Consider the following 72,089-nt stretch of genomic DNA (forward strand, 5'->3'; position numbering starts at 1 on the left):
TATTTCTGAAAATGAACGCATGCAGAAAAAAACCGCATGCGTTTGAAAACGCGACCAAACGCGTACAAAAAAACCGCATGCGTTTTCAATGTTAAATATAGGGAAAAAACGCATGCGTTTTTTTGTGCAAAAAACGCTGCAGACAAAAACGGAAGTGTGAAACCAGCGACGCTTTTTATAGCAAAAAAGTTTTTGCGTCTCCACATTTTGAGACCTATAATTTTTCCACATTTGCTCCACAGAGTCATGTGAGGTCTTGTTTTTTGCGGGACGAGTTGACGTTTTTATTGGTAACATTTTCGGACACGTGACCGTTTTTGATCGCTTTTTATTCCGATTTTTGTGAGGCAGAATGACCAAAAACCTGCTATTCATGAATTTCTTTTGGGAGAGGCGTTTATACCGTTCCGGGTTTGGTAAAATTGATAAAGCAGTTTTATTCGTCGGGTCAGTATGATTACAGCGATATCTCATTTATATCATTTTTTTTATGTTTTGGCGCTTTTATACGATAAAAACTATTTTATAGAAAAAATAATTATTTTGGTATCGCTTTATTCTCAGGACTATAACTTTTTTATTTTTTTGCTGATGATGCTTTATGGCGGCTCGTTTTTTGCGGGACAAGATGACGTTTTCAGCGGTACCATGGATATTTATATCAGTCTTTTTGATCGCGTGTTATTCCACTTTTTGTTCGGCGGTATGATAATAAAGCGTTGTTTTTTGCCTCGTTTTTTTTTTTTTTTTCTTACGGTGTTTACTGAAGGGGTTAACTAGTGTGGCAGTTTTATAGGTTGGGTCGTTACGGACGTGGCGATACTAAATATGTGTACTTTTATTGTTTTTTTTTTATTATTTAGATAAAGAAATGTATTTATGGGAATAATATTTTTTTTTTTTTTTCATTATTTTGGAATATTTTTTTTTATTTTTTTTTACACATTTGGAAATTTTTTTTTTTACTTTTTTACTTTGCCCCAGGGGGGGACATCACAGATCGGTGATCTGTCAGTTTGCATAGCACTCTGACAGATCACCGATCTGCGAGAGGTGCAGGCTGCTTCACAGTGCCTGCTCTGAGCAGGCGTCTGTGAAGCCACCTCCCTCCCTGCAGGACCCGGATCCGCGGCCATCTTGGATCCGGGTCTGGAGCAGGCAGGGAGGGAGGTAAGACCCTCGCAGCAACGCGATCACATCGCGTTGCTGCGGGGGGCTCAGGGAAGCCCGCAGGGAGCCCCCTCCCTGCGCGATGCTTCCCTGCACCGCCGGCACATCGCGATCATGTTTGATCGCGGTGTGCCGGGGGTTAATGTGCCGGGGGCGGTCCGTGACCGCTCCTGGCACATAGTGCCGGATGTCAGCTGCGATATGCAGCCGACACCCGGCCGCGATCGGCCGCGCTCCCCCCGTGAGCGCGGCCGATCGGCTATGACGTACTATCCCGTCGGCGGTCATACGGGCCCACCCCACCTCGACGGGATAGTACGTCAAATGTCAGGAAGGGGTTAAATAAACGACCCTTAGGGAACTTACTGCCAGGAATCAATTCTATAGCACAGTCACACTCTCTATGGGGAGGGAGTGAATTGAGCTTAGGCTCCTCAAAAACATCCCTATAATCCGACAAAAATGCAGGGATCTCCGAAGGAGTAGATGAAGCGATAGAAATCGGAGGTGCATCATCATGAACCCCCTGACATCCCCAGCTTAGCACAGACATTGTTTTCCAGTCCAGGACAGGATTATGAGTTTGTAACCATGGCAGACCAAGCACTAGTACATCATGTAAATTATACAGTACAAGGAAGCGAATCACCTCCTGATGAACGGGAGTCATGCGCATGGTCACTTGTGTCCAATACTGCGGTTTATTCATAGCCAATGGTGTAGAATCAATTCCTTTCAGAGGAATAGGAACTTCCAGAGGCTCTAGACTAAAACCGCAGCGTTTAGCAAATGACCAATCCATAAGACTCAGGGCAGCGCCTGAATCCACATAGGCATCGACGGAAATGGAAGACAGTGAAAAAATCAGAGTCACAGACAAAATGAACTTAGACTGCAGAGTATCAATGGCAAAAGATTTATCAACCCTTTTTGTGCGTTTAGAGCATGCTGATATAACATGAGCTGAATCACCACAATAAAAACACAAACCATTTTTCCGCCTATAATTTTGCCGTTCACTTCTGGACTGAATTCTATCACATTGCATAGTCTCAGGTGCCTGTTCAGAAGACACCGCCAACTGGTGCACGGGTTTGCGCTCTCGTAAACGCCGATCAATCTGAATGGCCATAGCCATAGACTCATTCAGACCTGTAGGCGCAGGGAACCCCACCATAATATCCTTAATGGCCTCAGAAAGACCATTTCTGAAGTTTGCAGCCAGGGCGCACTCATTCCACTGAGTAAGCACCGACCATTTCCGAAATTTCTGACAATATATTTCCGCTTCATCATGCCCCTGAGAGAGGGCTAATAAAGCCTTTTCAGCCTGAATCTCTAGGTTAGGTTCCTCATAGAGCAATCCCAATGCCAGAAAAAACGCATCCACACTGAGCAATGCAGGATCCCCTGGTGCCAATGCAAATGCCCAATTCTGAGGGTCGCCCCGTAGGAACGATATAACAATCTTGACCTGTTGAGCAGGGTCTCCAGAGGAGCGAGATTTCAAAGAGAGAAACAATTTACAATTGTTCCTGAAATTCAGGAAGGTAGATCTATCTCCAGAAAAACACTCTGGAATAGGAATTCTAGGTTCAGACATGGGAGTGTGAACAACGAAATCCTGTATGTTTTGAACCTTTGCCGCGAGATTACTCAGGCTGGAAGCCAAACTCTGGACATCCATGATAAACAGCTAAGATCAGAGCCATTCAAGGGTTAAGAGGAGGTAAGAAGCAGCTAGACAGCAATTAAGGGCTAGGCAGCAAAACTCTGAAGGAAAAAAAAAAAAATTTCCCTAGAACACTTCTATTTCTCCTGCTTCAGCCCAAACAATTAACACTTTGTGGGCCGGCTATACTGTCATGAATCCCCAATGGCTAGGGATAGCACAGGATTAGCAAAGTATAATAAAATATCGGACGAGCTCTAGGGTGATGGAACCTGGGCTGACCGCTGCCCTACGCCTGACAAATGCAACTAGAGATACCCAGGGAGCGTGCCTACGTTGGTTCTAGACGCCACGCACCAGCCTAAGAGCTAACTAGTACTGCAGAGGAAACAAAGACCTCACTTGCCTCCAGAGGAATTAACCCCAAAGATATAGTTGCCCCCCACATGTATTGACGGTGAAATGAGAGGAAGGCACACACATAGAGATGATGTATATAGCTTTAGCAAATAGAGGCCCGCTGAAAACTAGAAAGCAGAATGACACAAAAGGGGACTGAGCGGTCAGCAAAAAACCCTAATCAAAAAAACCATCCTGAGATTACAAGAACCCATGTGCCAACTCATGGCACATGGGGAGAACCTCAGTCCACTAGAGCAACCAGCTAACAAAGAGACATTCTAAGCAAGCTGGACAAAAAACCAAACAACTGAAAATCAGCACTTAGCTTATCCTGAAAGATCTGGGAGCAGGTAGGCAGGAACCAAACAGAGCACATCTGAACACATTGATAGCCGGCAAGGGAAATGACAGAAAGGCCAGGTAAAATAGGAAACACCCAGCCTCTGATGGACAGATGGAAACCAAAGGCCGCAACCCACCAAAGTCACCCAGTACCAGCAGTAACCACCAGAGGGAGCCCGCAAACAGAATCCACAACAGTCCAGGCTGCGTCGGAGAGGTGAGTATAGCAATATTTTTTATTTTAATTCTTTCTTTTACACATTAATATGGATCCCAGGGCCTGAAGGAGAGTTTCCTCTCCTTCAGACCCTGGGAACCATCAGGGATACCGTCCGATACTTGAGTCCCATTGACTTGTATTGGTATCGGGTATCGGTATCGGATTGGATCCGATACTTTGCCGGTATCGGCCGATACTTTCCGATACCGATACTTTCAAGTATCGGACGGTATCGCTCAACATTATTTGTAAGCCAAAACCAGGAGTGGAACAATTAGAGGAAAATTATAACAGAAACATATGCACCACTTCTGCATTTATCACCCGCTCCTGGTTTTGGCTTACAAATACTGATGTAAAATACTGACCAAATACTGATAGTGTGACGGCAGCCTTAGGCTATGTGCACACATTGTGGATTTTGATGCGTTTCCGCAATGTTTTTGGACGCACAAAATTGCACCAAATCCGCAGTGTAGTGCACAAGCAATGTTAGTCAATGGGACATTGACAATTGGTGTGCACATGCTGCGGAAAAAACACGCGGATTTGCAGAGTTTTATTTTCCGCAGCATGTCAATTCTTTTTGCGGATCTGCAGCATTTCTGCACCCATTGACTTCCACTGATTCATTCAAATCCGCAGCTAAACCGCAGATTTAAAAAGATCTGTGGTTTTGCTGTGGAGTTGGGTGCGAGAAACGCTGCAGATCAGGAGGATGAAGAGTGTGTGTGCGGAAAAGATGTGCGAGTGTATTTGTGTGTGTGTGGGTCTGTATGTAGGCAGGCATCGTCCAATGGGACTACTAGTCCCACTCGGCTATGCCTGCTACAGTGACAGCTAGCCGATGATGGGACAGCAGTAGTCCCATTATTGGCTACTGTGTTCAAGTGTAAAAAATAAAAACACATACAAACACATAGAGTACATACACATACATACAGTACATACATATCCCCGACGCCCTCAATCACCTGTAGAAAAAAAAAAAATCAACTGTATACTCCCTGTTCCGATGTAATCCATTTAATAACGAGTGTCCCATGACGATCTCCTGTGTAGAGCCATCACATCAGCAGATGTGACCGCTCTCCAGGGGCTCCAGTGATACAATGACGGCGGGTATCCTGCCACACTGTATCACTCCGCCGTCAGAGGTCGCTGTCACTTGCGGCACCACTGCGTGGGAAAATTCTCATGCAGCATTGTCATAAAGTGAGAGCCTGAACTCAGGTAACCTCTTCAGTGATGCACTGCAGGAGCCATTACCTCCTGTCAGTGCATCTCGGGAGGCCTATAGAGCACTCACATCTCTAGATGGATAGATATATAGATAAAAATACAGAAAAATTGGAGGCAGCACAACGTTTGTAGTGAAAAGGAGCTACCGTATTTTCCGGCGTATAAGACGACTGGGCGTATAAGACGACCCCCCAACTTTACCAGTTAAAATATAAAATCTTCTTAAAAGTCGGGGGTCTTCTTATACACCCTATGTCGTCTTATAGGGCCGGTGAATATGTGCCTTTTGGGGGGGGGGGGGGGGAGTGATCCTGATGACGAGGGGGCGTCTCACAGGAAAGTGAGTATCCCCCATTACCTTATCGTAGCGGTGCAGCGTGGGGGTCTCAGTGCTGGGAGTGGCGGCGGCGGCTGCTGTGCTCTGGTGCGGCGGCTGCTGTGCTCTGGTGCGGCGGCTCCTCTTCTGTGCGGGGCCTCTGTGCTGTGCGGTGGCGGTGGCGGTGGCGGCGGCATATCTTTATCCAGTTGGGGCTCCTCCGGCATCTCCTTAGCCCTGGAGGCCCCGCCGCAACTCCACGAGTGCAATGCAGCGGCCATTTTCCCGGAGGCAGCTCAATAGGTGCGATGCGGTGGCCTCCGGGAAAATGGCCGCTGCTCAGATTCAGATCTCGTCCCGAAATCTCGGGACACGAGATCTGAATCTGAGCAGCGGCCATTTTCCCGGAGGCCACCACATTGCACCGATGGAGTTGCGGCGGGGCCTCCAGGGCTAAGGAGATGCCGGAGGAGCCCCAACTGGATAAAGATACGCCGCCGCCACCGCCACCGCCACCTCACAGCACAGAGGCCCCACACAGAAGAGGAGCCGCCGCACCAGAACACAGCAGCCGCCGCCGCTCCCAGCACTGACACCCCCACGCTGCACCGCTAGGATAAGGTAATGGGGATTACTCACTTTCCTGTGAGACGCCCCCTCGTCATCAGGATCACTCCCCCTCCCCACCCACCATATACACCGGCGTACAAGTCGATTCCCGGCGTATAAGACGACCCCCGACTTTTAAGAAGATTTTCGGGGGTTAAAAAGTCGTCTTATACGCCGGAAAATACGGTATTTAATCAGCCCAGAAAGCTTTTTTTTTGTGTGGATTTTTATAATTGAGGTTTGGTATTTGCCTGGGGGGGCTCTGCACCCGGACTCTTTCTTTGTGCTGCTCTAATTTTCTTTCTGATAGATAGATAGATAGATAGATAGATAGATAGATAGATAGATAGATAGATAATCGATAAATAGATATGTGATAGATAGATATGTGATAGATAATAGATGATAGATATATATATGAGATATAGACGGTGTATTATCATGCATGAAAATGATCTTGCTGCGGAAAGCACGGTTCTTCCTCTTGAACCATGGCAGGAAGTGTTGTTTTAGAAACTCCACATAGATTATGGAGTTCATCTTTACCCCTTCAGGGATCATAAAGGGGCTGACAATCTCTCTCCCCATGATTCCAGCCCAAAACATTACTCCACCTCCTCCTTGTTGGCGCCTTAGCCATGTTTTCATGGGGTGTCCATCAACCAGCCATCCTCCACTCCATCCATCTGGACCATCGAGCGTTGCACGGCACTCATCGGTGAACAAAACAGTTTGGAAGTCAGTCTTCATGTATCGTTTGGCCTACTGTTTGTGTGCAGTGGATAGAGGTGGTCCACAGGATGGCTTACGCACAACTGCAAACCTCTGAAGGACCCTGCATCTTGTTGTTCTGGGGACGTTGGAGGCACCAGCAGCTTCAAAAACTTGTCTGCTGCTATGACAAGGCATTTTTGCAGCTGCTCTTTTAACCTTACGCAATTGCCTGTTGGAAAGAGTCCTCAATTTTTCCTTATCAGCACGCACACGTGTGTGCTGGGAATCAGCTACATACTTCTTGATTGTGCGATGATCACGATGAAGTGTCTTGGCAATGTTGATTGTAGTCATGCCTTGACCTAAATACTCCACAATTTGTTGCTTCTCAGCAGCCGACGCATCCTTTTTATTTCCCATTTTGGCAAAAAATGTAGGCTGCTTAATAATGTGGAACAGCCTTCTTAAGTAGTCTTGCCTTTATTTGGACACCCCTGCCAAACTAATTTGCACAGGTATCTGCAATTGCTTTCAGTGATATAAAGAGCCCTGACATACATCACCATCAATGAGTTTAAATGACAAACAAAAAAATTCTAACCTCATCACTCCTAAACTCTTTGTGCATAATAATTTGAAACACCTTGTAGATAGATATGGGATAGATAGATAAATACCAAGGCTGATGTTTAGTAATGAGCCTAATAAAATGTTACATAAATAGTTAAATAGACACACACAAAATCTGCACCCAATATCTCTAATTTAAAAAAAGGGGGAAAAATGGTGTGGCCTTCTGCGCAATTTTCTGCGCCAGAGAGGGAAAGCCAACGGCTGGGGGCCGATGTTTCTAGCTTGGGAAGGGGGTAATACCCATGGAGCTTCCCAGGCTATGAATATCATCCCGCAGCTGTATACTTAGCCTTGTATGTACTGTATGTCTATATGTGTATATGTGGACAGGTGAAATGGATGCACGGTGTAATGGAGGCAGGGTGTAATGGAGGCAGGGTGTAATGGAGGCACGGATGTAATGGAAGCACGGTGTAATGGAGGCACGGATGTAATGGAGGCATGGTGTAGTGGAGGCACAGATATAATGGAGGCACGGATGTAATGGAGGCACGGATGTTATGGAGGCACAGTGTAATGGAAGCACGGTATAATGGAGGCAGGGTGTAAGCCCTGATGTAATGGAGGCAGGGTGTAAGCCCCGATGAAATGGAGGCACGGATGTAATGGAGGCGGGGTGTAATGGAGGCACGGTCCAATGGAGGCACGGTGTAATGGAGCCACGGTGTAAGCCCCGATGTAATGGAGGCACCGTGTAATGGAGGCACGGTGTAAGCCCCGGTGTAATGGAGGCACGGTGTAATGGTGGCACGGTGTAAGCCCCAATGTAATAGAGGCACGATGTAATAGAGGCACGGTGTAAGCCCCGATGTAATGGAGGCACGGTGTAATGAAGGCAGGGTGTAAGCCCTGATGTAATGGAGGCACGGTGTAATAGAGGCAGAGTGTAAGCCCCGGTGTAATGGAGGCACGGTGTAATGGAGGCAGAGTGTAAGCCCCGATGTAATAGAGGTACGATGTAATAGAGGCACGGTGTAAGCCCCGATGTAATGGAGGCACCATGTAATGGAGGCACGGTGTAAGAACCGATGTAATGGAGGCACCGTGTAATGGAGGCAGACACCCTGCCTCCATTACACGGTGCCTCCATTACATCGGTAATAATAGAGGCAGGGTGTAAGCTGCGATGTAATGGAGGCACGGTGTAATGGAGGCAGAGTGTAAGCCCCGATGTAATGGAGGCACGGTGTAAGCCCCGATGTAATGGAGGCACGGTGTAATGGAGGCAGGGTGTAAGCCCCGATGTAATAGAGGCACGGTGTAATGGAGGCAGGGTGTAAGCCCCGATGTAATGGAGGCACGGTGTAATGGAGGCAGGGTGTAAGCCCCGATGTAATGGAGGCACCGTGTAATGGAGGGAGGGTGTAAGCCCCGATGTAATAGAGGCACAGTGTAATGGAGGCAGGGTGTAAGCCCCGATGTAATAGAGGCACGGTGTAATGGAGGCAGGGTGTAAGCCCCGATGTAATGGAGGCACGGTGTAATGGAGGCAGGGTGTAAGGCCGGCCTCACACTCAGCGTATGTAAATACGGTCCATTTTTTACGGCCGTAATACGCAGAAAAGTCCCCAAAATAGTGATCCGTATGTCATCCGTAGTCAGGGTGTGTCAGCGTATTTTGTGCATGGCATCCTTCCGTATGTAATCCGTATGGCATCCGTACTGCGAGATTTTCTCGCAGGCTTGCAAAACCGACATCTAATGGATTTATGTGCTCAAATGTTTGTTAAAACTTATATACAGTATATATATATATATATATATATTGTAAAGCTGTGGTAGCTTCGTACACAGTGAAGAAGCAGTGACCCACAAATTCGAACACAAAAGTCTCTTTTAATGTGTTTCTTCACAACATTAAAGTCCAGTTCACATAAATGCATATAACTTCAGTGATCTGTTTACACCATTTCAATGCAATACATTTCCCATGGCTTTAGATTTGCGGTCCCTAAACAGGCCAGACTTCCCTTGTCCAGTTTCCCTGGGCGACCGCACGCCATCTCAGACTCTATACGTCTCCATACACACAGCCTCATATGTTGCAGACACTACTCACGCCAGCCCTCCTCTGACTAGTTCCCGTGGGTGTCCTGCATTGCTGTATCACAGTCTCTGTACTCACTCAGCGCACTGCACTCTTTATCCTCTGGAGTGCAGCTGGGTACACATAAGACAAAGTCTCTTACAGACTCTTTACTCACACAGTCGTACACAGTTCAGGATATCCTCCGGATAGCAGCCGGGCACCATATCCACCTGTTTGCAATCGTTGCACATGCTAGTCCTCTTTCGGGCACAGGACTGTTGTGAATTTACCTTTTGGCTCCCTCTAGTGGCTACTAGTGTTTTTACTCTGGGTATGTCTATCATCCCTTGTATGCTCACCTGGGTCGTTAGGTCAGGGGTGTTGCTATATTAGCTCCCTGGACCTTCAGTTCAATGCCTGGCAACGTTGATATCAGAGCTAATCTGTAGTGCTCTTGTCTACTGATCCTGGTTCCTGCTTGATTAAGCTAAGTCTGCTTTCTTGCTTTTTGCTATTGTTTTTGTTTGCATTTTTGTCCAGCTTGTACATAATCTGTATCCTATCCTTGCTGGAAGCTCTAGGGAGGCTGGAGTTCTCCCCCCGGGCCGTTAGACGGTTCGGGGGTTCTTGAATCTCCAGTGTGGATTTTTGTTAGGGTTTTCGTTGACCATATAAGTTATCTTACTACATTCTGCTATTAGTGAGTGGGCCTCTCTTTGCTAAACCTAGTTCATCTCTGTGTTTGTCATTTCCTCTTACCTCACCGTTATTATTTGTGGGGGGCTTGTATCCAACTTTTGGGGTCTATTCTCTGGAGGCAAGAGAGGTCTTTGTTTTTCTCTTCTAGGGGTAGTTAGTCCTCCGGCTGGCGCGAGACATCTAGCGACCAACGTAGGCATGTTCCCCGGCTACTTCTAGTGTTGGCGTTAGGAGTAGATATATGGTCAACCCAGTTACCACTGCCCTATGAGCTGGATTTTTGTACTTCGCAGACTTGCTGATATCTCTGAGACCCTCGCCATTGGGGTCATAACAGTTTGCCAGGCCAGTATTAAATGTTAAATGCATTGCAGAAGCGGGATTATAAGAAAGAAAGTTCTGAGTTTTTTTTTTCTCTCTCTCATTTTTTTTTTCTTTTCCCCTTTACCTCTGAGTGGCTTGTGATTGCTGCAGACATGAATGTCCAGACCTTGATTACAAGTGTGGACCAGCTTGCTGCTCGTGTGCAGGGCATACAAGATTATGTTATCAGAAATCCTATGTCAGAACCTAAGATACCGATTCCTGAACTGTTTTCCGGAGACCGATTTAAGTTTAGAAATTTCAGGAATAATTGTAAATTGTTTTTGTCCCTGAGACCCTGTTCCTCTGGAGACTCCGCTCAGCAAGTGAAAATTGTTATTTCTTTTTTACGGGGCGACCCTCAGGATTGGGCTTTCTCGCTGGCACCAGGAGATCCGGCATTGGCTGATATTGATGCGTTTTTTCTGGCGCTCGGTTTGCTTTATGAGGAACCCAATCTTGAGATTCAGGCAGAAAAAGCCTTGCTGGCTATGTCTCAGGGCCAGGACGAGGCTGAAGTGTATTGCCAAAAATTTCGGAAATGGTCCGTGCTGACCCAGTGGAACGAGTGTGCATTGGCTGCAAATTTTAGAAATGGTCTTTCTGAAGCCATTAAGAATGTGATGGTGGGTTTTCCCATTCCCACAGGTCTGAATGATTCTATGGCCCTGGCTATTCAAATCGACCGGCGGTTGCGGGAGCACAAAACCGCAAATTCCCTCATGGTGTTGTCTGAACAGGCACCTGAATTAATGCAATGTGATAGAATCCTGACTAGAAATGAGCGGAAAATTCATAGACGCCAGAATGGCTTGTGTTACTACTGTGGTGATTCTACACATGTTATCTCAGCATGCTCTAAACGTCTTACTAAGGTTGTTAGTCCGGTCGTCATTGGTAATTTGCAACCTAAATTTATTCTATCTGTAACTTTGATTTGCTCACTGTCATCGTATCCTGTCATGGCGTTTGTGGACTCAGGTGCGGCCCTGAGCCTTATGGATCTGTCATTTGCCAAGCGCTGCGGATTTGTTCTTGAGCCATTGGAAAATCCTATCCCTCTTAGGGGTATTGATTCTACGCCATTGGCAAAAAATAAGCTGCAGTTTTGGACACAGGTTACCATGTGCATGACTCCCGAACATCGGGAGGTAATACGTTTTCTTGTTCTGCATAAAATGCATGATTTGGTTGTTTTGGGTTTGCCATGGTTACAGACCCATAATCCAGTCTTGGACTGGAAGGCTATGTCAGTGTCAAGTTGGGGCTGCCATGGAATTCATGGAGATTCCCTGCCCTTGTCTATTGCTTCTTCTACGCCTTCGGAAGTTCCGGCGTATTTGTCTGATTATCAGGATGTCTTCAGCGAGTCTAAGTCCAGTGCACTGCCTCCTCATAGGGAATGTGACTGTGCAATAGATTTGATCCCTGGCAGTAAGTTTCCTAAGGGGAGACTGTTTAATCTGTCGGTACCTGAACATACCGCGATGCGTTCATATATCAAGGAGTCTCTTGAGAAGGGGCATATCCGTCCTTCTTCTTCCCCTCTTGGTGCGGGATTTTTTTTTGTGGCCAAAAAGGACGGATCTTTGAGGCCTTGTATTGACTATCGGCTTTTAAATAAGATCACTGTCAAATTTCAGTATCCTTTGCCGTTGTTGTCAGATTTGTTTGCCCGGATTAAAGGTGCCAAGTGGTTCACCAAGATAGACCTTCTTGGTGCGTCCAACCTTGTGCGCATTAGGCAGGGCGATGAATGGAAAACCGCATTCAATACACCCGAAGGTCATTTTGAGTACTTGGTGATGCCATTTGGGCTCTCTAATGCACCTTCAGTTTTTCAGTCCTTCATGCATGACATTTTCCGGAAGTATCTGGATAAATTTTTGATTGTTTATCTGGATGATATTCTGGTTTTTTCTGATGATTGGGACTCGCATGTGGAGCAGGTCAGGATGGTTTTTGAGATTTTGCGTGAAAATTCTTTGTTTATAAAAGGCTCAAAGTGTCTCTTTGGTGTACAGAAGTGTTATGACCCCAATGGCGAGGGTCTCAGAGGAACGTGGAAGTCTGCAGAATACAAAAATCCAGCTCATAGGGCAGTGGTAACTGGGTTGACCATATATCTACTCCTAACGCCAACACTAGAAGTAGCCGGGGATCATTCCTACGTTGATTCTAGATGACACGCTCCAGCCGGAGAATCTAGCTACCCCTAGTAGAGGAAAACAAAAGACCTTTCTTGCCTCCAGAGAAGGGGACCCCAAAGCTGGATAGAAGCCCCCCACAAATAATAACGGTGAGGTAAGAGGAAATGACAAACACAGAAATGAACCAGGTTTAGCACAGAGAGGCCCGCTAACTGATAGCAGAATAAAGAAAGGTAACTTATATGGTCAACAAAAACCCTATCAAAATCCACACTGGAAATTCAAGAACCCCCGAACCGTCTAACGGTCCGGGGGGAGAACACCAGCCCCCTAGAGCTTCCAGCAAAGGTCAGGATATAGATATGGAACAAGCTGGACAAAAATACAAAACCAAAACAAATAGCAAAAAGCAAAAGGCAGACTTAGCTGATATAACTGGAACCAGGATCAGTAGACAAGAGCACAGCAGACTAGCTCTGATAACTACGATGCCAGGCATTGAACTGAAGGTCCAGGGAGCTTATATAGCAACACCCCTAACTAACGACCCAGGTGCGGATAAAAGGAATGACAGAAAAACCAGAGTCAAAAAACTAGTAACCACTAGAGGGAGCAAAAAGCAAATTCACAACAGTACCCCCCCCTTAGTGAGGGGTCACCGAACCCTCACCACGACCACCAGGGCGATCAGGATGAGCGGCATGAAAGGCACGAACTAAATCGGCCGCATGAACATCAGAGGCGACCACCCAGGAATTATCCTCCTGACCATAGCCCTTCCACTTGACCAGGTACTGAAGCCTCCGCCTGGAGAGGCGAGAATCCAAGATCTTCTCCACCACGTACTCCAACTCGCCCTCAACCAACACCGGAGCAGGAGGCTCAGCAGAAGGAACTACAGGCACAATGTACCGCCGCAACAAGGACCTATGAAATACATTGTGAATAGCAAACGACACAGGAAGATCCAGACGAAAAGATACAGGATTAAGGATTTCCAATATCTTGTAAGGCCCAATAAAACGAGGTTTAAATTTGGGAGAGGAGACCTTCATAGGAACAAAGCGGGAAGAAAGCCATACCAAATCCCCAACGCGTAGTCGGGGACCCACACCGCGGCGGCGGTTGGCAAAGCGCTGAGCCCTCTCCTGTGACAACTTCAAGTTGTCCACCACATGATCCCAGATCCGCTGCAACCTATCCACCACAGAATCCACCCCAGGACAGTCAGAAGACTCCACATGACCCGAAGAAAAGCGAGGATGGAAACCAGAGTTGCAGAAAAAAGGCGAAACCTAGGTGGCGGAACTAGCCCGATTATTAAGGGCAAACTCAGCCAACGGCAAGAATGTCACCCAATCGTCCTGATCAGCAGAGACAAAACACCTCAAATAAGCCTCCAAAGTCTGATTGGTTCGCTCCGTCTGTCCATTAGTCTGAGGATGGAAAGCAGACGAAAACGACAAATCAATGCCCATCCTACTACAAAAGGATCGCCAGAACCTGGAAACGAACTGGGATCCTCTGTCTGACACAATATTCTCAGGGATGCCGTGCAAACGAACCACGTTCTGGAAAAACACAGGAACCAGATCGGAAGAGGAAGGCAGCTTAGGCAAAGGAACCAAATGGACCATCTTTGAGAAGCGATCACATATCACCCAGATAACGGACATGCCCTGAGATAGCGGAAGATCAGAAATGAAATCCATGGAGATATGTGTCCAAGGTCTCTTCGGGACAGGCAAGGGCAAGAGCAAACCGCTGGCAAGAGAACAGCAAGGCTTAGCTCGAGCACAAGTCCCACAGGACTGCACAAATGACCGCACATCCCTTGACAAGGAAGGCCACCAAAAGGACCTGGCCACCAGATCTCTGGTGCCAAAAATTCCCGGGTGACCTGCCAACACCGAGGAATGAACCTCGGAAATGACTCTGCTGGTCCACTTATCCGGGACAAACAATCTGTCAGGTGGACAAGACTCAGGCCTATCAGCCTGAAATCTCTGCAACACACGTCGCAGATCCGGAGAAATAGCTGACAAGATAACTCCATCTTTAAGAATACCAACAGGATCAGCGACTCCAGGAGCATCAGGCACAAAGCTCCTAGAAAGAGCATCGGCCTTCACATTCTTTGAACCTGGTAAATACGAGACAACAAAATCAAAGCGGGAGAAAAACAATGACCAGCGGGCCTGTCTCGGATTAAGGCGTTTAGCAGACTCGAGATACATCAGATTTTTGTGATCAGTCAAGACCACCACACGATGCTTAGCACCCTCGAGCCAATGACGCCACTCCTCAAATGCCCATTTCATGGCCAACAACTCCCGATTGCCCACATCATAATTTCGCTCGGCAGGCGAAAACTTCCTAGAGAAAAAGGCACAAGGTTTCATAACCGAGCAACCAGGGCCTCTCTGCGACAACACGGCCCCTGCTCCAATCTCTGAAGCATCCACCTCAACCTGAAAGGGAAGTGAGACATCGGGCTGGCACAAAACAGGCGCCGAAGTAAACCGGCGTTTCAACTCCTGGAAAGCCTCCACGGCAGCAGGAGCCCAGTTAGCTACATCGGAGCCCTTCTTGGTCATATCCGTCAAAGGTTTCACAATGCTAGAAAAATTAGCGATAAAACGACGGTAGAAGTTAGCGAAACCCAAGAACTTCTGAAGACTCTTAACTGACGAGGGCTGAGTCCAATCAAGAATAGCTCGGACCTTGACTGGGTCCATCTCCACAGCAGAAGGGGAAAAAATGAACCCCAAAAAGGGAACCTTCTGTACACCAAAGAGACACTTTGAGCCCTTGACAAACAAAGAATTTTCACGCAAAATTTTAAAGACCAACCTGACCTGCTCCACATGCGAATCCCAATTATCAGAAAAAAACAAAATATCATCCAGATAAACAATCAAAAATTTATCCAGATACTTCCGGAAAATGTCATGCATAAAGGACTGAAAAACTGAAGGCGCATTGGAGAGCCCAAAAGGCATCACCAAGTACTCAAAATGACCTTCGGGCGTATTGAATGCGGTTTTCCATTCATCACCTTGCTTAATGCGCACAAGGTTGTACGCACCACGAAGGTCTATCTTGGTGAACCACTTGGCACCTTTAATCCGGGCAAACAAGTCAGACAACAGCGGTAAAGGATACTGAAATTTGACAGTGATCTTATTTAAAAGCCGATAATCAATACAAGGTCTCAAAGATCCGTCCTTTTTTGCCACAAAAAAGAATCCCGCACCAAGAGGGGAAGAAGACGGACGAATATGTCCTTTCTCCAGAGACTCCTTGATATATGAACGCATAGCGGTATGTTCAGGTACCGACAGATTAAACAGTCTTCCCTTAGGAAATTTACTGCCTGGGATCAAATCTATAGCACAGTCACAGTCCCTATGAGGAGGCAGTGCACTGGACTCAGACTCACTGAAGACATCCTGATAATCAGACAAATACTCCGGAACTTCCGAAGGCGTAGAAGAAGCAATAGACACAGGCAGGGAATCCCCATGAATACCCCGACAGCCCCAACTTGAGACTGACATAGCCTTCCAGTCCAGGACTGGATTATGGGTCTGTAACCATGGCAGCCCTAAAACAACCAAATCATGCATTTTATGTAAAACCAGGAAACGTATCACCTCGCGGTGTTCAGGAGTCATGCACATGGTAACCTGTGTCCAATACTGCGGTTTATTTGCTGCCAATGGCGTAGCATCAATACCCCTAAGAGGAATAGGATTTTCTAATGGTTCAAGAGTAAAACCACAGTGCTTAGCAAAAGACAGATCCATAAGACTCAGGGCAGCACCTGAATCTACAAACGCCATGACAGGATAAGATGACAGTGAGCAAATCAAAGTTACAGACAGAATAAATTTAGGTTGCAAATTACCAACGGTGACAGGACTAACAACCTTAGCTATACGTTTAGAGCATGCTGAGATAACATATGTAGAATCACCACAGTAGTAGCACAAGCCATTCCGGCGTCTATGAATTTTCCGCTCATTTCTAGTCAGGATTCTATCACATTGCATTAAATCAGGTGTCTGTTCAGACAACACCATGAGGGAATTTGCGGTTTTTCTACCACATTGCACCGAATCAGGTGTCTGTTCAGACAACACCATGAGGGAATTTGCGGTTTTGCGCTCCCGCAACCGCCGGTCAATTTGAATAGCCAGTGCCATAGTATCATTCAGACCTGTGGGAATGGGAAAACCCACCATAACATTCTTAATGGCTTCAGAAAGGCCATTTCTAAAGTTAGCGGCCAGTGCACACTCGTTCCAATGTGTCAGCACGGACCATTTCCGAAATTTTTGGCAATACACTTCAGCCTCGTCCTGCCCCTGAGACATAGCCAGCAAGGCCTTTTCTGCCTGAATCTCAAGATTGGGTTCCTCATAAAGTAAACCGAGCGCCAGAAAAAACGCATTAATATCAGCCAATGCCGGATCTCCTGGCGCCAGCGAAAAAGCCCAATCCTGAGGGTCGCCCCGTAAGAACGAAATAACAATTTTTACTTGCTGAGCAGAGTCTCCAGATGAACAGGGTCTCAGGGACAAAAACAACTTACAATTATTCATGAAATTCCTAAACTTAAACCTGTCTCCGGAAAACAGTTCAGGAATCGGTATTTTAGGTTCTGACCTAGGATTTCTGATAACATAGTCTTGTATGCCCTGCACACGAGTAGCCAGCTGGTCCACACTTGTAATCAAGGTCTGGACATTCATGTCTGCAGCAAGCATAGCCACTCTGAGGTAAAGGGGAAGAAGAAAAAAAAAAAAACTCAGAATCTTCTTTCTTATAATCCCTCTTCTGCAATGCATTAAACATTTAATACGGTCCTGGCAAACTGTTATGACCCCAATGGCGAGGGTCTCAGAGGAACGTGGAAGTCTGCAGAATACAAAAATCCAGCTCATAGGGCAGTGGTAACTGGGTTGACCATATATCTACTCCTAACGCCAACACTAGAAGTAGCCGGGGATCATTCCTACGTTGATTCTAGATGACACGCTCCAGCCGGAGAATCTAGCTACCCCTAGTAGAGGAAAACAAAAGACCTTTCTTGCCTCCAGAGAAGGGGACCCCAAAGCTGGATAGAAGCCCCCCACAAATAATAACGGTGAGGTAAGAGGAAATGACAAACACAGAAATGAACCAGGTTTAGCACAGAGAGGCCCGCTAACTGATAGCAGAATAAAGAAAGGTAACTTATATGGTCAACAAAAACCCTATCAAAATCCACACTGGAAATTCAAGAACCCCCGAACCGTCTAACGGTCCGGGGGGAGAACACCAGCCCCCTAGAGCTTCCAGCAAAGGTCAGGATATAGATATGGAACAAGCTGGACAAAAATACAAAACCAAAACAAATAGCAAAAAGCAAAAGGCAGACTTAGCTGATATAACTGGAACCAGGATCAGTAGACAAGAGCACAGCAGACTAGCTCTGATAACTACGATGCCAGGCATTGAACTGAAGGTCCAGGGAGCTTATATAGCAACACCCCTAACTAACGACCCAGGTGCGGATAAATGGAATGACAGAAAAACCAGAGTCAAAAAACTAGTAACCACTAGAGGGAGCAAAAAGCAAATTCACAACACAGAAGGTTCCCTTTTTGGGGTTCATTTTTTCCCCTTCTGCTGTGGAGATGGATCCAGTCAAGGTCCGAGCTATTCATGATTGGACTCAACCCTCGTCAGTTAAGAGTCTTCAGAAGTTCTTGGGTTTTGCTAACTTCTACCGTCGTTTTATCGCAAATTTCTCTAGCGTTGTTAAACCGCTGACGGATATGACCAAGAAAGGCTCTGATGTAGCTAACTGGGCTCCTGCTGCCGTGGAGGCTTTCCAGGAGTTGAAACGCCGGTTTACTTCGGCGCCTGTTTTGTGCCAGCCTGACGTCTCACTTCCCTTTCAGGTTGAGGTGGATGCTTCGGAGATTGGGGCAGGGGCCGTTTTGTCGCAGAGAGGCCCTGGTTGCTCTACTATGAGACCTTGTGCCTTTTTCTCTAGGAAGTTTTCGCCGGCAGAGCAAAATTATGATGTGGGCAATCGGGAGTTATTGGCCATGAAGTGGGCATTTGAGGAGTGGCGTCATTGGCTCGAGGGTGCTAAGCATCGGGTGGTGGTCTTGACTGATCACAAAAATTTGATGTATCTCGAGTCTGCTAAACGCCTGAATCCTAGACAGGCCCGCTGGTCATTGTTTTTCTCCCGTTTTGACTTTGTGGTCTCGTATTTACCAGGTTCTAAGAATGTGAAGGCCGATGCTCTGTCTAGGAGCTTTGTGCCTGATGCTCCTGGAGTCGCTGAACCTGAGGGTATTCTTAAGGAAGGAGTTATCTTGTCAGCGATTTCTCCAGATCTGCGACGTGTGTTGCAGAGATTTCAGGCTGGTAGGCCTGACTCTTGTCCACCTGACAGATTGTTTGTGCCTGCTAAATGGACCAGCAGAGTCATTTCCAAGGTTCATTCCTCAGTGTTGGCAGGGCACCCGGGAATTTTTGGCACCAGAGATCTGGTGGCCAGGTCCTTTTGGTGGCCTTCCTTGTCAAGGGATGTGCGGTCATTTGTGCAGTCCTGCGGTACTTGTGCTCGAGCTAAGCCTTGCTGTTCTCGTGCCAGCGGGTTGCTCTTGCCCTTGCCTGTCCCGAAGAGACCTTGGACACACATCTCTATGGATTTCATTTCGGATCTCCCGGTGTCTAAAGGCATGTCTGTCATCTGGGTGATATGTTACATAGTTACATAGTTATTAAGGTTGAAGGAAGACTGTAAGTCCATCTAGTTCAACCCATAGCCTAACCTAACATGCCCTAACATGTTGATCCAGGGGAAGGCAAAAAAACCCCATGTGATCGTTTCTCCAAGATGGTCCATCTGGTTCCTTTGCCTAAGCTGCCTTCCTCTGCTGATCTGGTTCCTGTGTTCTTCCAGAACGTGGTTCGTTTGCACGGCATTCCTGAGAATATTGTGTCGGACAGAGGATCCCAGTTTGTTTCCAGGTTCTGGCGATCCTTTTGTGGTAGGATGGGCATTGATTTGTCGTTTTCGTCCGCTTTTCATCCACAGACTAACGGACAAACGGAACGAACTAATCAGACTCTGGAGGCGTATTTGAGGTGTTTTGTCTCTTCTGATCAGGATGATTGGGTGACCTTCTTGCCGTTGGCTGAATTTGCCCTTAATAATCGGGCTAGTTCTGCCACCTTGGTTTCGCCATTTTTCTGCAACTCCGGTTTCCATCCTCATTTTTCCTCGGGACATGTGGAGCCTTCTGACTGTCCTGGAGTGGATTCTGTGGTGGATAGGTTGCAGCGGATCTGGAATCATGTGGTGGATAACTTGAAGTTGTCACAGGAGAAGGCTCAGCGTTTTGCCAATCGCCGCCGCGGTGTGGGTCCCCGACTTCGTGTTGGGGATTTGGTATGGCTGTCTTCTCGATTTGTTCCTATGAAGGTCTCCTCTCCCAAATTTAAGCCTCGATTCATTGGTCCTTACAAGATATTGGAGATCCTTAATCCTGTATCCTTTCGCCTGGATCTTCCGGTGTCGTTTGCCATTCACAACGTATTTCATAGGTCCTTGTTGCGGCGGTACGTTGTGCCTGTGGTTCCTTCTGCTGAGCCTCCTGCTCCGGTGTTGGTTGAGGGCGAGTTGGAGTACGTGGTGGAGAAGATCTTAGATTCTCGTCTCTCCAGGCGGAGGCTTCAGTACCTGGTCAAGTGGAAGGGCTATGGTCAGGAGGATAATTACTGGGTGGTCGCCTCTGATGTGCATGCGGCCGATTTAGTTCGCGCCTTTCACGCCGCTCATCCTGATCGCCCTGGTGGTCTTGGTGAGGGTTCGGTGACCCCTCACTAAGGGGGGGTACTGTTGTAAATTTACCTTTTGGCTCCCTCTAGTGGCTACTAGTGTTTTTACTCTGGGTATGTCTATCATCCCTTGTATGCTCACCTGGGTCGTTAGGTCAGGGGTGTTGCTATATTAGCTCCCTGGACCTTCAGTTCAATGCCTGGCAACGTTGATATCAGAGCTAATCTGTAGTGCTCTTGTCTACTGATCCTGGTTCCTGCTTGATTAAGCTAAGTCTGCTTTCTTGCTTTTTGCTATTGTTTTTGTTTGCATTTTTGTCCAGCTTGTACATAATCTGTATCCTATCCTTGCTGGAAGCTCTAGGGAGGCTGGAGTTCTCCCCCCGGGCCGTTAGACGGTTCGGGGGTTCTTGAATCTCCAGTGTGGATTTTTGTTAGGGTTTTCGTTGACCATATAAGTTATCTTACTACATTCTGCTATTAGTGAGTGGGCCTCTCTTTGCTAAACCTAGTTCATCTCTGTGTTTGTCATTTCCTCTTACCTCACCGTTATTATTTGTGGGGGGCTTGTATCCAACTTTTGGGGTCTATTCTCTGGAGGCAAGAGAGGTCTTTGTTTTTCTCTTCTAGGGGTAGTTAGTCCTCCGGCTGGCGCGAGACATCTAGCGACCAACGTAGGCATGTTCCCCGGCTACTTCTAGTGTTGGCGTTAGGAGTAGATATATGGTCAACCCAGTTACCACTGCCCTATGAGCTGGATTTTTGTACTTCGCAGACTTGCTGATATCTCTGAGACCCTCACCATTGGGGTCATAACACAGGACATCCACCTCCGGGCACAGAACATCCACCTCCGGGCACAGATCTGTCCACATCCGACTCCTACGGGCACAGGACAACCACCTCCGGGCACAGGACTGTCCACCTCCGGGCACAGGACTGTCCACCTCCGAGACTAGTACCATGGACGACTTGCATCTCTGTGTATGCTGCGAGTGCCAGGCTATTCAGCTGCCCTGGGTGCTGGCTCTGCTGGCCTCCATGCACTCTGCAGACCAGCACACACCAGACTGACAGTGACGTGCACCTCACACACCTGGCCTCACGTGGCCAGACGCCAGACACGGCCTGACACACCCATACCCCTTACTGCAGGGCTTTTAAACACACACAAACCTGTGGCCTTCAGCCACCTGGAAAACCCGGATCGGAAATCCATGACTCTCATGCACACCTATGGACTTCATCCGTCTGCATGCACATTCTGGGGAGAACAAACAGCGCCCCCTAGCTGTATCAGAGGCCACAGCCTCACAATATATATATATATATATATATATATATATATATGTCATTGAGACACATATACAGTATATATATATTCTGTATTTATATTTAATTCAGCGCGATATATGTGAAAAGCCGGTAATTCAATTGCCGGCTTTTCATTTCTCCTTCACAAACCCGACAGGATATGAGACATGGTTTACATACAGTAAACCATCTCATATCCCCTTTTTTTTTGCATATTCCACACTACTGTTAGTAGTGTGTATGTGCAAAATTTGGGCGCTGTAGCTGCTCAAATAAAGGGTTAAATGGCGGAAAAAATTGGCTTGGGCTCCCACGCAATTTTCTCCGCCAGAGTGGTAAAGCCAGTGACTGAGGGCAGATATTAATAGCCTAGAGAGGGTCCATGGTTATTGCCTGTTGTGAATTCCGTTCTCGAACTCCCTCCTGTGGTCATGAATGGTACTTTGGCGAGTTCTGTCCGTGGACTCCCTCTGGTGGCTGTGAGTGGAGCTGCTGGTTCTGAGATTCCTTCCCCAGCTGCCCTCGTTTAGGGCTAGGCTGGCTTCTCTATTTAACTCCACTCAGATCGTTACTTCATGCCAGCTGTCAATGTCTTAGTACTGGTTCAGATCTCTCCTGGATCTTTCTGATGACCTGTCTACTCCAGCAGAAGCTAAGTCCCTGCTAGTTATTTTGTTGTTCATTGTTTTCTTGTCCAGCTTGCTATCATGATATTGCCTTGCTAGCTGGAAGCTCTGGGATGCAGAGTGGCACCTCCGCACCGTGAGTCGGTGCGGGGGTCTTTTTGCACACTCTGCGTGGTATTTTGTAGTTTTCTGTGCTGACCGCAAAGATACCTTTTCTATCCTCTGTCTGTTTAGTAAGTCTAGCCTCCTTTGCTAAAACCTGTATCATTCCTGTGTTTGTGACTTCCATCTTAACTCACAGTCAATATTTGTGGGGGGCTGCCTTTTCCTTTGGGGAATTTCTCTGAGGCAAGGTAAGGCTTTATTTCCTATCTTTAGGGGTAGTTAGCTCTTAGGCTGTGAAGAGGCGTCTAGGCAGAGTTAGGTACGCTCCACGGCTATTTCTAGTGTGTGTGATAGGATTAGGGTTTGCGGTCAGCAGAGCTCCCACTTCCCAGAGCTTGTCCTGTTCTACAGTTTAACCATCAGGTCATTCCGGGTGCTCCTAACCACCAGGTCCATAACAATTGCCCCCCCCCCTGGCTAAAACATCTGCCCCCAGCCACCCCAGAAAAGGCACATCTGGAAGATGCGCCTATTCTGGCACTTGGCCACTCTCTTCCCACTCCCGTGTAGCGGTGGGATATGGGGTAATGAAGGGTTAATGTCACCTTGCTATTGTAAGGTGACATTAAGCCAGATTAATAATGGAAAGGCGTCAATTATGAAACCTATCCATTATTAATCCAATTGTATGAAAGGGTTAAAAACACACACATTATTAAAAAGTGTTTTAATGAAATAAACACACAGGTTGTTTTAATATTTTATTGCTCTCTCAATCCACCTGAAGACCCTCGCTCTGAAAAATAATAAACCAACAATATACATACCTTCAGATGATCTGTCACGTCCCACGAAGTAAATCCATCTGAAGGGGTTAAATTATTTTACAGCCAGGAGCTGTGCTAATGCACTCGCTCGTGCCTGTAAACCCCCGGGTACTGAAAGGAAAGCTGGGTGATCTGTACTTACCTTGAGTCGCGGTGATGTGCCATCTGCTGGATGTCCTCATATGAACTCGAGCGTGGGAACTTTTCCAAGGCTCCAGTTCATAAAAACATCCAGCAGAGGGCGTATCACCGCAACTCAAGGTAAGTACAGATCATCCTGCTTTCCTTTCAGTACCCGGGGGTTTACAGGTACGAGCGAGTGCATTAGCAGAGCTCCTGAAGTAAAATGATTTAACCCCTTCAGATGGATTTACTTCGTGGGGCGTGACAGATCATCTGAAGGTATGTATATTGTTGGTTTATTATTTTTCAGAGCGAGGGTCTTCAGGTGGATTGAGAGAGCAATAAAATATTAAAACAACCTGTGTGTTTATTTCATTAAAATACTTTTTAATAATATGTGTTTTTTTAACCCTTTCATACAATTGGATTAATAATGGATAGGTGTCATAATTGACGCCTCTCCATTATTAATCTGGCTTAATGTCACCTTACAATAGCAAGGTGACATTAACCCTTCATTACCCCATATCCCACTGCTACACAGGAGTGGGAAGAGAGTGGCCAAGTGCCAGAATAGGTGCATCTTCCAGATGTGCCTTTTCTGGGGTGGCTGGGGGCAGATGTTTGTAGCCAGGGGGGGCCAATAACCATGGTCCCTCTCCTGGCTATTAATATCTGCCCTCAGTCACTGGCTTTACCACTCTGGCGGAGAAAATTGCGCGGGAGCCCACGCCAATTTTTTCCGCCATTTAACCCTTTATTTTAGCAGCTACAGTGCCCACATTTTGCACATACACACTACTAACATTAGTAGTGTGGAATATGTAAAAAAAAAAAGGGATATGAGATGGTTTACTGTATGTAAACCATGTCTCATATCCTGTCGGGTTTGTGAAGGAGAAATGAAAAGCCGGCAATTGAATTACTGGCTTTTCACTAACACCGCTGCGTATTTCTCGCAAGTCACACTGCTAGTCCGTGTGGAATCCGTATTTTTCTCGCCCCCATAGACTTTCATTGGCGATTTTTTTGCGCAATACGGTGACAAACGCAGCATGCTGCGATTTTCTACGGCCGTACAAGACCGTATATTACGGATGCGTAATATACGGCAGATAGGAGCTGGGCCATAGAGAATCATTGGGCCGTGTGTAATGCGTATTTTACGGAGGTAGTTTATGCGCTCATACGTCCGTAAAACTCGCTAGTGTGAGGCCGGCCTAAGCCCAGATGTAATGGAGCCATGGGTGCAGTGTGCGCACAGCCATGGACAGAACTGACTGGCTGCAGGACTCCACGCCGCACTGAGGAGCTTCCTATGGTGCGGCCAGCAGGGGGCGATGTGACAGCCGTTTCTCTGTGGCGCCGGAGACCGCCTCTCCTCCACCTCTCACTGCTGATCACTTCCGCTCTCCAGTCTCTCGGAGTCGGCGCCATATTGTCTGGCAGTGGCAGGAGAGCTCGGCCGCCATAGACGGATCCGGTGCCGGTAAACACTCGCGCGGGGCCTTGTTAACCTCTGAGTTACCTAAGGAGTTTCGCGTAGTTTGCATGTAAGTGAATGGCGGGCAGGACGCGGCTATCAGCATTCTCGGCGGTGACGAGGCCTAGCACGCAGGCGCGGGAGGCTGGGCTGGTGCAGAGCATCTATGGCCGCCTGGGTGTTCCGCCAGCCGCTCCCCTGTGTGCACGGGGCGAGAGGAGAAATAATGGCCGCAGGCTGCTGTGGGTGATGGGGCCACATGGGCAGCGCTGCCCTGCCGGTGGGCTGCAGTAGGCATCTGCCCCTGGAGTGGGCTCACGGATGCCACGATCAGTATGTAGATCCCTGTGGGAATCTGCATGGGTGATGGATTGGGACTAGTTTCCCATTGTGGGCTATTGGCTGGCAATGGCCTGGATGTGTGAGTGGCTGGCTTCTGGGCATGAGTAAAGCACTACCTGAAAGGGACCCTGTCGCCAGGTCCTGTGCGCCCTTATATGCTGGATCTCAATCCACTCTGCAAGGCACAAAGAGACCTTTCATTATAGTCAGTGTGGTCCGATGGGCGTCTCTGGGCCTGAGCTGACGCCTCCTTTCTTACGATCGCTGTAGCGCTCATGCGCTTGCTTTACCTGTGGGTCATTGGCGCACTTTGGCCTTTTGTGGCACATGTGCACTACAGTGCGGAATGTGGGACACACTGTGGAGGATTTAGGGTATGTTTCCACGTGGCGTATTTGCTGTGGATTGGATGCCTCGTACAACTGCAGCGTCCAACCCGCATCGTTTATGAAATCCCATCTCCACTATGCATTCAATGGTGCAAGCGGCAGACCTGCGTAACCGTCTTTATAGACCGCAGCATGTATTTATCCTGCAGAGACGCTTAGTCTCCACAAGATAAATAACAGTCTGTGTATAGGATGCGGTGATTCCGCACGGTGCAGTGAACACTGGCGGAATCACCGCGCGTGCAAAAGCCGTTAGTGCTTTGGACTGGGCAGGTATCTACTGCGTCCATAGTGCTGCTAATCCGGACCGTGGAAACATAGCCTTAGGACGTGTCATCCACATAAAGCAGGGAAGGAGGACGGCAGTCAGGAGAGAGGGGGTGCTGTATATAGACCAGAGATGCCAATCAGACTGGCCAGTGTATACTGTGGGTATAATAAAATCTTTTTTTGTGTGTATCCTGCAGAACAGATTGGGGACATATATACAACATATTAGAATGTTGTAAAAGAGCGCTTAAAGATGCTGGCTGTACTCTATATGGGGAAAACCTGGTGACAGGATCCCTTTAAAGGGAACCTGTCACATGATTCATGCTCTCCAAATCATATCCGCATGAATCAGTCTGGTTGGACAAGTGCACCTAGGAATATTTTTCTTTAAGATTCCAGAGAGCACAGTTTTAGGAGCCGGCCTTGGACCACAGGGAACACCTGAGTAGTTCGGTGCGGCCCCCTGACCGTCTTCTTCCTGCAGCACTCCCATGTGATTGACAGGTCTGTCAACATCTGTCAGATAGCTGGAGCGAAGATAAGCCAACCGAAGTGTGTGTGTGTGGCACACCAAACTGGACACCTCCCTATAGTCCCCCGCTGGCTTTCTAACTGTTTTCTTGTCACACTGCTTAAGGCCTCTTTCACACTTCCGTCGCTGCGGGTGCGTCGCAATGCAGTGAATCGACGTATCGATGAATGTTGTGAAAGTAGCTGAAAACGTGTGCAATGGAACCAGTGTTATGACGGATGCGTCAAAGGAGTTCCTGCCTGGATTTTCAGGTATAAGATGAGAGACTTTTTCCCGGACTTGAAAATCTTTCCAGGCATGTTCAGAGTGGAAAAATGGGTTACGTCGCTGGATTCCTGTGTTTGACGGTCGGTGACGGATCCTGCGTCCATAGGCTTCCATTATAGCCGACAACGGGCAGCGCAGGACCCGTTGCTGAGCGATTTTTCCGATGTGCAGAAAAAAAACGTTCCTCTGAACGTTTTCGCCGCCCGACGAACCTCTATTTTCCGAAGGATCCGGTGCACGATGGATGAAACGCATGCAATCCGTCACTAAGGCTACTTTCACACTAGCGTCGTGCACTGCACGTCGCAATGCGTCGTTTTGTAGAAAAAAACGCATCCTGCAAAATTGCTTGCAGGATGCATTTTTTTCTCCATAGACTTGCATTAGCGACACATTGCGACGGAATGCCACACGTCGCAACCATCGTGCGGTGGTTGCGTCGTGTTGCGTCGGACCGTCGGCACAAAAAAAGTTACATGTAACTTTTTTTGTGCGTCGTGTCCGCCATTGCGGCCGGAACTCCGCCCCCACCTCCCCGGACATCACAATGGGGCAGCGGACGCTTTGTTAAACTGCATCCGCTGCCACCGTTGTGTTTTCTACTCAGTTTGCGTCGGTACGTCGCATTGCGACGTGCGTCATACGATGCTAGTGTGAAAGCCTAATACAAGTCTATTGGAAAAAACAGGATCCTAGAGAAAAATTTGCAGGATCCTGTTTTTTCAAAACTCGACGGGAGAGAAAAGACGGAAGTGTGGAAGAGGCCTAAGAGAAACGCTACCTGGCTCTAAATTCCAGCCAGGCTCTCATTCATGCTTATGGTTGAGCAGCATGAATTTTCTCACCGGGTCACTTTAAGATATTGATGACCTATCCTAAGGATATGTCCTCAATATTAAATCAGTACGGTGCAGCACCCCCACTGATAAGCCAATATCTGCTCTAACAGCTGACTAAACAGTGAGTGAAGCAGGAACTCCGCATCTCATTCACTTTATAGGTTACTTCACATTAGCTCCTATTCACTTCAATAGGAGCTAATTTCTAATATCTACAAACGCCACCTACATACAGAATGAAACTGGTGTGTTCATTTGAACCCAGCTGCCAACACATCATCTTTACATTAAAATCCCCTAGGAAAACTAGAAAATACAGAAAAAAAAAATTAACCCCTTTTAAAAATAAAGAAAATAAACATGTCCATAAATGTCCGATATTCCAAAATATAAAATGAATATGTATGGTATAAAACCATACATAAAAATCCAAACCGCAGAACTGCATTTTTATTCTATTGCCACAGAATAGGTAGTGATCAGAAGAACGTCATATGTACCCCAACATGGTACCAATAAGTCGGCTCGCCAGGCAAAGAACACACCCTCACATGGCACCAATGGAAACCTTACAGGTCTCAGAAAATGGAACACAAATCATTTCTTTTATTTGACAGATTTTTTTTTACAAGCACGTTTCAAGCTTGGCATCACGGTAATAGTACTGACCTGGAGAATCCTGTTTGCAGGTCACTTTTACTGCCCTACAAATGCTGTAAGAAAGAAAAGCCAGAAAACAATGTCAGAATTGCGTTTCATTACCCATTCGGCCGCACTTAATTTTTATTTTTTTTTTAATAATTTTCCACTCTGTTGTACATAACATGAATGTCATTCAAAACTACAGCTCGGCCCTCAAAAGCAAAACCTCATAAGGCTATGTAAAAGGAAAAATCAAAAAGGTATATGTCTTGGAACAGGGGAAGGATAAAAAAAAAATGAGGGGGAAGAGGTTAAAGAGAACCTGGCGTGTGAAATAGTGCTGTTAATCTGTAAGTAATAATGCTCTGAAGCCGTACAGTCGCCACACTGAAGGCTCAGCTGTCAGGAGAAAATTAACTTTATTCCTTCCGACAGCCTTGGTTTTCAGTCGTAGAGGCTCCGCTTCAGTCACTGCTCAGTGAGCGGCAGCTGACATCGTCCCTGCAGTGACTGACAGCCAGCTCAGCAGTGTATCAGTGCAAAGCCAGCTGTCAGTCAGTCAGTGCAGCACATGATCTTTGGGAGGCAGAATGAAAAAATCAACAGCAGGTGAAGAATTGGCTTTATTTATTTTTTATGCCGTTCCTCGTGCAGTATAAGGGTATGTGCTCACGTTGCGGATTTGACTGCAGATTTGCAGCGGATTGGCCGCTGCGGATTCACCGCAGTTTTCCATCCGGTTTACAGTACAATGTAAACCTATGGAAAACAAAATCCGCAGTGCACATGCTGCGGATAATTCTGCGCGGAAACGCTGTGGTTTATTTTCCGCAGCATGTCAATCCTTTGTGCGGATTCTGCAGCATTTTACACGTGCTCCTCAATAGGAATCTGCAGGTGTTAAAACAGATGAAATCCGCACAAAAACGCTGGAAATCCGCAGGTAATCTGCAGGTAAAACGCAGTGCATTTTACTTGCGGATTATTAAAAAACTGAGCGGAAAAATCTGCACAGAAATTCGCAACGTGGGCACATAGCCTTTTCCTCATAGTTTGTAATCTTGCGAGCAGGGCCCTCATTCCTACTGGTATCTGGTTTGAACTGTGATTTCTGTTATGCTGTAATGTCTATTGTCTGTACAAGTTCCCTCTATAAGTTGTAAAGCGCTGCGGAATATGTTGGCGCTATATAAATAAAAGTTATTATTATTTTTATATTATTTATGATTAGGCAACTTTATTCTTCGGGTCGGTACGATTACAGCGATAGCAGATTTATATCGGGTTTTTGATTGGCAGCTGTCACACACTAAAAGACACCTTTTATTGTGAAAACTAGTTTTTGCATCACAATATTTAGACAGGTATAATTTTTCTGTTTTGGCTCTTTTACACAATAGAAACTATTTTATAGAAAAAATAATTATTTTTTCATCTGTTTATTCTGAGAGCTATAACTTTTTCTATTTTTCTGCTGATGGAGCTGCATGGCGGTTGTTTTTTTGCGGGACAAGATGACATTTTCAGCGGTACCATTTTTATTTACATACGTCTTTTTGATCGCGTTTTATTGCACTTTTTGCTCAGTGGTAGGATAAATCTTTTTTTTTTTTTTTTTGCCCCGTCTATTTTTTATGGTGTTCACTAAAGGTTAACTAGTGGGACAGTTTTATGGAGAGGGTTGTTACGGACATGGCGATACCAAATATGTGTACTTTTATTGCTTTTTTTTTTTTATTTACATAATTTACAATTTGTCACACACAAATCCAGCCAACATGCTGCTATATTGACAGAAAAATAAAAAAAGTTCTGTCTCTTGGAAGAAGGGGAGGAATAAATGGTAAATAGCATGAAGGGGATACAGACTATTTGCAAATGTCCATAGTTGCTTCATTTTAGGACAACGAAAAGCATAGGTAAAGCTGTCCTTTAAGGCTAAGTGCACACGATGCAGAATTGCCGCGGTAATTTCCGCGGCAATTCTGCAACTCCTGCCGCGGGTATATCGCATGCGGAATTGGCATGCTTTTTCCCGCTTAACACTAGTGTTTTGCAAGCATAATTAGCTTGCAGAATGCTAGCGGTTTCCAAGCGATCTGTAGCATCGCTTGGAATACTGATTGACAGGTTGGTAACACTTGTCAAACATAGTGTTTGACAAGTGTGACCAACTTTTTACTATTGATCCTGCCTATGCAGCATCAATAGTAAAAGATAGAATGTTAAAAATAATAAAAAAAATAGTTATACTCACCTTCCGAAGGAAGCCAATCTCCTCATGGCCCCGGAGTCCTCATCAATCTCATGGCCCCGGAGTCTTCCCGCCTCTCAGCGGTGCACGCGCCCGCTTCCGTTCCCAGGGATGCTGTGAGCGAAGGACCTGCGATGACGACGTGCCCGTGAGGTCATCGCAGGTCCTGCACACAAAGCATCTATAGGAACGGAAGCCGGCGCGTGCACCGCTGAGAGGCGGGAAGACTCCGGGGCCATGAGAAGGTGAGTATATCACTATTTTTTTATTTAATTATTTTTTCTTTATCGCCTCTCATTGGGGGACGCAGGAACCATGGGTGTATGCTGCTGCCACTAGGAGGCTGACAATATGCAAATAAAAAAGTTAGCTCCTCTGCAGTGCACACCCCACCGACTGGTATTATACTCTTCAGTTTAGCTTAGTGTCAGTAGGAGGTGGACACGGGTCTTTCATTAGACCCTTATCTACCTTAATGTGCGTCGTTTCTTTTCAGGTTTTTCCGGAGGGATACCGGGTGAACAGTCACACCTGTAGTCCCATAATACGGACTATAAGTATGGCGTGTACTGCCACCCCGTATCCTCAGATCTCTCAGCAGGACCATGATCCTGGCACACAAGCGTGCTCAGAAGTCCAGTCCTGGCTCCGTCCCCCACCCACTTGCCCACCAGAGCCTGTCGGTTGGAGGAGACGAGGACGTCCATCACCAGCTCCCTGGATGTCTCATTCCCCTCAGGTTAGTAACGGCGTGTGATGTTTAGGTGAGTATTTCCCCTCCCATTCCCAGATCTTTCAATCGGGGGTCTTGCTAGTGGCTCACTGAATACCTGGTCGTCGCTTACACCAGTTTGCAGCAGCACGGCCATGATTGCTGTATTGCGCGGCGGCCTTTGCAGGCTGCCGCGTTTCTTCCTTCGACCGTCTCACCGCCATGCAGCAGCTGCCTTCTATTCCGGCGCGGGGCCTTCTACAGGCTACCGCGCCGCTTCCTTCCCCGGCGCCGTGTTTTTCTTCCAGTGAGACTGCCTGACAGGCTGTCATGCCGCTTCTTCCTGCGGCGCACTGCTCACGCCGCGGGTTTCACAGCGCGATTTTTAATGGGGCCGCACTCCCTTCCCCAGCGCGACAGCCCTAACAGGCCGCTGTGCCGCCTCTCCTTGCGGCGCACTGCGCTGGCGCCACGGGTTTTTCACAGCGGCCGCTCTATGCATCATCTCCGGCGTGACATCCTTGGCAGGCTGCCGCGCCGTCTCTTTTCTACCTGCAGCGCACTACTCCGCGGCCTCTAATTTAGGCCCCGGCTTCTGCAGGGGTCTACTTCTGGTACCGCGCTCCTCCACTTTCGCTTTCTTCGGGCGGGCTTTCTCCCGCCCGACAAGCTGTGCCCTGCACTCTCCGCCCACCGTCGCCATCTCAGCTGACTCCGCCCCTACCTTCACGCCGCGGCTTGACTCACAGGGCAGGAGATGCCACACGTGCCCTGCATTTTCGCCAAAGAGCCCCGCAGAGCGCTCTTTTCTGGGGGCACAGCACACCATCTGCGTGGATTGCAGCACCAGAAGCCGCAGGACAGGAGCTCCACTTTTTTCTCCGGAGATCCACCGCAAGCGGGACATCCAGGCCGGCAGCAACCTGGTATCCATTTTCTCGTCTGCCGTGAGTAGCTCTGCACTGCAGACTGACACCCCCCCTCTGCCCCACTGTCCCCTAACCCGCTGGCATTTTCTTCAGGGACCTCTTCAATATGTCTAACTCTAAAGGGTGCCGCTCTCGTCCTCCTACTTCTTCCTCTTCTACCTTAGTCAAGTACTTTGCATGTTCGTCCTGTAACAGCAAACTTCCCTCAGGTCAGTCCTCTCCACTCTGTCAGGCCTGCAGCAACCCGATTGTTCCCACCGCCCAGGATCCCCCGGCCGACCCGCCCGAAAGTGATACCCCCATCCAAGGCTGGGCTTCCTCTCTGTCACAATCGGTGGCCGACCTAACACGGGTGTCTCAAACCCTGGTGTCCTTGCGGGACCGATTACCTCTGCAGACCCCCGCAGTAGCCAGCGGGTCGCAGGAGCCTCCGCCTGAGCCTTCCTTGATTAGCCGCAAAAGATCCAGACAGGAACGTCGGTCTGAGTCCTCTTCTCGCTCCATCTCGCCACTCGGTCCTCCTCTGCGGTCGGCGTCCTCCCGATCCTCCTCTCCTGAGTCAGGCGAGGCGTTCTCTGATGCGCTTTCGGAGGATGTTTCGGAGCTGGATTCGAACCAAATCTCTACCATGAGGGATATGGTTCAGAATCTCATTGGAGCGATAAATCTAACCTGTGGCATCAAGGAGTCCTCTACGGAACCCGCAGATCAGGCGGTTTCGTTTGGACGGGCTAAACCACCTTTCAAGTTTTTCGCTTCTCACCCGGAATTCGAGGAGATTATGACCAGAGAAAGAGAGAACCCGACCAGACGCTTTCAGAGAGGAAAGCGACTTGGCGTTTTATATCCCTTTTCTCCGGAGCTCACCGCTAATTGGACTGCTTCTCCTTCGGTGGACCCTCCAGTTTCCAGACTGTCCACCAACACGGTCCTCCCACTGTCCGGCGGAGCATCTCTGAAGGATTCTAATGATAGTCATAGAATCTTTCGCGAAGTCAGCCTTTGAAGCGGCCTCAGCTAGTCTTTGCCCGGCCTTTGCTTCCACTTGGGTTTCAAAATCCATATCCAAATGGACCAAACAGCTACCTCAGGGCATTCTGGACGGGGTTCCATCCGGACAGCTGGCGGAACTTGCCAACCAGATTTCTCACGCGGGTGAATATCTGGTCTCCGCCTCCCTGGACGCCGCGTCTTGTGCGGCTCAGGCGTCGAGCAACGCGGTTGCCATCCGCCGGACCGTTTGGCTTAAGGCCTGGCAGGCGGATTTGTCTTCTAAAAGGTCCCTTACCAGCCTGCCTTTTCAGGGGTCTCGTCTCTTTGGTTCTAAGCTGGACCAAATCATTAAGGACGCTACAGGGGGCACAAGTTCCCTTCTTCCCCAGGCCAAGCCTCGTCGCCCTCCTCCTAGACGTCAATTTCGGCCTTTTCGTCGCTTCGCGGCATCAAATTCCTTTTCCCAGCAGCAACAGAGGCCACAGGCACGTCAAGAGAAGAAGACGGTATCCTTTAGGCCCACTCCTTCCTGGCATCCTCGCTACTCCCAGGGTAGATCCTCCAGGTCCAGCACTGGGAGAACCTCCTCGGCATGACTCGGCAAGAACCCAGCCCACCCCCAAGGCTGGGCGGCCGTCTCCTCTTCTTCAGGGATGTCTGGATCTCCTCAGTAGAGGACGCATGGGTCAGGGAAGTTGTATCCTCGGGATACAAGATAGAGTTTGTTTCACGGCCCCGGGATCGTTTTTTCGAATCCCGTCCTCCAAGAGAATCCCGCTCTAGTTCCGGGTTTTTTCGCAGCCATCACTTCTCTCCTCAAAGCCGGGGTAATTGTTCCCGTCCCAGAAAAAGAACGGTTCACAGGTTTCTATTCAAACCTTTTTGTGGTACCGAAAAAAGACGGCAGGGTGCGTCCCATTCTGGATCTCAAATTGCTGAACAAGAGAGTTCGTCTGAAGCACTTCAGGATGGAATCCCTTCGTTCAGTAATTGCTTCCATGGAGGCTCAGGAATTTCTGTGCTCCATAGATTTTCAGGATGCCTACCTCCATGTTCCGATATTCCCGGGACATCACCGATACCTGCACTTTGCAGTGCTTCAGGAACATTTTCAGTTCGTCGCCCTGCCGTTCGGTCTTGCAACCGCCCCAATAGTTTTCACGAAGATCATGGTAGTGCTGATGGCCATCTTGAGGGTCAGAGGCCTGGTTCTGTTTCCATACCTCGACGACATCCTCATCAAGGCTTCGTCCTTTTCTCAGGACCACGAAAGCCTGTCCATCGTTCTCGACACCCTAGCCCGTTTCGGGTGGCTGGTCAACCGGAAGAAGTCCTGCCTTATTCCTTCTCAGCGCATCATCTTTCTGGGCATCCTTTTCGACACTCGTCAGACCAAGGTCTTTCTTCCCGAAGACGAGATCCATTCTTCTTCGGGACATACGCGTGCTCCAGGGCCCTCGGTCTCCCTCCTTCCGATCGGCAATGAAGGTTTTGGGGAGGATGGTAGCAACATTGGAAGCGATTCCCTTCGCCCAATTTCACTCGCGACCTCTTCAGCAAGCCATCCTGTCTCAGTGGAACAGGTCTGTCTTCTCCCTGGACCGCCCAATCCGACTCTCTCCCCGGGTCAAACGGTCTCTCAACTGGTGGCTCAAGTCATCTCTCGTCTCCCAGGGCAAGTCCTTCCTTCCAGTTCACTGGCAAGTGGTGACGACGGATGCCAGCCTGCTCGGCTGGGGTGCGGTGTTTCGCCACCTGACTGTACAGGGCCGCTGGTCGGCGCAGGAGTCAACCTTGCCGATCAATGTCCTCGAGATCCCGGCCATTTTTCTGTCCCTTCGTCACTGGGAAGGGATTCTCAGGGGCCTTCCAATCCGCATCCAGACGGACAATGCCACGGCGGGGGCATATGTCAACCATCAAGGGGGGACTTGGAGCTCCTTGGCCTTGGCCGAGGTATCCAAGATCCTCCTCTGGGCAGAGGCAACGGTTCCGGTGATATCCGCGGTGCATATCCCCGGCGTGGACAATTGGGCCGCCGACTTCCTCAGCCGCGAGGGTCTCGCGGCAAGGGAATGGTCCTTGCATCCGGAGGTCTTCCATCAGATTTGTCTTCGTTGGGAGACTCCGGACGTGGTCCTCACGGCGTCTCGAATGAACAGGAAGGTTCCACAGTTCATCTACAGGTCTCGCGATCCTCTTGCAGTGGGCGTCGATGCTCTGGCCATTCCTTGGCCACAGTTCGTGCTGCCCTACCTGTTCCCACCCCTTCCATTACTTCCCAAACTGTTGAAAAAGATTAAAGCGGAAGGGGTGCCGGTCATTCTGATTGGCCCAGGAGAGCTTGGTTCGCGGAGCTCGTCAATCTTCTCGTGGACGCTCCCTGGCGACTTCCAGACAGGCCCGATCTGCTGTCTCAGGGTCCGATCTGCCACCCGATTTCTCGGTCGCTCAGTTTAACGGCGTGGCTGTTGAGACCGCAGTTCTAAGAGCGTCCGGCCTTTCGGACCGGGTGATTCACACCATGTTTCAGGCTCTACTATCGTACCTGGAAGGCTTACTTCCGTTGGTGCGAGTCCAACCGCGTTTCATCTATGTCCTTTTCCCTGCCTTCCATTTTGGCCTTCCTTCAGGCAGGACTAGATTCGGGCCTAGCTTTTAGTTCCCTGAAGGGCCAGGTCTCTGCACTTTCCATCCTTTTTCAGAAGACTTTGGCTTCCCGACCACAGGTTAAGACCTTCCTTCAAGGAGTAGCCCACGCTGTCCCTCCGTACAGGGCCCCTGTGGATTCATGGGATTTAAACCTGGTACTGGACGTTCTGAGGGTTTCCCCCTTTGAGCCTCTCAGGGAGGTCCCCTGTCAGTTCTATCTTGGAAGGTGGCCTTTCTTGTGGCCATCACTTCTATCCGCCGCGTTTCCGTGTTGGCGGCCCTGTCTTGCCGTCCTCCGTTCTTGATCATCCACCAGGACAAGGTGGTCCTCAGGCCTCCGCCTTCTTTTCTTCCTAAGGTGGTTTCCACCTCAACGAGGACATCGTTCTACCTTCCTTTTGTCCAGCTCCGACTCATCCTCTGGAGCGATTGTTGAACAAGCTGGACCTCGTCAGAGCAGTGAAGATCTACCTGGATAGAACGTCCACTTTCCGGAAGACGGATTCTCTTTTCGTCATTCCTGATGGTTCGCGCAGAGGCCAACTGGCTTCTAAGGCGACTATTGCTTGCTGGATCAGAACGGCTATTCTGGAGGCTTACCGGGTCAAGAACAGAGTGCCCCCTCCTGGGATCAAGGCTCACTCTACCCGGGCAGTCGGCGCCTCCTGGGCGGTGCACCACAGGGCTTCCGCCCTACAGCTTTGCAAAGCGGCAACCTGGTCTTCCATCCACACGTTCGCCAAATTTTACAAGGTCCATACCTACGCTTCGGCGGACGCCAGCCTAGGCAGAAGGATCTTGCAGGCGGCAGTGGTGAGTCCTCTGGCCTTATGGAAGTCTGTTTCTTCCTGCCCTTGGGACTTCTTTGGGACGTCCCATGGTTCCTGTGTCCCCCAATGAGAGGCGATAAAGAAAACAGGATTTTTGGTTGCTTACCGTAAAATCTGTTTCTTGGAGCCTCCATTGTGGGACACAGCACCCTCCCAATGTTTCTCATCTGTTGTCTTATGTTCTATGACTGTTCTCACGTTTACAGTTCTCAAGTTTGTGGTTATGGTTTTCAACCTTGTTATTTATCTCCTACTGCTGTCTCACTAACTGAAGAGAGTAATGCCAGTCGGTGGGGTGTACACTGCAGAGGAGGAGCTAAGTTTTTTATTTGCATAGTGTCAGCCTCCTAGTGGCAGCAGCATACACCCATGGTTCCAGTGTCCCCCAATGGAGGCTCCAAGAAACAGATTCTACGGTAAGTAACCAAAAATCCTGTTTTTTTACCAATTATATGGTGCCCAGTATGTGGAGGAGAGTCTCCTCTCCTCCACCCTGGGTACCAACCGCACATGATCTGCTTACTTCCCGCATGGTGGGGATAGCTCCATGCGGGAAGTAAGCAGATCAATGCATTCCTAGGTGTGCGGAATCCCCGCAATTCTGCAAATTAATGAACATGCTGCGTTTTTTTCTGGAATGCGATTCCACTCAGGAAAACAACGCAGCATGTGCACAAAAAATGCGGATTGCATTCTATTAAATAGGATGCTTAATATGAGCGTTTTTTTTCGCGGTTTTAAAGCGTTTTTATAGCAAAAAAACGCGAAAAATCTGCTGCGTGTGCACACAGCCTAAAACTTCCGTAATGATTGCAGTATATGTAGTTCGTATTAATAGCAATATGACTTTTTGTTTTCCTGCAGGCGGTGATTTGCGAACTACGTGGCAGGCATGTGGGATCAAGGCGGACAGCCTTGGCAACAATGGCCATTAAATCAGCAACAATGGATGGAATCCTTTCAGCACCAGCAAGACCCAAGTAAGATTTTGTCTGCTTTGTGTTAGTATGCTTACATCGTACAGTTTGTTTCTTTACCTTATTTAGACGAGTTATCCATTTTTTATTAAATCCATCATTTACCGCTATAACCTGATTTTTGGTAGTGGGTGTATTTGGCTTCTATATGTAAGTGGCTTCTCCCGAATCTCTCGCCTGTAGTTCAGTATCTGCAGGATTATACAGACCCTGATATCCTCTCTATATGTCCATCAGAAAGTCATGTTGACCTGCAGTCTTTTACTTTGATTTGCTTGCGTTTGGCTGTAGAAACTTCACCGTGCTGCTTGTGTGAATCTGGACGCATAATTATTAGTGAGTTTTGTTCTATCTACTAAACTGCACCCAAAAGTGTCAAAATGGGTTCAGTGGAAAATAAAGTACTTTCTGACTCTCCTTCAGCCAGGAGTTATAACAGGGATCTTGTGTTTCGATCTGTGACTTTATTTCCGTGGGGTCACAGCTTCCGTCTGTACACAAACCTTAGTCTATAGGGACTTACTTCATGTGACTTCAGAGGCCGGCCAGTGTCAAATATTGATACCTGTACAAACAAAATAGTATGGTAACTGTCCTACAGCGCGTTTAACACAACACTTTTTATTTCTTATAAACCTAAGGTCAGATTGATTGGGCAGCATTAGCCCAGGCATGGATTGCACAACGTGAGACACCAGGGCAAGGGGCGGCAGAGCAGCAGCCAGTGATGCCCAATGGACAAGATCTGCCCCCAGTTCCACAAATAGACCCTGCACCCAACAATCATAATTTTCAAGGTGATCCCAATTTTAATCAGATGTGGCAACCAGGTAAGTCATGTTGGTCTAACATTACTATTACCTTTCTACTTTATTCAATACGCTGTCTTTGAATTAAAGGGGTTGTCTGGTCCTCCTATATAATGTGTGCATCTAGGATGTAGATGTAGGATGTTCTGCAGACAGTTTGTAATATACTCCCTGTCAGCATTCTGCATGGTGTCCTAGGTATCACACCTAGTTATGTGAGGAGCTGCTCACTCACCAACCTGAGTGTTCCTGTCTTGCAGAGAGCGGTCATAGCCGTCCCCAGTCTGTGCCAGACTCTTCTGCTCCAGCCTCCCTGTGCAGCGTACAGTGCGAGGCAGCGGGGAGTGACTCAGCTGATCAGACTGATTTTCTGATGCTGGGGGGCGCTATACACTTATTTCTCAGGAATAAGGCTCCTTAACTGCCACCATTGAAAGGCATATTGGCACTCATTAAAGGGTTAAATCTGGTCGGGCAACCTCTTTAAAATGGCTCGTTTGGAAATATGAACACTAAGCTATTATATGCATTTTTGTAAATCAGGAAAGTAAGCTTCAGAGAGAAAAGCTTGTATTCCCCTAAAATGTTTTCAGTAACGAAATTGTTCCGTTTATAAGTAAGAACAATATGGATAGTAGAGGAAAGTCCTTCTCCATCTGACACCTGCTGTTCCCATGTGTCAGCTGTTATTTGGTGACAGCTCCTTGTAGTATTAACCCCTTTGTATTCTGTATTACACCACGTAGCTAGATATGAAAATGTTCCTGTTTTTTGCTTGTGTGTAGAATGGGGAGGCATGCACCACCAGCCACCACCTCACCACCCTCCCCCAGAGCAACCATGGATCCCTCCAGCCCCTGGACCAATGGATATTGTTCCACCATCTGAAGACAGTAACAGCCAGGATAGTGGAGATTTCACTAACGACAACAGGCACATGTTTAACCAAAACAATCATGGCTTCAGTGGGCCGCCTGAAAACTTTCCCATGGCGCCAGTCAATCAGTACGATTACCAGGTAAAGATATTTGTATTCTACTTCTGTTTTACTTTTTTCTTAATCCATTGGTCATATTACCTTTACGTTTAACTGTATTCTTCTGTGTTTTTTTTTTCTTTTAAAGCACGGTTCTGGAGGCTATGGTCCTCCTCAAGGCAACTTTCACCCTCCATATTGGCAGCCACCTGGACCTCCAGGACCACCTGAGCATTCTACTAATAAAAGAGAGAGGCCTCCTTTCAGGGAAAGGCAACGTTCACCTATACCAATTCCACCAAAACAAGAGCCTCTGCAGATAGGTATAAGTGATTGTTTTAGCCTTTCCTCCAGCAATCCACTGCTGATGCTCTGGCTTTCAGTCAACAGCTGCAATAGTCATTTTTCTTGGCATCAGAGCTCAGTGATGGCGCGTCTCCTCTGTACCCAGTGGTGAAATGCCGTGGTCACATGCTGGGACTGTTACAGGCTCAGGATCTAGTCTGTACGTAGGTGATTCTAAGGAATGATGTGTGGAAATCACAAACTTAACCTTTATGTGTAACTATCCCCCTGACCTATTCTTTAGATTTAGGTTGTTTGGAATCTCTAGGTTATGTGCCCACGTTGCGTTTTTTATTCGTTTCTGCTGCGTTATTTGCCGCAGCGGAAACTCTTAAAAACCGCATTGCCATGCAATCCTATGGGGTTCAGCAGTTGCTGTGCCCATGCTGCGGATTTTCCTGCTGCGGAATCGCATAGCGGTAAAATCCGCAGCATGTTTATTATTTCTGAGGAATTGCGGTGATTCCGACGCCATAGGATTGCATTGAAACGCTCACTTTACGCATGTGGCTATGCCAACCATGCGTAAAGTGAGCGCTTCATGTGCGGATGGTACCCGGGTCTGGAGGAGACTCCTCCAGGCCCTGGATACAATATTCCTGTAAAAAAAAAAAATCAAACTAAAAATTAGGGATGGCCGCCGGAGTCCTCCCGCCTCTCACCGGTGCACACGGCATCTTCTGTTCCCAGGGATGCATTGCGTGAATCACCTGAGATGTCGCGGTCACGTAACCATGACGTCACAAAGGTCCTTCGTGCAAAGCATCCCTGAGAACAGAACGTACCGGGAGCGCCGCTGAGAATAACCATTTTTTTATTATTTTTAACATTTTAACTTTTACTATTGATGCTGCATAGGCAGCATTAATAGTAAAAAGTTGGTCACACTTGTCAAGCACTATGCTTGACAAGTGTGACCAACCTGTCAATCACTTTACCGAGCGATGCTTCAATTCGCTTGGAAAAGTGCAAGCATTCTGCAAGCTAAAAACGCTTGTTTTTGGCAGGAAAATGCATGCGAATTCTGCATGCGTTTTACCTGCGACAGGGAGTTGCGGAAATGCTGTGGACATTTCTGCAACGTGTTCACATAGCCTTATAAGCATGAGGTGTGTGTAAAACTTGCATACTGTAGATATTTTCCTGTGCGTGAGTGTATCTCATTGGCTAATATACATAAACATATAGGGTAAAATGTTGCAGATTTAGTGACTGAAAAGGCCTTATCCTTCTAATTACAGCTCTCCAGTTATGTGGGATTTTCCTGATAAAGGGACTATCCCAGAATCGAATAACCTCTGTAATGTATCCCGTCCATGGCTTCAGATACACACTGTATAATTTCTTGTCTGGCTCCAGCTCCTCCAAAATTCAGTTTGTTTGCTCCGTGTGAAGTGGGCGGTCCTTCAGTACTGCCATGTGACCACTGCAAACTGCATATCCCACAACCACCTTCTTCTCCTGGCGCTCTGCGCCATGCACTGTAACATTAGCCACTGCTCTCCGCTAGTGGCCACAGGGCCAGAGCCGATAAGAGGAGACATGGTGCTGTATTAATAAATGTACTTCTTCTCTGTCCCTCCCACTCTGTGTGAAGGTTTCTAATCCTCCAATTCTATGTCTTTATTGCTCATAGCAACCAATCACAGTGCAGATTTCATTTCACTAGCGTTGTTTAAAAAATGAAAGCTGAGCTCTAATTGCTGTCAGCAAGAAGGATATCGGAATATCGCTGTCAGAAGGGGAGCTGTTCCTCCTTTGACAGTAGTGGGCTCACATTGCCTATGCCCACTTTTTGCAGTGAAGCTGTTTCCTGTGACAAAGCTGCACATGCAGCCATATGTGTGGGGCTTCCACACACCTTAATCCCTGGGCTGGCCGCTGGCCATGGCATCCTCTGCCGGTGATTTGCTTGTCATAACCCATGACTTCTACTCTGCCTCTGACCTGCCGCTGGATCTCTCCAGTCCTTTACAATTGGATACTACGTGCTTCTCTCCATCTGTGCCCTTGTCTGGTCTATTTGACACCACTGATACCTAATAAGGTGCCTCCTTATTATACCGACTCATACATGTGCACGTGCTGTAGGGCGTTTGCCTACTGGGTCCCTTTTTCTATTATGCTGGGTTGCTATACCCATCTTGGGGATGCCCAATTTTGGCTGTTATTTATACATTTGTGCCTCTAGCTTGTTTGTGATTATTTTGCCTAGACAGTGACCCATCAGCTCATTTAGTGGTGCACCCTTTTCTCCATATTTAGCAGGAAAAATAGCAGGTATCTACTGAGCATGTGTGACCCGTCATGAAAGCACTACAAGATGTAACCAGGTAGCAGGAACCTCCGACGTGAGGTTTTCAGTGGGCGATCGATGGAGCAATGAGCACTTTTGGATACTGCTTATGACAGCCTTATTTATTTTAGATTTCTAAGCCTCCGAGCTATGATATTGGGGGATTAACACTTCATTTTTTTCCTTGCAGACGCAGTTAAACGTAGGACTTTGCCTGCATGGATTCGTGAGGGTTTAGAGAAGATGGAAAGAGAAAAGCAGAAGAAGTTGGAACGTGAGAGAATGGAACAGCAGCGCTCACAAATGAAAAAGGAAATAAAGGAGCAAGAAACCGAGGAGGAGGGTGATGGTCCACGTTTGCCACAAAAAAGCAAGTTTGTACGTATGACCAATTGCTGACCACGCAAAATGCATCTGGTTAGGATTTTTACCGTACATGATTGACAAATCTGGTTGCACTTATTAAAGTTCTCCATTTACTCTATTATACAGAAATTGCTTATGTTTTTTTTTTTTTTTTAGGACAGCGATGAAGAGGAGGAAGATGATGATGATAGTGATGATAATGATGAGGAAAATGAAGAAGATGATGAACATGAAGAGGACAAAGTTAGTCCAAAACCCAGCCGCAGTCCTTCTCCACCGATGCAGGAAGAGCATAGCGAGCCAGAAATAACTGAAGAGGAGAGGGCATTTCAATTGGTACGTTTTCTTTTAGTTATGCAATAGCCACATAAGGAACAAATATATTTTGTTTTGGCTCTGATCTTGCGATTTAATAACACCGTCCCACCAAGGAGGGAATGGTAACCAGCCTCATGTTATCGAGAGATACTGTGACGGCTTTCAGTGCAGACTTCATGCAAGCTTCACATGTCTCTTCTCCCTGTCCTTAGGGAGCAGACTATTTTTAGTTTTTGCACTTTAGTTTTTCACTCTGCTCCCCCCCAAAAAAAAAAACTTTCACAGTTGTGTGAAAGCTTGTTTTTTTACAGAACGGTTTGTAGTTTTGAGTGACCCCATTCATTTTAACATTCAGACTAGTGGAAAATGGGGGGGAATTCCCAAGTGTGGTAAAATTGAGAAAAAAAAATAAAATTCCGCCATGGTTTTGTGTCTGCGGCTCATGTTCTGAGGTAAAAACGACTCTCAAATGTGATTTTTGGGGTCAGTATGATTGCGGTGATACCTAACTTGAATTTGTAAAACTCAGAAGTTTGTAAAAAAAAAAAAAAAAAAAGCCTTTTTCGAAGACCTGTAATGTTTTTATTTTTGTCATTTGTGCTGTGCAAAGTGTTGTTTTTGGGTGGCGAGTTGCCTGTTTTATTCATGCCAGTTTGGGTTACAGCTGACATTTTTGATTGCTCTTCCTTAACCCCTGACTGACCTTGGATGGAATATTACGTCCGAGATCAGTAACCCCGCTTTTAGATGGGCTTTGGCGGTGAGCCCACCTCAAAGCTGCGACATGTCAGCTGTCTTGAACAGCTGATGTGCCCACAAGAGCGCCGGGTGGAATCGCGATCCACCCACGCCTGTTAACTAGCGATAACAATGCTGTGATTCTGATACATAGGGGCGATCTGAGCATTGCTCCTATGTAGCAGAGCCGATCAGGCTGTGCCAGCCTCTAGCCTCCCTTTGGAGGCTATTGAAGCATGGCTAAAGTGGAAAAAAAAATGTTTTTAAAAATATGAAAAAAATAAAATATATAAAAGTTTAATCGCCACCTTTTACCCCATTCAAAATAAAACAATAAAAAAAATCAAACATACACATATTTGGTATCGCCGCTTTCAGAATTGCCCGATCTATCAATTAAAAAAAAAAAAAAAAAGGATTAACCTGATCGCTCAACAGTGTAGCGAGAAAAAAATTCAAAATGCCAGAATTAGGTTTTTTTATGTCGCCGCGACATTGCATTAAAAAGCAATAATGGGTTATCAAAAGATTTTATCTGCACCGAAATGGCATCATTAAAAACGTCAGTTCTGTATGCAAAAATAAGCCCTTACCCAACCCGAGATCACGAAAAATGGAGACGCTACTGGTATCGGAAAATTGTGCAATTTTTTTTTTTTTTAGCAAAGTTTTTTTTTTTTTTTTTTTCCACTTAGATGAAAAATAACCTAGGTATGTTTTGTGTCTATGAATTCGTAATAACCTGGAAGATCATAATGGCAGGTCAGTTTTAGCATTTATGGACCTAACAAAAAAGCCAAACAATAAACAAGTGTGGGATTGCACTGTTTTTGCGATTTCACCGCACTTGGAATTTTTTTCCCATTTTCTAGTACACGACATGGTAAAACCAATGATGATGTTCAAAAGTACAACTCGTTCCGCAAAAAATAAACCCTCACATGGCCATATTGACGGAAAAATATAAAAGTTATTGCTCGGAGAAGGAGGGGAACGAAAACACAAAAACGAAAAAAGCTCCGGGGGTTAAAGGGCCACTGTCACCCCCCCTCCAGCCGTTATAAACTAAAAGAGCCACCTTGTGCAGCAGTAATGCTGCAGTCTAACAAGGTGGCTCTTTTAGTTTTTGATTCAGTAATTCCCTCAATAAAGCGTTTTAAAATTTGTACAAAATAACCTGTCCTTAGACCTGGAGGCGGTCCGAAGCCTCCTCTGTGAATCTCCCAACGGCCGTCACTCTTCTCTTCTGGGGATGTGGTCACCGCCCCCTGAGCGCTGTTTCTTCTTAAATCCGGCGCCTGCGCTGTGCGTGCCTGCCTGGGGCAGGCGCAGTCTTCATTGTCCGTCATAGGTCAGATGCAGGGTGCCTGACTGCGCCTGTGCCGGCAGTGCGGCCACCCTGTTGCTGAATCCCCGCCCCGCACTGCGTTATTCATTATGCACAGTGCGGGGCTGGGGTTCCTGGGCATGCGCACTGCGCTGTTCAGATGCTCCCCCGGTCCCCCGCCTTCCAGCGTTGCCGTAATATACAGGTTTCCTTGCCAGCGTTTGGAATGAAGTAGCCGCAAATAACAACGCTGGAAGGCGGGGGAGCGTCTGAGCTGGGGGAGCGTCTGAACAGTGCAGTGCGCATGCCCAGGAACCCCAGCCCCGCACTGTGCATAATGAATAACACAGTGCGGGGCGGGGATTCAGCAACAGGGTGGCCGCACTGCCCGCACAGGCGCAGTCAGGCACCCTGCATCTGACCTATGACGGACAATGAAGACTGCGCCTGCCCCAGGCAGGCACGCACAGCGCAGGCGCCAGATTTAAGAAGAAATAGCGCTCAGGGGGCGGCGACCACATCCCCAGAAGAGAAGAGTGACGGCCGTTGGGAGATTCACCGAGGAAGCTTCGGACCGCCTCCAGGTCTAAGGACAGGTTATTTTGTACAAATTTTAAAACGCTTTATTGAGGGAATAACTGAATCAAAAACTAAAAGAGCCACCTTGTTAGACTGCAGCATTACTGCTGCACAAGGTGGCTCTTTTAGTTTATAACGGCTGGAGGGGGGTGACAGTGGCCCTTTAAGGGGATAAAGAAATGGAATGTCCAAAAAACTGAAATTCTGATGTTTTGATTTTTTTTTTCGTTATGGCTTTTAGTATTGATTAATTTGTTTTAATGACGCATACATCCGCAGTAAATTAGAGCGCACCAGCTCTGTCTTACCCAGGTGTATGTGATTTGTCCGAAGCCAGTGTTGATTGGTCTAACAATGTGACACGATCCCCGGGAGAGCCAGTGCCAACACCACTGGACGTGTGTAGGAGGCCACGGTCACACGCTCAGTTTTTGTTCAGTATTTTACCTCAGTATCTGAAGCCAAAACCAGGCGTCGGTGATAAATACAGAAGTGGTGACTTGTTTGTTATACTTTTCCTTTGACTGTTCCTCTCCTGGTTTTGGCTTACACATACTGAGGTAAAAAACTCACCAAATACTGAACATGTGAACGTGGCTGAAGTGGTGTTATTTTACAAAGGACAACCGCTTTTAATAGCTGTGTTCAGAGCATGGCTTCACTCACTGCTGTTAAAGGGAACCTGTCACATCCTTTTTGCTATTAAGCTGCCCCCAATGTCTTGTTGGTGATGCAAATTGCATCACTAATGTTTTTCTCAAGCAAAACGTCCCAGTATTTATAATGTCCATAGAAGAAAACTTTATTGGTACTCTTGGTTAAAACATGCCAGAATGAGATACATTCTGGACGACAGCCATTTCGCTCCTTTTGCGCTTCGACGGATCCCAGTATTTATAGCAAAAATCACTTTTTATACTTTGGTTGCCCCACATACCTCCTGTTTCAGTCGTAGTGGTTGGATCTCTAGCTTTCCAGTCAGTCAAATTCCTTTTTTAAATTCTCCATGCTCATCACATCATAATTCCTCCCCTTCACTGCTCTCTACATCACTACAGTCTCCCGGCAGGTCCTGCAATGACCCTCAGCTTTCCAGACATGCGCACTGTATCTGGGTGTATGTCCCAGCTTCATATCCTATGAGTGCCCACAGTCTCCCGGCAGGTCCTGCAATGTCCCTCAGCTTTCCAGACATACGCAGTGTATCTGGGTGTAAGTTCCAGCTTCATATCCTATGAGTGCCCACAGTCTCCCGGCAGGTCCTGCAATGTCCCTCAGCTTTCCAGACATGCGCACTGTATCTGGGTGTACGTTCCAGCTTCATATCCTCTGAGTGCCCACAGTCTCCCGGCAGGTCCTGCAATGACCCTCAGCTTTCCAGACATGCGCACTGTATCTGGGTGTAGGTCCTAGCTTCATATCCTATGAGTGCCCACAGTCTCCCGGCAGGTCCTGCAATGTCCCTCAGCTTTCCAGACATACGCAGTGTATCTGGGTGTAAGTTCCAGCTTCATATCCTATGAGTGCCCACAGTCTCCCGGCAGGTCCTGCAATGTCCCTCAGCTTTCCAGACATGCGCACTGTATCTGGGTGTACGTTCCAGCTTCATATCCTCTGAGTGCCCACAGTCTCCCGGCAGGTCCTGCAATGACCCTCAGCTTTCCAGACATGCGCACTGTATCTGGGTGTAGGTCCTAGCTTCATATCCTATGAGCGCCCACAGTCTCCCGGCAGGTCCTGCAATGTCCCTCAGCTTTCCAGACATACGCAGTGTATCTGGGTGTACGTTCCAGCTTCATATCCTATGAGTGCCCACAGTCTCCCGGCAGGTCCTGCAATGTCCCTCAGCTTTCCAGACATACGCAGTGTATCTGGGTGTACGTCCTAGCTTTATATCCTATGAGCGCCCACAGTCTCCCGGCAGGTCCTGCAATGACCCTCAGCTTTCCAGACATGCGCACTGTATCTGGGTGTATGTCCCAGCTTCATATCCTATGAGCGCCCACAGTCTCCCGGCAGGTCCTGCAATGTCCCTCAGCTTTCCAGACATACGCGTCTGGGTGTACGTTCCAGCTTCATATCCTATGAGTGCCCACAGTCTCCCGGCAGGTCCTGCAATGTCCCTCAGCTTTCCAGACATACGCGTCTGGGTGTACGTTCCAGCTTCATATCCTATGAGTGCCCACAGTCTCCCGGCAGGTCCTGCAATGACCCTCAGCTTTCCAGACATGCGCACTGTATCTGGGTGTATGTCCCAGCTTCATATCCTATGAGCGCCCACAGTCTCCCGGCAGGTCCTGCAATGTCCCTCAGCTTTCCAGACATACGCGTCTGGGTGTACGTTCCAGCTTCATATCCTATGAGTGCCCACAGTCTCCCGGCAGGTCCTGCAATGTCCCTCAGCTTTCCAGACATGCGCACTGTATCTGGGTGTACGTTCCAGCTTCATATCCTATGAGTGCCCACAGTATCCCGGCAGGTCCTGCAATGACCCTCAGCTTTCCAGACATGCGCACTGTATCTGGGTGTACGTCCTAGCTTCATATCCTATGAGTGCCCACAGTCTCCCGGCAGGTCCTGCAATGACCCTCAGCTTTCCAGACATGCGCACTGTATCTGGGTGTAGGTCCTAGCTTCATATCCTATGAGCGCCCACAGTCTCCCGGCAGGTCCTGCAATGTCCCTCAGCTTTCCAGACATGCGCACTGTATCTGGGTGGGTGTACGTCCTAGCTTCATATCCTATGAGTGCCCAAAGTCTCCCGGCAGGTCCTGCAATGACCCTCAGCTTTCCAGACATGCGCACTGTATCTGGGTGTATGTCCCAGCTTCATATCCTATGAGCGCCCACAGTCTCCCGGCAGGTCCTGCAATGTCCCTCAGCTTTCCAGACATACGCGTCTGGGTGTACGTTCCAGCTTCATATCCTATGAGTGCCCACAGTCTCCCGGCAGGTCCTGCAATGTCCCTCAGCTTTCCAGACATGCGCACTGTATCTGGGTGTACGTTCCAGCTTCATATCCTATGCGTGCCCACAGTCTCCCGGCAGGTCCTGCAATGACCCTCAGCTTTCCAGACATGCGCACTGTATCTGGGTGTATGCCCCAGCTTCATATCCTATGAGCGCATGCTCTGGGGCTGCTGAGTCAGTGTGCATCATTGTGACTCTCTGCGGCCTCGGAGCATGCACACTTTACCTCTCATTAGATCAGCAGTGGTCACTAAACAATTTACTACCTCCGTACATTGCTTACATCTGGGCCAGAACAGATATCGGCTGATCAGATTCCCTATACTGTATCTAGGTCATCAATATATTCATCCTGGACAGCCCCTTTGAAGGTATTTAGAGCTATAGGGGACCCAAGCTAATGATCGTGGGCTTGTAACCGCCTAAACCTTGTTTCTTTGCCATCTAGATGGTGATGACAAAAACGCTGCTAACGGAGATTCTATTAGATGTCACAAATGAAGAAATTTACAATGTGGCTAGAGAGACTCATCGTAAAGCAACTAAAGGTAGATGTTCCGGTTGTCTCCTGAATGCATGGCTGCTTATCTAGTGTGACGTGGATGAGTGAGGCTTTCGGTTACTTGTCCCTCTAAAGCAGAACTCATAAATGTAGCGAGCCCTAAGCCAGATATTTCTGTCTCCAACGTAAAAGTTTTGTGTAGTGAATTATAATTCAAAAGTGAGATCTAGAAGTGACTTGTTCCACTACACGAATATAAGTGAAAATTCAGAAGCGTTTTGCTATGTGAAATATACCCTTTCTGTATCTAAAGCCCCATATGTTTATATGTTAGATTTTATCCCCCTCCCCCATCTCCCCATTCATTTGGCTGTTTTGCAAAGAAAGACTGCATGTTTTCTAATGGATTTTGTATTTTAACCTTTCTTCTCTCCCCCCCAAATAGCAGCACTAGTAATAAATTTTGCATAGAAGCTCATGACTTTGCAGTCGTGGCTATGTGTGTTAACATGTTGTTCCTGTTGTTGATGTGATACAAAGCTCCTGCAAGGCAGCTGGCACAGTCCAGTGCACTGGCTTCCCTTACTGGACTCGGTAAGTATGTTTCACTGCTCACAGAGGGGTTAGTTGGGGGTATCTAGTGTGCATGGTCCGAAATAAAACATGTCCAGTATATTCCGTGGCACAGAAGACTGCTACAATTCCATGCTTTTTCAGCAAGTCATTAAAACTATACAATGACAGATCTGGAAGATTGTGATTCCTTAATGAGTAGTTCCTCCTACATCAGTGTCACGTTGTATACAACATGCTGGATATGTTTTGTCGAATAAGAAAAAAAGTATTGTTGCAAATTAAATAAGTTTTGTCTCTCAAAGGCTAGATTCTGTTTAATATTTGTCAGTCAAAAGCATCACTTTTTTTTAAATGTTGGATATTGATTTAAAAAAAAAAAAAAGCAATAGTCATTTTACCGATCCCTCAGTGCTCAGGTCCTGATGCTGCCTGGTGCCCCACTGGTCTCTGCTTCGGCAGCAATGACCTCTCGTCACCGGGAATGTGACAATTGCAGACAGTTACTGCTTGTAGTGGATCAGTGAGGTGGCAGTAAATGGAGACCGGCAGAAGATCGGTGAGGTTAATATTGTTTTTTATAGCTCATTTCCAAAGCTTTGGTTAAGTTAGCTGTTCCTATAGACAGTGTATAAGAAATGGCTATTTATGTGTAATTGTTTAAGGCATTTACTCCACTTTACCTAGTTTCTAAAATCAAAGGTTTGATGAGTTTAGCTGGACATCACAATGTGTATTGGTTAATAAAGATTGCCCTTTAAATTCAGGAAATAAGTAGGTCCTAGGGTCAAAATAGTTTCATAAGAACTTACATGGTAAGCAAATTTAAAGGGGAAATCTTGGATCTTTTTTTTTTTAGTTGTCCATCAAATTATGGATGTAAATCTGTGCCCCTGAGGTTTCATTTCAGTCAATGATAGTTCTTGTTGTCTTCACGTGTATTGTAAATTGAAACCTAAATGTAGTGGATAAATTCCTATTGCTGCATGACGGATTGTGATTTATGTACGCAGGTGGACTGGGTGGTTATGGGTCAGCTGAAAGTGAAGAAGAGAGGAGCGACAGAGGCTCTGAATCTTCTGATACTGATGAAGAGGAACTCCGGCACAGGATACGACAAAAGATAGACGCATTTAAGCGGAAGGAAAGAGAGCAGCAGATACTTGAGAGACAACTCGAAGGTAGGGCCAGTGATATGGCTTCAAGTGTAGAGTTTTGTCATGGAGGCAATGGCACTCATGGTCTTGTATCCTGTAGGGAAATATAAAGAAGTTTTCCACTATTAGACAACCCCTGCATAACCTTAATAATTTCTGGGCCCTATAGAAAATAAAACAGTTTGTGCACTGCTCCTGCAATGGCGCCATTCCAGCGATGTTAGTGATGCTATTTCTGCTGGGTCACTTGTCTTCGGCAGCAGCAGTCACATGACCCAATAATCAGCTGCCACCGATGGGCTGCAGCTCATCAGTACTCAGTCAGTGCGGACATCCACTCTGATGAAATGGTAAAGACTGCAGCTGATGGGCGGCTGCTTATTGGTTGCAGTGATCATGGACAGCTAGGAATGGCACCACTCTGGGAGGTGAGTATCAGTTGTTTTATTTTCTATGGGTTATTTTAACTCTATTTAAATGTTATTAAAAAATACCACAAGACTAAATGTCTTTGTTCCAGGCAACAGTACGCCTACATCCACCATGTGAAGTTTTGGCTTTTATTGTCTGTCACCAAACAACTATTTTAAAAAACTTGACATGTTGGGTATCACCATAATCGAATTGATGAGTAGAATCGATATGCATGGTCATTTTTACCACAGAATATACACCATAAAAACAGCTACCAAAAAATGTCAAAATTTGCATTTTTTTTTTTACCCCATTTACAGTACACTATGTGGTAAAATGAATTGTGCCATTCAAAAATGCAAAAGCACAACTTGAAAAATAAGTGAAGTCTCTGGGAAGAAGGGGAGGAAAAAAGTGGAAGCGCAAAAACTGAAATCTGCCATAGCATTAAGGGGTTAAATGTGCCAGAATGCAGCTGATTGGTTGGTCATGTTACCTAAATATACCAATTTGTTCTTTGCTTTCAGAGGAAAAACTACAAAAGGAGGCGCGCAATAATGACGTAATTGAGCCTGTTACAGATGTTCCTAACAATTTGGAAGTACATGAAAAAAGAAAAATTGAGGGGGATTTAGAGATTGAGAAGAAAAAAGTGAATAGTGAGACATTACCTTTAATTGACATCGGTAAAGAGATTAAGGAAAGGCCAGCTGTTAGTAAGTCTAGGAGCTCAACTAGTAGCAGTAGTAGCAGCAGTAGCAGTAAAGATCACAGTAGTAGTAGCAGCAGCAGTAGTGTGTACAGCTCTAGCTCCTCTAGCAGTCCTAGTTCCTCTCCATCTTTACCTAAGAGGAAAAAGAGACGAAGTCATAGTGTGTCTCCATCGCGTAAAACCAGACGTAGCCGAAGTAAGAGTCCAACACGCAAGAGTCGGAGGGAAAGGAGCAAAAGCAGGGAGAAAGTTATTGAACGTAGAAGGTCCAGTAAGAATAGTATTGAGAGGGATTGGCGTAGAGATCGGAGTCTCAGCAGAGAGAAAAGGGCAATTCGCTCCAAGGACACACACGGCCGTAGCAGAAGCAGAGAACGGCGTAAAAGTGATGCTCATCATAGGAGCTCCAGCAGGAACAGACACAAGCATAGAGGAGGTAGCCGAGAAAGGGAGAAAGCGAGGAGCAGAAGTGTGGAAGTGGATAGGAAGCGAAGAGAGTCAGAAAAGGACAGGAAAAAAGAAAAGCAAAAGAAGGAAGAGAAGTTTAGGTATATAATTCAGGAAGAGGAGAAAATGAAGAGTAGGAGAGAAAGCGAGAGGACATTCTCCCGCAGTGAGTCTTCCTCCTCAAAGATGTCTCGGCAGGATTCTAGGCAAGATGGTAAAAAAGGCTCTACCAAGGAAAGTAAGAAACGAGCCTCCTCTAGTGGAAGAAGCAGCTCAGAATCTCCGGTTATTTACAAGGATAAAAAATCTAAGAAATTGAAACGCAGCCGCTCACGTTCTGTGGAGAAATCTCAAAGGTCTGGTAAGAAGGCAAGCCGCAAACACAAGTCTAAGACCCGATCAAGGTAGTACACTTTTTCAATCTATTGTGTAATATAATGAATGTAATTTTTTTGTGTTATGGGATTTTTTTCTCTTTACCAGAAGTTTCCAAAAAGCTTTATTGAATTGTACTTTATACTCATACTGTGCTCATTTTTGTTTTACAGATCGTCCACTCCTGTTCGTCGTAAGCGCTGATGGCTCTCGGACCATGACATTCATTTTTAAAAATTCCATGAGTTTTAAAGGCTTGTCTCATTCTAGAGGCACATTACGGCTACGTAGGTGTGAAAAAAATGAGTTCTTTCTTTCCTTTTCCATTTCCCTATTCTCTACTTTTTAAATATGTATATATATTTTCCATTTTCTTGCTCCTGGAAGTAAAAGAAATCCTAAAATTACTTTGTATGGTATATTTTCAACATATTAGGAATGAGTATTTTATTTTTAGTTGTAATGTTCTCAACACAGTAATCTGTCTTGTGATGTTAATAAAGCTTTGTGCTTATTTTTTCTTAAAGAAAAATTGCCATTACCATTTTGTAACTTTCACTCTGCTTATATTGAAATAGAAGAAGGTGACTACTCATCCCACAAATCTTTCCAGCAAAGACAGAATTAAACACAACCTATAGTATTTCTGATTATCAGCTGGTTGGAGGGTAATAGTAAAACTTAACTTTTATTCAATAGGTTATAATCTATAAAGTGCGAGGAAATAGTGCAAAAAAGTGCTTGTGCTTCAACCATAAGTGCAAATAAAAACCAAACAAGTAACAATTTCACATACCATGTATCTCGATTTCTTAGAGATAATGATTACGACTATTATGTATAATCATTTGTAGATTATATTTGTGGTAAAATTTCTGTTTTTACACTTGTGAAAATTAAAAAAAATGGTTCTGAAGTAAAATGTTTGCAAAAAAAAGTTAAATGTTCATTTTTTTCTTCCACATTGTTTCAGTTCCTGCATGAGGATCTGGAAAAGAGGGATCTTTGATCTGCAAGAGACAGATATATTAACCCCTTAGTGACAGCCAATTTGGTACTTAATGACAGAGCCAATTTTTACAATTCTGACCACTGTCACTTTATGAGGTTATAACTCTGGAACGCTTTATCGGATCCCGCTGATTCTGAGATTGTTTTGTCGTGACATATTGTACTTCAAGTTAGTGGTAACATTTCTTCGATATTACTTGCGATTATTTATGAAAAAAACGGAAATCTGGCAAAAAATTTTAAAATTTTGCAATTTTCAAACTTTGTATTTTTATGCCCTTAAATCAGAGAAGAGATATGTCACGAAAAATAGTTAATAAATAACATTTCCCACATGTCCACTTTACATCAGCACAATTTTGGAAACAAAATTTTTTTTTGTTAGGGAGTTATAAGGGTTAAAAGTTGACCATCAATTTCTCATTTTTACAACACCATGTTTTTTTTAGGGACCACATCACATTTGAAGTCATTTTGAGGGGTCTATATGATAGAAAATAACCAAGTGTGACACCATTCTAAAAACTGCACCCCTCAAGCTGCTCAAAACCACATTCAAGAAGTTTATTAACCCTTTACGTACTTCACAGGAACTGAAACAATGTGGAAGAAAAAAATGAACATTTAACTTTTTTTTGCAAACATTTTACTTCAGAACCATTTTTTTTAATTTTCACAAGTGTAAAAACAGAAATTTTACCACAAATTTTGTTGTGCAATTTCTCCTGAGTACGTCGATACCCCATATGTGGGGGTAAACCACTGTTTGGGTGCACCGCAGAGCTTGGAAGTGAAGGAGCGCCGTTTGACTGTTTCAATGCAGAATTGGCTGGAATTGAGATCGGACGCCATGTCGAGTTTGGAGAGCCCCTAATGTGCCTAAACAGTGGAAACCCCCCACAAGTGACACCATTTTGGAAACTAGACCCCTTAAGGAACTTATCTAGATGTGTGGTGAGCACTTTGAACCCCCAAGTGCTTCACAGAAGTTTATAACGTAGAGCCGTGAAAATAAAAAATCGCATTTGTTTTCACAAAAATGATTTTTTCGCCCACAAATTCTTATTTTCACAAGGGTAACAGGAGAAATTAGACCACAAAAGTTGTTGTGCAATTTATCCTGAGTACGTCGATACCCCATATGTGGGGGTAAACCACTGTTTGGGCGCACCGCAGAGCTTGGAAGTGAAGGAGCGCCATTTGACTTTTCAATACAAAATTGACTGGAATTGAGATCGGACGCCATGTCGCATTTGGAGAGCCCCTGATGTGCCTAAACAGTAGAAACCCCCCAAAAGTGACCCCATGGAACTTATCTAGATGTGTAGTGAGAACTTTGAATGCCCAAGTGCATCACAGAAGTTTATAATGCAGAGTCGTGAAAATAAAAAATATATTTTTTTTTTTAACAAAAAAGATTTTTTAGCCCCCAAGTTTTTATTTTCACAAGGGTAACAAGAGAAATTGGACACCAAAAGTTGTTGTCCAATTTGTCCTGAGTATGCTGGTACCCAATATGTGGGGGTAAACCACTGTTTGGGCGCATGGCTGAGCTCGGAAGGGAAGGAGCGCCGTTTTGGAATGCAGACTTTGATAGAATTGTCTGCTGGCGTTATGTTGCGTTTGCAGACCCCTAATGTACCTAAACAGTAGAAACCCCCAACAAGTGACCCCATTTTGGAAAATAGACCCCCCAAGGAACTTATCTAGATATGTGGTGAGAACTTTGAATGCGCAAGTGCTTCACAGAAGTTTATAATGCAGAGTAGTGAAAATAAAAAATATATTTTTTTCCCACAAAAAAGATTTTTTAGCCCCCAAATTTTTATTTTCACAAGGGTAACAAGAGAAATTGGACCCCAAAAGTTGTTGTCCAATTTGTCCTGAGTATGCTGGTACCCAATATGTGGGGGTAAACCACTGTTTGGGCGCACGGCAGAGCCCGGAAGGGAAGGAGCGCCATTTTGTAATGCAGGCTTTGATAGAATGGTCTGCGGGCGTTATGTTGCGTTTGCAGAGCCACTGATGTACCTAAACAGTAGAAACCCCCCACAAGTGACCCCATTTTGGAAACTAGACCCCCTAAGGAACTTATCTAGATATGTGGTGAGAACTTTGAATGCTCAAGTGCTTCACAGACGTTTATAATGCAGAGTAGTGAAAATAAAAAAATATTTTTTTTCCCACAAAAAAGATTTTTAGCCCCCAAGTTTTTATTTTCACAAGGGTAACAGGAGAAATTGGACCCCAAAAGTTGTTGTCCAATTTATCCCGAGTACGCTGATGCCCCATATGTGGGGGTAAACCACTGTTTGGGCGCACGGCAGAGCTCAGAAGGGAGGAAGCACCATTTGACTTTTTTAGCGCAAAATTGTCTGTCGTGTTTGGAGACCCCCTGATGTACCTAAACAGTGGAAACCCCCCAATTCTAACTCCAACCCTAACTCCAACACACCCCTAACCCTAATCTCAACCCGATCCATAATCCTAATCACAACCCTAACTATAATCACAACCCTAACCCCAAAACAGCCCTAATCTCAACTCTAACCATAACCCTAATCAAAACCCTAAATCCAACACACCCCTAACCCTAATCTCAACCCTAACCCTAATCCCAATACACCCCTAACCCCAACCTTAACCCTAATCCCAACCCTAACCCTAATCCCAACCCTAATCCCAAACGTAACCCTAATCCCAACCGTAACCCTAATCCAAACCCTAATCCCAACTCTATCCCTAACTTTAGCCCTAACCCTATCCCTAATTTTAGCCCCAACCCTAGCCCTAACCCTAACTGTAGCCCCAATCCTAACCCTAAATTTAACCCTAGCCCTAACTTTAGCCCCAACCCTAACCCTAAGGCTACTTTCACACTTGCGTCGTGTGGCATCCTTCACAATCCGTCGTTTTGGACAAAAAACGGATCCTGCAAATGTGCCCACAGGATGCCTTTTTTGCCCATAGACTTGTATTACCGACGGATGGCCACACGTCGCGTCCATCGTGCACTGGATCCGTTGTGTTTTGGCGGACCGTCGTCACAAAAAAAGTTCAATGTAACCTTTTTTTTGTACTTCGCGTCCGCCATTTCCGCGCATGCGTGGCCGTAACTCTGCCCCCTCCTCCCCAAGACATAGACTGGACAGCGGATGCGTTGAAAAACTGCATCCACTGCCCACGTGCACAATTTTCACAACGTGCGTTGGTACGTCGGGCTGACGCATTGCGACCGCCCCGTACCGACGCAAGTGTGAAAGAAGCCTAAGGCTACTTTCACACTAGCGTCGTACTCGGCCCATCGCAGTGTGTCGGGCCGACGTACCGACGCTAGCGTTGTAAGCGCCGCACAACGGGTGCAGAGGATGCTGTTTTTTCAACGCATCCGCTGCCCCATTGTGAGGTGCGGGGAGGCGGGGGCGGAGTTCCGGCCGCGCATGCGCGGTCGGAAATGGCGGACACGTCGCACAAAAAAAGTTACATGTAGCGTTTTTTTGTGCCGACGGTCCGCCAAAGCACGACGCATCTGTCGCACGACGGATGCGACGTGTGGCAATCCGTCGCAATGTGTCGCTAATGCAAGTCAATGGAGAAAAAAACGCATCCTGCAAGCACTTGATGCGTTTTTTCTCCAACGACGCATTGCGACGGAAGCCAAAAAACGCTAGTGTGAAAGTAGCCTAACCCTAAATTTAGCCCTAACCCTAATTTTAGCCCCAACTCGTCTCTCCTGCCGGCCGGCAGATGGCGGGCGCACTGCGCCTGCCCTTTTCTTTGCAGAGGAAGAAGCCGGCCGGCAAGAGGAGACGCAGGAGGACCCGGGGACACCGGGTGAGTATGATAGGGTCCCCGAATCCCCCTATTTCTCTGTCCTCTGATGTGCGATCACATCAGAGGACAGAGAATTACAGATCGCTTTTTTTTTTTTGTCTTTTGCGGTCGCCGGTAAACAGTTAATTACCAGCGATCGCAAAACAGGGGTTGGTAAAAACCGACCCCGATCATGTTCTTTGGGGTCTCGGTTCCCCCCGGCAGCCGAGACCCCAAAGATCTTCCGGGCGGCGGGCGCACTGCGCATGCGCCCGCCATTTTTTCCCGGAAAAAAGATGGCGGCGCCCATCGGGAGCCACGAGGAGCACCGGGGGAGATAGGTGAGTATTGGGGGGCTATTGGGGGCCATCGGGGACACTATTTATCTGTCCTCCGATGTGCGATCACATCGGAGGACAGAGAAATTAAATGGCAAATCGCGTTTTTTTTTTTTTTTTTTTGTTGCGACCGCCGGTAAACGGTTAATTACCGGCGATCGCAACTCGGGGGTCGGTAAAAAAAACCCCGAATCATGTTCTCTGGGGTCTCGGCTACCCTCGGCAACCGAGACCCCAGAGAAAATCCGACTCTGGGGGGCGCTATTCACTTTTTCCACAGCGCCGTTAATTAACGGCGCTGTGGTTTAAGTACCCTTAGCGGCCGCCGTTAAAAGGCGTATCGGCGGTCGTTAAGGGGTCAATCTTGCATGGTATCTACAAATGATTATACATAATAGTCGTAATCATTATCTCTAAGAAATCGAGATACATGGTATGTGCAATTGTTACTTGTTTGGTTTTTATTTGCACTTATGGTTGAAGCACAAGCACTTTTTTGCACTACTTCCTCGCACTTTATAGATTTTAACCTATTGAATAAAAGTTAAGTTTTACTATTACCCTCCAACCAGCTCATCCCACAAATCCAAGCATTTAGAGGCTTTGAGGTGGTTTATGCAGTGTCACCGAAGTTTACTATTTTTATAGTTGGAGCTGTTTGAAATAATAAATTCAGTCTAGGAGATTGTCTGGGATTAGAAACCATGGCTGATTTTATTTCAGAAACTGCGACACCTCTGGCGCTGGAATGGAAAGAAATCGTCCATGTTTTCGTTTTCCTTACAAGTGCTCCAGAAACCACCATTCCCAAAATACACAGAGCCGATCTTATGGATAGCGGAATTGGGCACTGACAGCAGTAGTTTCTCGTGAGCCTAAACGAACGGGCATCCACATTTTGACCCCAATTTCACATTGCAATATTTTGCATTCGTAACGCAGCCAAGTGTGTTTTTGTAGGCTCCACGCCTCGTTTTTGCCTAAAAATACTGATGCAGAATACTTATCTTGTGAAAATTTCTAAATCTTGGGAGAACTCTTGAAAGGAGTAACAGCACTTTGTTATAAACCCTTCACATTGAACTGAATCTTCACTGCAGCCGTCCAGATTCTGAACCCAGACGTCAGACTCACACCGTTACAGTGATAGGTTAGCCATCGCATTTACATGGAAATTATGGAATTGGTATGACACCGGAGGTAGTGAAAAGATTAGGAATGCTTATAAGCAAGCTACGCTAATAACAGTTGCTGACCATACTGCTCAGGCCTGGAGATGATTTGTGCAAATACCTGCATGGATGAGGAGTTCTGATGCCCTAATCGGTAGGATATGCCCCAGCATTATTCCTGGCTCTGCTAGGGCTAATGTTGGAGGGCAATAATCTGACCATAGCCTACCAGTGTGAAGAAGCAAATGGGGAAGGGCTCCTGGTGTGGTATGTTACTACATAGCCAGAAACCACACTAATCTGAGGGTTGAGAAAGTGGCTTGGGACAAACAATATTTCTTTATATAATATTTTATATTATATTTTTATGAATTACAGTAGCACAAAATTAAGATTAAAAGAGAGAAGGGATATTGAATGAGCATTTTTTAGAATTTGTGTGTTCTGTATTTTAGAGCTCATTGAGTACTGTGTATTGCATAGAAACTAAACAGTTCTGTCCCTTGTGGTTGTTATAAACCAATAAACTATTGAAAATAAAATTTACATACATGCAGTTTTCCTGCCATAGCGGCACATGGTTTCTTGTCAGCTGACGTCAGATTTTTGTGTCTTTAACACTGCAAAAACATCCTTGGGATATGTACACACTACGTCTTTTTCAGGCAGATTTCACTCCGAAAACCGCCAACTAAACGGTCAAGAGAATAAACATACCCACTTCTAGGTAAAAATTAGTTGCTGTTCATATGTTTCTTCTTTCAAACATCTGTTAACGCTTTAGTTTCCAAAGACACTAAGAGGTTGAGAATCTATAGAAAAGAAAATATCCAGCTTCACGGAAATCAACTTTGTGTTCACTGTACGTAGGTAGAAGGGGTTTGACTGCATGTCAGCCGATTCACAAGTCCTCTAGTGATAATCTCCTGCTGAAAGAACTGTGATTACAGAACTACACTAAGCAACCCAGTAATGATATGCTGCCCTCAGATTAGGGGCAAGAGCCTGGTGATGATTCCCTTTAAAAGAAGTGAAACGACCATTCTTAAGGCATTTTCCGCTTTAAAGACGATATATACTTTATAATAGAAGCCAAGAGAAAGGTTCGATAGATGCTGAGGCGTCTTTTTGAGCATTTTGCCAGGATTTTTGCTTCAAAAACTAGTAGCAAATTCTTCATTTAAAAAAAATGGAAAAATGCTCACAAAAATAAATAGGCCAGGAGTCAAAATGTTATGTTAAAAAAGTGCTCTAAAGAAGGAAATGCTAAAAATGACTCGTAGGAAGAAAAAATAAAAAATAAAATTATTCCGGAGGTGTATACTTTTTTAATCTCGTTGATCTTAATGGTTTAAGAAACATTGAAAGGTATGAAAAGAATGCACCGCAGGTGAAAGAATGCAAGGGAAAAAACTTGCAGGAGACTTTAGAAATCTCATTCATTTTGCTTTTAAACCGCTGCATGTGAACATACATAACATAGTACCGTAATTCTGTATTTCAGTGTAATGTTCAATGACCCCAGATATATAGGCCTTGATCTGTTTTACATACAGTACAGACCAAAGGTTTGGACACACCTTCTCATTTAAAGATTTTTCTGTATTTTCATGACTATGAAAATTGTAAATTCACACTGAAGGCATCAAAACTATGAATTAACACATGTGGAATTATATACTTAACAAAACAGTGTGAAACAACTGAAATGATGTCTTATATTCTAGGTTCTTCAAAGTAGCCACCTTTTGCTTTGATGACTGCTTTGTACACTTCTGGCATTCTCTTTACTTTAGTCACCGGGGATGGTCTTCCAACAATCTTTTTTTTTTTTTTAAATTCGTTTATTAATTGCAAAATAAATCATACAATACACACATTTGCATTTATGACCATCATTATCAATCATAACATAAAGAACATTAATTACAATGTATCGTCACGCCTGGAGTATTACAAGAGTAACAAATGGTGTATGTCCATCATTAATATCCTATAAATCTATTGAGTAACCTTAACTACATTAACTACCAATAGAACGCCACCAAAAAAAAGAAAAAGAGAATTACGCATAAATTTTACCCTGTAAGCCATGCCCCCAAAGCCACGGATCTTACGTCTTACATATATATTAAATTATTATCGATTATAGAGTATGGTAAGAGGAGTTCCATCTACCCCATATTTTCTCAAATTTATCTGGACATCCTCTATTCTGATCCAGTGTCCGTTCATACGGGATAATTGAGTTCACTAAATCAACCCAAGCTCTAAGAGATGGGCAAGAACCACCCATCCATCGCAGCGCTAGTACCTTTCTCGCCATAAACAGTGTCTCTCGCAGAAAAATCCCAGTGTAACGGTCCCAGGTTTCCGCATCCCACACCCCAAATAAACAGATCAGTGGCTCAAGTGGGACAGGAATCGACAACAAGGATGTCAATAATGTCACCTCCCTCCAATACTGAAGAATAACAGGACACCTCCAAATCATATGAATGAAATCTGCATCACTGGAATGACATCTCAAACAATCCGACGAGTGGAGGCGACCCATTTTAAAAAGTCGAATTGGGGTTAAATAGGATTGGTATATGATGTACAAATGGGTCATCCTATTGTTAATTGATGGGGAAACTTTAGTTGGAGATTCCAAAATATCATCCCATTCTTCCCCCAGGGTATCAGGAAGAAGCCCCTCCCATTTTCCTTTAATTGAATCTATAATAGACCCCCTCCTGTGGATAACAGATAGGTATATAAGGAAGAAATAAGTCCTTGACCTTGTGAATTTAGAATTCCTATTAGAGGTAAAGATGAGATAGCTCGACCTGTACCCACATTCCTCATGTGCGATTGAAAGGCTGATCTTAATTGTAGATAGCGGAAAAATTGAGACCTCGGGATATTATAGGTATTTTGTAATTGTTCAAAGGAGATAAAAATCCCCTGGTTATGTATATTGCCTACTGAGAGAACCCCATGCGATCTCCAAAATTCTGTGGATGGGTGGCCCAATAATCCCGGGAAATAACTGTTATTCCACAGTGGCATTTCCGCTACTATATCTACAAATTTAGTGATTTTTTTAATTTGCCTCCATGTTGATCGTGCCAACCGGAGTAGAGGTAGCAGACGAGGAACACTAATCTTCTCCAGCTCCAGAAACCCCAGTGTACAATCGTTCCGGGCAGAATAAAGCAGGTGGCTCTCAGAGTTAGGGAGAGAGTTATTGGGCATCCATTTATTTATCATCTTAGCCTGCCCGGCAAGATAATATAGATAAAAGTCCGGCAAAGCCGCCCCGCCCCCTTGTTTCGGTCTCTGCAAAGCAGATAGCCTAAGTTTAGGCCTGGTCTTCCCCCATATAAAGGACGTAATGAGTGAGTTTAGAGTCGCAAAGAGGGATTTAGGTATTTGGACAGCACTGTGTTGAAAGCAGTAACTTAATTTGGGGAGCAGTATCATTTTGATCAGATTGATAAGGCCAGCTACAGAAAGTGGGAGCTTATCCCAGGTAGCAAATTTGGATTTAACCAAATCCAATAATGGGTAAATATTAAATTGTAAATCAAGTTGACTACGTTGAGACATGAATTCCCAGATATTTGAAATTGGAGAGAATGGGCAACGACGAGAGAGTTTCGAGGTGTGACATCGGGGTATGAGAAAGAGGCATCAGAGCAGACTTATCCCAATTTATATAAAGACCGGAGAATTTGCTAAATTTGTCTATGAGCGTTATTACTTTTGGCAACGTATCCTCTGTTTGATCCATAAACATCATATCAGCATAAAGACCAATAATGTACTCAATCCGCAATGTTTATCCCCTTGATGTCAGTGGAGGACCTCATCCGTATTGCCAAAGCCTCTATCGCTAGGGCAAATAGAGCGGGGAAAGGGGGCATCCCTGGCGAGTTCCCCTATGTAAAGAAAAAGGCTCAGATATAGAATTATTTACAACCATACGTACCCTGGGTTTTGTATATAATGTACCTATCCCTTTCAGAAATTTGTCCCCAAAACCATATTTCCGCAAACACGCAGAAAGGAAGGACCACTCAAGGGAATCAAAAGCATTAGCTGCGTCCAGCAATGCAATGCCCACTTATTATCTAATTCTAGAGAGCTATATTGGATGACTGATTGAACCCGCCTAATATTGATGGAAGTACTTTTTCCAGGCATAAAGCCAGTTTGGTCCGGGTGTATAAGATCTAATATGATCGTATTCAGCCTGGTAGCTAGAATTTTAGTGAAGATTTTATAATCTACATTCACTAGAGATATAGGTCGATATGATCCACAATCCAGAGGATCCTTCCCCTCTTTCCTAAGCACAATAATGTTGGCATCATAAAACGTTTCAGGCACAGACTCTCCCTCCCAAATTCCCCTAAGTACCTTTAATAGAAGTGCCAACTTATCTCGGTATTTCCTATACAGCTTAATGGGAAACCCATCAGGTCCCGGGGCCTTCCCGGTAGCCATATCCGCTATAGCATGTTCTACTTCCTCCAGAGTAAACTCAGCATCCCTAAAGGCTTGTTGGGATGGGCTCAATAAGGGGAACGTTATTTCTGATAAGTAATCCAAACATTCATAGATGTCAAATCCGCTACCAGATTTATATAATGATTTATAATAATCATAAAAACATTGAAGTATTTCATCAGTGGAGGATACTAATGAGCCATCAAGTGTACGAATCTGCAATATTGTGTTGGAGGTGTTATGTTGGCGCACTAAGGCTACGTTCACATTTGCGTTGTGCGCCGCAGCGCACAACGCAAACAAAAACGCATGCACAACGCTGCGTTTTGCGCCGCATGCGTCCTTTTTTTAATTGATTTTGGACGCAGCAAAAATGCAACTTGCTGCGTCCTCTGCGCCCGGACGCGGGCGCCGCAGCGACGCATGCGGCGCAAAACGCAAGTGCGACGCATGTCCATGCGCCCCCATGTTAAATATAGGGGCGCATGACGCATGCGGCGCCGCTGCGGCGCCCGCCGCGAATGTGAACGTAGCCTAAGAAAGCCAGCAGTGTACTGGCCTGGTTCCCCAGCTCAAAGTATGACTGACGGGTGAAAAATAATTTACGTTTTGATTTAACGTCTGCATGCTGGGTATACATCCTCTGAGAAGTAAGCCATTCAACCCTGTTACTGCTAGTCTGGTTAGCAATATATGTGGCCTCCGAGTCTTTTAATTGCTGCTCCATCTCATCATCCTCCCTCGCCGTTACCCTTTTAATATAAGAGATCGTGTTGGACAAGCACCCCCTCAGGTATGCCTTTAGGGTATCCCAAAATAAACCAAGATTCTGGGGTTCCGGATGTGTTAAAATAAAACAATTTAACTGGTCGATCGTCCTATCACTAGAATCTATTTCAACCAAAAGGGGTTTAATTTCCAGGATCTATTGTTATTGGACTGCCCATATTTAAGTTTAAGGGTAACCTAACCGGACTGTGGTCTGAAATCCCCCTATTGCCATGTTCAACACTATCCACCCATAATGCCAAGCCACTAGATCCAAATATATAGTCTATACGAGATAGAGATTGCTTAGTAGATGAGTGGCAAGTATATCCCCTAACCTCCGGGTGACTCATTCTCCATAAGTCCAGCCAACCGCTGCCATCCATAAACAGCGCCAATTGGGAAGGGGGCTGAGACAAAGACTCCCCAGACACTGTATCATTCAGTCTCAATCTGTCCATGGAATGATCCATGACTAGATTAAAGTCACCCATACAAAGAACACTAGCATCCGGATATTTTAAGGAGAAACTCATTGCCATACGGAGAACCGACATGCTAGCAGGGGGAGGGTTATAAACACACAGTATCACATATTCACGCGAGTTAATGAATGCATGCACAAAGACAAAACGGCCCTCAGGATCTCGCCGTGCTTCCCTGTCCTCCCATCTAACATCCCTGTGTATCAGCAAGGAGACCCCTCTTGAGTAGCTGGTATGAAATTCATGGAGAGACCACTGTACCCACGGCTTTTGCACACACCGAACCGCATCCCTAGTCAGGTGTGTCTCCACTAGTGCCACAACGTGAGGGTGATATCTTTTAATCTGTGAAAATACCTTGATTTTTTTCCGAGGAGTCTTAATTCCCCGTATGTTCCAGGTCATACAAATAATTTCAGATCCCATTTTTATATGTAAAAGGAAAAATAATACGCATCATTGTTATTCGGGCACGGCTCAGAGGCACCACACAGAGCAAAAAAGTAATATTGGCGGCAACCATACACATCAAACAATCAAAACTGTTATGTAAAACTAAACAAAACTTGAACAATGGAGGAGTATGTTTCCACACTCCTACAGTCAGATAGAAAAGGGGATACCCTCACTGAACTCAGTGTCCGGTATTATTGACATCTTTCGCACCCATACGAAGAGCTCCATTTGAATTGCCGTCAGACAAAACCCAGATTAGGAGTCTTTCACATTGGACCCCCCGTGAGACCGTAACCAGTCGGCAACCTCCGCTGGGTCTGTAAAGAATAAAGAGGAGCCCCCATGGACAACACGGAGCCGAGCTGGATGTAGCATGGAATAGATGATATTCTTATCTCTAAGTTGTTTCTTGATGTCCAGAAATCGCGCCCTCTGCTTTTGGAGTTCCATAGAGAAATCCGGAAAGATCGATATGGTAGCATTGTTGAATTTGATAGGGCCCTTCTGTTGCGCCAGACGAAGAATAGTATCCCTGTCTCTACAATTGAGGAGACGTGCCAGAAAGGGTCGGGGCGGAGTTCCAGGGGGGAGAGGTCTCGTTGGAACCCTGTGGGCCCTCTCCACCGAGAATGTTGAGGAGAATTCATCTCGTAGGGAGGTCTTAAGCCAGTCTTCCAGAAATTGCTCGGGTTGTTGACCCTCCGAACGCTCCGGGAGACCGATAATTCGAATATTGTTGCGACGCAGTCTGTTTTCCAAATCATCTGCCTTTTGTTTCCAAGCGTTTACGGAGCCAGCAGCTTTTGTCAGTTTAGCTTCCATAGGAGTGATAGTATCTTCTATATGAGACATTCTTATTTCAACCTCTGAAATACGCCCTCTCATGGCTTGCATATCATGCCGCAGACGGCCCACCTCAGTGTGCACATCCTCTATTTTTTCCGTAAGAGATGATCTAGTGAGGGAGATAGCCTGCATTAACTGCTCGGATGCCTGTTTAAGAGTCAGTTCGTCTTGTTCTTCCTCCTCGTTACTATCAGAAGGACGGCCCTTGCGCTGGGCCGGTGCCGGGTTATTTCTGAGAGTGCGCACGTTATCAGGAGGATCATCCCTGGCATATCTCCTCAATTTATCAGCAGCCCCTGCTCCTTTAGGGTACTGTCACACAGTGCCATTTTCATCGCTACGACGGTACGATTCGTGACGTTCTAGCGATATCGTTACGATATTGCAGTGTCTAACACGCAGCAGCGATCAGGGACCCTGCTGAGAATCGTACGTCGTAGCAGATCGTTTGGAACTTTCTTTCGTCGCTTGATCACCCGCTGACATCGCTGGATCGTTGTGTGTGACACCGATCCAGCGATGTGTTCGCTTGTAACCAGGGTAAACATCGGGTAACTAAGCGCAGGGCCGCGCTTAGTAACCCGATGTTTACCCTGGTTACCAGCGTAAACGTAAAAAAAACAAACAGTACATACTCACATTCCGGTGTCTGTCCTCCGGCGTCTCAGCTTCTCTGCACTGTGAGCGCCTGCCGGCCGGAAAGCGAGCACAGCGGTGACGTCTGACGTCACCGCTCTGCTTTCCGGCTATGGCGCTTACACAGTGGAGAGAAGCAGAACGCCGGGGGACAGACACCGGAATGTAAGTATGTACTGTTTGTTTTTTTTACGTTTACGCTGGTAACCAGGGTAAACATCGGGTTACTAAGCGCGGCCCTGCGCTTAGTAACCCGATGTTTACCCTGGTTACCCGGGGACTTCGGCATCGCTCCAGCGCCGTGATTGCAAAGTGTGACCGCAGTCTACGACGCTGGAGCGATAATCATATGACGCTGCGACGTCACGGATCGTGCCGTCGTAGCGATGAAAATGGCACTGTGTGACAGTACCCTTAGAGTGTTGCATGGTAGGCAGTTAAAAGGATAAATAATAATAATAATAATAATTTTATTTATATAGCGCCAACATATTCCGCAGCGCTTTACAACTTATAGAGGGGACTTATACAGGCAACAGACATTACAGCATAACAGAAATCACAGTTCAAAACAGATACCAGGAGGAATGAGGGCCCTGCTGCTCGCAAGCTTACAATCTATGAGGAAAAGGGGAGACACAAGAGGTGGATGGTAACAATTGCTTTAGTTATTTGGACCAGCCATAGTGTAAGGCTCGGGTGTTCATGTAAAGCTGCATGAACCATTTAACTGCCTAAGTATGTAACAGTACAGACACAGAGGCTATTAACTGCATAAAGTGTATGAGAACATGATGGAGGAACGTGATTATGTTGTTGTTTTTTATTAATAGGCCACACAGGGATAATTAGGTTAATGCGTTGAGGCGGTAGGCCAATCTGAACAAATGAGTTTTTAGTGCACGCTTAAAACTGTGGGGATTGGGGATTAATTGTATTAACCTAGGTAGTGCATTCCAAAGAATCGGCGCCGCACGTGTAAAGTCTTGGAGACGGGAGTGGGAGGTTCTGATTATTGAGGATGCTAACCTGAGGTCATTAGCAGAGCGGAGGGCACGGGTAGGTTGGTAGACTGAGACCAGAGAGGAGATGTAGGGTGGTGCTGAGCCATGGAGTGCTTTGTGGATGAGGGTAGTAGTTTTGTACTGGATTCTGGATTGGATGGGTAGCCAGTGTAGTGACTGGCACAAGGTAGAGGCATCGGTGTAACGGTTGGCGAGGAATATGATCCTGGCAGCAGCATTCAGGACAGATTGGAGCGGGGAGAGTCTGGTAAAAGGTAGGCCAATTAGTAGAGAGTTACAATAGTCCAGACGAGAATGAATAAGTGAGACAGTAAGAGTTTTTGCAGAGTCGAAAGTAAGAAAAGGGCGAATTCTGGAAATGTTTTTGAGATGCAGATAAGAAGAGCGAGCCAGTGATCGGATGTGGGGGGTGAATGAAAGCTCGGAATCAAGGATGACTCCAAGGCAGCGGGCATGTTGCTTTGGAGTAATGGTGGAACCGCACACAGAGATGGCAATGTCGGGCAAAGGTAGGTTTGTAGAGGGAGAGAACACGAGGAGTTCAGTTTTTGACAGGTTCAGTTTCAGATAGAGGGAGGACATGATGTTAGAGACAGCGGTAAGACAATCACTGGTGTTTTCTAAAAAGGTCGGCGTGATAACAGGAGAAGAGGTATATAATTGGGTGTCGTCAGCATAGAGATGGTACTGGAAACCAAATCTACTGATTGTTTGCACAATAGGGGCAGTATACAAAGAGAAGAGGAGGGGGCCTAGGACTGATCCTTGAGGAACCCCAACAGTAAGGGGAAGGTGAGAGGAGGAGGAACCAGCAAAACAAACAGTGAAGGATCGGCCAGAGAGATAGGAGGAGAACCAAGAGAGAACGGTGTCCTTGAGGCCGATGGAGCGGAGCATAGTGAGGAGGAGCTGATGATCCACAGTGTCGAATGCTGCGGAGAGATCCAAGAGAATTAGCATGGAATAGTGACCATTAGATTTAGCTGTTAGTAGGTCATTAGAGACTTTAGTGAGGGCAGTTTCAGTAGAGTGTAAAGAGCGGAAACCAGATTGAAGAGGGTCGAGAAGAGAATTATCTGAGAGATAGCGGGTAAGACGGGAGTGGACCAGGTGTTCCAGGAGTTTAGAGATGAAGGGAAGATTAGAGACAGGTCTATAATTAGCGGCACAATTTTGATCGAGGGAGGGCTTTTTAAGTAGTGGATGTATGATGGCATGCTTAAATGAGGAGGGAAAAATACCGGAAGTGAGGGAAAGGTTGAATATTTTTGTTAGGTGAGAGGTGACAGCCGGGGAAAGGGACTGGAGGAGATGCGACGGAATGGGGTCGCTGGTGCAAGTGGTCGGGCGAGAAGATGCAAGGAGCCTGCTTACTTCTTCTTCTGTAACTGGTTCAAAGTCAGAGAGTGAACTAGATGCTGTGGGGGAGGGAGGACAGTGCTTGGTATGAAGAGATTGGGAAATGATTTCCTGTCGAATGTGGTCAATTTTTTCTTTGAAGTAATTGGCCAGATCGTCAGCGTGGAGATCTGTGGTTGGGGCCTGCTCTCTTGGGTTGAGTAGGGACTGGAAAGTGTCAAAGAGACGTTTAGGGTTATTGGACAGCGAGGTGATGAGGGTGTTGAAATAGGTTTGTTTGGAGAGGTGAAGGGCAGAGTTGTATGTTTTTAACATGAACTTATAATGGATGAAATCTTCGGGCAGATTAGATTTTCTCCACAGACGTTCGGCGCACCTGGAGCACCGCTGCAGGAAACGTGTTTGCAGCGTGTGCCACGGTTGTCGCCGTCTGTGCCGAGTTGTTCTATGTATAGGAGGTGCAGCTTCTTCCAGGGCACTTTGCAGGGTTTCATTGTAATGCTTCAGAGCAGAATCAGGACAAGAGATGGAGGAGATTGGGGCCAATGAAGACTGCAAGTTCTTCATAAGTTTCTGGGTGTTAATGGCCTGTATGTTTCTATAAGTGTGGAAAGTGGGGATGACCTGAGCGGGATGGCAGTTCTTGATAGAGAATGAAAGAAGGTTGTGGTCAGAGAGCGGGAGAGGGGAGTTTGTGAAATCATCCAGTGAGCAAAGCCGGGAGAAGACCAAATCAAGGGAGTTTCCATCATCATGTGTTGGAGAGTTAGTATGCTGCGAGAGGCCGAAAGAGGAGGTTAGAGATAAAAGGTGAGAAGCAGATGGGGAGAGGGGAGAAGCAATTGGGATATTGAAATCACCCATGATGAGGGTGGGGGTGTCATAAGAGAGAAAGTGTGGAAGCCAGGTGGCAAAATGATCCAGGAACTGGTGAGAGGGGCCGGGAGGACGATACACCACCGCCACTCGCATGGAGAAGGGGACGTAGAATCTGACAGCATGGACCTCAAAGGAAGGGAATTCAAAGGATTCCACAAAGTAATAAAAATTATAATTATAAATAGACCGAGTCCCAATTTCAGATCCCAAAGAGTTAAATGCTGGATTGTACTCCAAGAAGGGGTCACTGGATGGGCAGCCGAGACAGTGAGAGTTATATAGGCAGTAGCTTTAATATTCACCTGTGCTCTATATATCTGAGCGGGCTCTTGGCCTCTACAGGGGGAGCAGCAGGGAGGGGGTTAATCCCTGTAATGTTATGGCGCTGGTAACTAAGTGTTTATCTGATAGGGGGGCGCAGGGCCCAATTTCTCAGGGCACACACCGCACCACCCCTTTGTTTTCTCAGGTTATGCGCTCACCTTCCAGGCAGCACCGCAGATGTGATAGAAAGCGCCGCTTCCCTTACTGATAGAGCGCGCGCTATATCAATGGCCGCTGCCCCCTGCAGGCTCCGTCGTCCGCCCCTGGTTCCCCGGCTCCTATACACGAGCACTCCACAGCTCTCACTGCTATAATCTGACGACCGCCGGTTTCAAGAAGGAGGAGGCCCGGCACCAACAGAAGACGGCGCCGTGTCCTGTATCCTGGAGCGTGCACTCCGAAGATGGCCGCCACTACACGTGGTGTCCTCTGACTGACCGTCTCGGCCCTCGCAGCTCCCGATGTCGCAAATCCTCCCCGCTGTCGTCCGGAGGGTCCACCAGGCTCCTGAGGATATAGGGTTCTAGCCACAGTCGGTACAGCACGCCAATACAGGATATAAACGGCAGGATGAGCACAGGATGTGTGGAGCTCTCACTAGATGCGTCCTTCCTTGGCTACATAGCTACGCCCCCGTCTTCCAACAATCTTGAAGAAGTTCCCAGAGATGCTTAGCATTTGTTGGCCCTTTTGCCTTCACTCTGCGGTCCAGCTCACCCCAAACCATCTCGATTGGGTTCAGGTCTGGAGACTCTGGAGGCCAGATCATCTGGCGTAGCACCCCATCACTCTCCTTCTTGGTCAAACAGCCCTTACACAGCCTGGAGGTGTGTTTGGGGTCATTATCCTGTTGAAAAAAAATGATGGTTCAACTAAACACAAATCAGATAGAATAGCATGCTGCTGCAAGATGCTGTGCTAGCCATGCTGGTTCTCTATGCCTTCAATTTTGAATAAATCCCCACAGTGTCACTAGCAAAGCACCATCACACCTCCTCCTCCATGCTTCACGGTGGGAACCAGGCATGTAGAGTCCATCCGTTCACCTTTTCTGCGTCGCACAAAGCCACGATGGTTGGAACCAAAGATCTCAAATTTGGACTCATCAGACCAAAGCACAGATTTCCACTGGTCTAATGTCCATTCCTTGTGTTCTTTAGCCCAAACGAGTCTCTTTTGCTTGTTGCTTGTCCTTAGCAGTGGTTTCCTACCAGCTATTTTACCATGAAGGCCTCCTCCACAAAGTCTCCTCTTAACAGTTGTTGTAGAGATGTGTCTGCTGCTAGACCTTTGTGTGGCATTGATCTGGTCTCTAATCTGAGCTGCTATTAACCTGCGATTTTTGAGGCTGGTGACTCGGATAAACTTATCCTCAGAAGCAGAGGTGACTCTTGGTCTTCCTTTCCTGGGGCGGTCCTCATGTGAGCCAGTTTTTTTAGCGCTTAATGGTTTTTGCAACTGCACTTGGGGGCACTTTCAAAGTTTTCCCAATTTTTCGAACTGACTGACCTTCATTTCTTAAAGTAATGATGGCCACTCGTTTGTCTTTACTTAGCTTCTTTTTTCTTGCCATAATACAAATTCTAACAGTCTATTCAGTAGGACTATCAGCTGTGTATCCATCAGAATTCTGCTCAACACAACAGATGGTCCCAACCCCATTTATAAGGCAAGAAATTTCACTTATTAAACCTGACCTGTGAAGTGAAAACCATTTCCGGTGACTACCTCTTGAAGCTCATCAAGAGAATGCCAGGAGTGTGCAAAGCAGTCATCAAAGCAAAAGGTGGCTACTTTGAAGAACCTAGAATATAAGACATCATTTCAGTTGTTTCACACTGTTTTGTTAAGTATATAATTCCACATGTGTTAATTCATAGTTTTGATGCCTTCAGTGTGAATTTACAATTTTCATAGTCATGAAAATACAGAAAAATCTTTAAATGAGAAGGTGTGTCCAAACCTTTGGTCTGTACTGTATGTAAAACAGATCAAGGCCTATATATCTGGGGTCATTGAACGTTACACTGAAATACAGAATTACGGTACTATGTTATG

The 72,089-nt window shown here is 46.3% G+C and overlaps 1 protein-coding gene and 1 long non-coding RNA gene across 4 annotated transcripts; both read left to right on the forward strand.

Annotated features, from left to right (window-relative positions):
- The first annotated feature begins 24,797 nt into the window (after window positions 1-24,797).
- On the forward strand, window positions 24,798-53,062 carry PNISR (PNN interacting serine and arginine rich protein). Its single transcript, XM_077289672.1, has 12 exons — window positions 24,798-24,957; window positions 37,406-37,521; window positions 38,160-38,348; window positions 39,113-39,345; window positions 39,452-39,626; window positions 42,135-42,322; window positions 42,467-42,646; window positions 48,691-48,790; window positions 49,285-49,338; window positions 50,331-50,498; window positions 51,416-52,451; window positions 52,596-53,062. Exons 2-12 carry the CDS (start codon window positions 37,434-37,436, stop codon window positions 52,624-52,626), a joined length of 2,442 nt encoding a protein of 813 aa, XP_077145787.1. The 5' UTR covers window positions 24,798-24,957; window positions 37,406-37,433; the 3' UTR covers window positions 52,627-53,062.
- LOC143807763 (uncharacterized) lies at window positions 46,780-48,682 on the forward strand. Of its 3 annotated transcripts, none has more exons than XR_013221791.1 (4): window positions 46,780-47,291; window positions 47,472-47,566; window positions 47,752-47,941; window positions 48,041-48,682. It is a non-coding gene; the product is annotated as an uncharacterized LOC143807763 (long non-coding RNA). The 3 variants fall into 3 exon arrangements; XR_013221792.1 differs by lacking the exon at window positions 46,780-47,291 and having other exon boundaries at window positions 47,425-47,566; window positions 48,041-48,135; window positions 48,226-48,682; XR_013221790.1 differs by lacking the exon at window positions 46,780-47,291 and having other exon boundaries at window positions 47,425-47,566.
- Window positions 53,063-72,089: the final 19,027 nt, after the last annotated feature.

This window comes from Ranitomeya variabilis, chromosome 2 (assembly GCF_051348905.1).
Source record: "Ranitomeya variabilis isolate aRanVar5 chromosome 2, aRanVar5.hap1, whole genome shotgun sequence".
In the NCBI taxonomy this organism is placed as follows: domain Eukaryota; kingdom Metazoa; phylum Chordata; class Amphibia; order Anura; family Dendrobatidae; genus Ranitomeya; species Ranitomeya variabilis.

Excerpts from the sequence above, each read along its gene's own strand:
- PNISR (XM_077289672.1), top strand. The coding sequence starts at position 37,434 with ATGTGGGATCAAGGCGGACAGCCTTGGCAACAATGGCCATTAAATCAG. Across the intron at positions 37,522-38,159 it reads TCAGCACCAGCAAGACCCAA|GTCAGATTGATTGGGCAGCA; the intron begins GTAAGATTTTGT and ends TATAAACCTAAG. Across the intron at positions 39,627-42,134 it reads ACAAGAGCCTCTGCAGATAG|ACGCAGTTAAACGTAGGACT; the intron begins GTATAAGTGATT and ends TTTTCCTTGCAG.